The 63,615-nt window shown below is 33.3% G+C and overlaps 8 protein-coding genes and 2 long non-coding RNA genes across 16 annotated transcripts; 6 read left to right on the forward strand and 4 right to left on the reverse strand.

Annotated features, from left to right (window-relative positions):
* The first annotated feature begins 801 nt into the window (after nucleotides 1–801).
* LOC112741123 (uncharacterized) lies at nucleotides 802–6,019 on the forward strand. 2 transcript variants are annotated; one of them, XM_025789971.3, is made up of 11 exons: nucleotides 802–1,243; nucleotides 2,019–2,183; nucleotides 2,266–2,384; nucleotides 2,729–2,803; nucleotides 3,315–3,408; nucleotides 3,527–3,586; nucleotides 3,862–3,927; nucleotides 4,019–4,117; nucleotides 4,748–4,792; nucleotides 5,464–5,566; nucleotides 5,684–6,019. In XM_025789971.3, the coding sequence occupies exons 1-11, from the start codon at nucleotides 1,124–1,126 to the stop codon at nucleotides 5,752–5,754; spliced, it is 1,017 nt and encodes a 338-aa protein (XP_025645756.1). In that variant the 5' UTR covers nucleotides 802–1,123; the 3' UTR covers nucleotides 5,755–6,019. The 2 variants fall into 2 exon arrangements, with proteins under 2 accessions (XP_025645756.1, XP_025645757.1); XM_025789972.3 differs by lacking the exon at nucleotides 3,527–3,586 and having other exon boundaries at nucleotides 809–1,243.
* Nucleotides 6,020–6,378: 359 nt separating this feature from the next.
* LOC112741125 (uncharacterized) lies at nucleotides 6,379–8,233 on the forward strand. Its single transcript, XM_025789973.3, has one exon. It carries the CDS (start codon nucleotides 6,636–6,638, stop codon nucleotides 8,052–8,054), a length of 1,419 nt encoding a protein of 472 aa, XP_025645758.1. The 5' UTR covers nucleotides 6,379–6,635; the 3' UTR covers nucleotides 8,055–8,233.
* Nucleotides 8,234–10,150: 1,917 nt separating this feature from the next.
* Nucleotides 10,151–16,244, reverse strand: LOC112741126 (gibberellin 2-beta-dioxygenase 8). Of its 2 annotated transcripts, none has more exons than XM_025789974.3 (3): nucleotides 15,655–16,244; nucleotides 10,674–11,019; nucleotides 10,151–10,582 (listed from the first exon to the last, which is right to left on the reverse strand). In XM_025789974.3, the coding sequence occupies exons 1-3, from the start codon at nucleotides 16,092–16,094 to the stop codon at nucleotides 10,352–10,354; spliced, it is 1,017 nt and encodes a 338-aa protein (XP_025645759.1). In that variant the 5' UTR covers nucleotides 16,095–16,244; the 3' UTR covers nucleotides 10,151–10,351. The 2 variants fall into 2 exon arrangements, with proteins under 2 accessions (XP_025645759.1, XP_072069745.1); XM_072213644.1 differs by having other exon boundaries at nucleotides 15,136–16,212.
* A 13,586-nt stretch (nucleotides 16,245–29,830) lies between these two features.
* Nucleotides 29,831–34,078, forward strand: LOC112741127 (PHD finger-like domain-containing protein 5A). Of its 4 annotated transcripts, none has more exons than XM_025789976.3 (3): nucleotides 29,831–30,263; nucleotides 32,437–32,485; nucleotides 33,463–34,078. In XM_025789976.3, the coding sequence occupies exon 3, from the start codon at nucleotides 33,519–33,521 to the stop codon at nucleotides 33,849–33,851; it is 333 nt and encodes a 110-aa protein (XP_025645761.1). In that variant the 5' UTR covers nucleotides 29,831–30,263; nucleotides 32,437–32,485; nucleotides 33,463–33,518; the 3' UTR covers nucleotides 33,852–34,078. The 4 variants fall into 4 exon arrangements, with proteins under 4 accessions (XP_025645761.1, XP_025645762.1, XP_025645763.1 ...); XM_025789977.3 differs by having other exon boundaries at nucleotides 33,475–34,078; XM_025789978.3 differs by having other exon boundaries at nucleotides 33,497–34,078.
* Nucleotides 34,079–35,376: 1,298 nt separating this feature from the next.
* Nucleotides 35,377–37,343, forward strand: LOC112741128 (aspartyl protease family protein At5g10770). Its single transcript, XM_025789980.3, has 3 exons — nucleotides 35,377–35,680; nucleotides 35,838–36,251; nucleotides 36,363–37,343. The coding sequence occupies exons 1-3, from the start codon at nucleotides 35,497–35,499 to the stop codon at nucleotides 37,166–37,168; spliced, it is 1,404 nt and encodes a 467-aa protein (XP_025645765.1). The 5' UTR covers nucleotides 35,377–35,496; the 3' UTR covers nucleotides 37,169–37,343.
* A 264-nt stretch (nucleotides 37,344–37,607) lies between these two features.
* On the reverse strand, nucleotides 37,608–39,369 carry LOC112741129 (BI1-like protein). The gene is made up of 4 exons (XM_025789981.3): nucleotides 38,958–39,369; nucleotides 38,621–38,734; nucleotides 38,349–38,506; nucleotides 37,608–38,034 (listed from the first exon to the last, which is right to left on the reverse strand). Exons 1-4 carry the CDS (start codon nucleotides 39,241–39,243, stop codon nucleotides 37,828–37,830), a joined length of 765 nt encoding a protein of 254 aa, XP_025645766.1. The 5' UTR covers nucleotides 39,244–39,369; the 3' UTR covers nucleotides 37,608–37,827.
* An 862-nt stretch (nucleotides 39,370–40,231) lies between these two features.
* Nucleotides 40,232–41,974, reverse strand: LOC140178410 (uncharacterized). The gene is made up of 4 exons (XR_011871611.1): nucleotides 41,537–41,974; nucleotides 41,072–41,169; nucleotides 40,837–40,990; nucleotides 40,232–40,694 (listed from the first exon to the last, which is right to left on the reverse strand). It is a non-coding gene; the product is annotated as an uncharacterized lncRNA (long non-coding RNA).
* Nucleotides 41,975–43,982: 2,008 nt separating this feature from the next.
* LOC112741130 (protein FAR1-RELATED SEQUENCE 7) lies at nucleotides 43,983–47,193 on the forward strand. 2 transcript variants are annotated; one of them, XM_025789982.3, is made up of 2 exons: nucleotides 43,983–44,280; nucleotides 44,557–47,193. In XM_025789982.3, the coding sequence occupies exon 2, from the start codon at nucleotides 44,739–44,741 to the stop codon at nucleotides 47,019–47,021; it is 2,283 nt and encodes a 760-aa protein (XP_025645767.1). In that variant the 5' UTR covers nucleotides 43,983–44,280; nucleotides 44,557–44,738; the 3' UTR covers nucleotides 47,022–47,193. The 2 variants fall into 2 exon arrangements, with proteins under 2 accessions (XP_025645767.1, XP_025645768.1); XM_025789983.3 differs by having other exon boundaries at nucleotides 44,002–44,280; nucleotides 44,566–47,193.
* A 2,278-nt stretch (nucleotides 47,194–49,471) lies between these two features.
* Nucleotides 49,472–54,426, reverse strand: LOC112741131 (F-box/kelch-repeat protein At3g23880). Its single transcript, XM_025789984.3, has 2 exons — nucleotides 54,114–54,426; nucleotides 49,472–51,687 (listed from the first exon to the last, which is right to left on the reverse strand). The coding sequence occupies exon 2, from the start codon at nucleotides 51,631–51,633 to the stop codon at nucleotides 50,548–50,550; it is 1,086 nt and encodes a 361-aa protein (XP_025645769.1). The 5' UTR covers nucleotides 51,634–51,687; nucleotides 54,114–54,426; the 3' UTR covers nucleotides 49,472–50,547.
* A 772-nt stretch (nucleotides 54,427–55,198) lies between these two features.
* On the forward strand, nucleotides 55,199–57,380 carry LOC140178241 (uncharacterized). The gene is made up of 2 exons (XR_011870551.1): nucleotides 55,199–55,917; nucleotides 57,140–57,380. It is a non-coding gene; the product is annotated as an uncharacterized lncRNA (long non-coding RNA).
* Nucleotides 57,381–63,615: the final 6,235 nt, after the last annotated feature.

A 63,615-nucleotide genomic window follows, 5' to 3' on the forward strand; every position in this document is an offset into this window, starting at 1 on the left:
AATAATAACTACATCTACAAATTCCGTTTTCTTCTTTAAAAATTATTTTGTCTAAACTCTAAACTAAAATTCTGACCAAAATATATAAAATTATCTGAGAAAATATATTGTAATTGATGGTCACATACTCACATGGCCATTTTCTAAAACTATCATATATGTGTGGACATGTTTCCATCACTTCTAGAACATTCCATTTGATTTCATTTTTCTTTCTAATCCCTTCACCTTTAAAGTCTTTAACAATGTGTTGGAGCGCCAAAACAAAAATTGGAGCGAACATACAAAAATAAAAGTAAAAAGGTGAAAACTCACATGCTGGTGAAGTTGATAACTAATGATGAAAATTTAGTTAAATCAGTCAAATTATTTAATGATATTTAATTATCAATTTTATGTGAAATCGTCTGTTCCTGAGTTTTCACCAAATAAAAATAAAATTTTTATCAACAGATCCTAATTTCTACCTGAATAAATTAATATTATTGATTAGGTTTAATTACTCTGTTAGTCCTTATAGTTTCGTAAAATTTTTAATTAGGTCCCTATATTTTTTTTAGTTGAATCCTTACACTAATTTTTTTTTAATTAAATCCTTTTTAGTAGTAATTGACTTAATTTTATGGGGACTCAACTAAAAAAAAATTGGTACAGCCGTATAGGGACCTAAATAAAAAAAAAAATATAGAGATCCAATTAAAATAAAAATTTGGTACAAAGATTCAATTAAAAAAAAGAAAAATATAGGGACCTAATTGAAAATTTCGCAAAACTATATATACTAATAAAGTAATTAAACCTATTTATTATTTTGGTTGAAAATAAGAATACGAATAAATAAATCGGAAAAAAAAGTTTCCAACTTTCCACTGCGATGCTTCTTCCTCTATGAAGATCGGGGGGAAATGTGAAATGGCTTATCATCATGGATGATCCATAATCAAAAACGAATAATGAATAATGATGTTGAATAATTGAATCAGAAAAAAGAAAGAAAGAGAGAAAAAATTCAAAAGAAGAAGAAGAAGAAAGCAACGCTGCATCAGCAGCACCATTATTGTTTTTTTCCATTTCCCCAAGTTGAACAGAGAAAAAGGGAAAGATTGAGAAAGCGTTCGTCGTGATGTCTTTCTTCTTCAAAGCCTCTCGGCCGAAAACGCCGCAGGAGGTGGCGAAGGCCATCAAGGAGAGCCTCATGGCCCTTGATACCAAAACCGTTGCTGAAGTTAAAGCCCTTGAGAAGGTTAGCTTCTTCTTCTTCTTCTTCCTTTTGATCCCAAATTCCGAATGCTTTATCTGGGTCTTCATTTTCTTGGTTAAAGTTTCAGTCTTGAATCGTGGGCGTGTCTTGAATTTCTCAAAATGGGTCCTTTATTTTGTTGCATTAGATAGATTTTAGAGTTTAGGCATGCATTATTTACTGTACTGTGTTATATAAATATTGTTTTTACCCAGAATGTAATTATTTTATATGTAACTTGTCGAGATTAACGATTATCCATGACAGAATTATGCTTAATAGAAGATATTCATACTTCTAAGTAATCCGCTTTCTGAAGGGTACTTTGATTTTAATAACTTATAAAGATTGTGTTTGTTGGTTGTGGGTATGGAATTCTCTCTGCATCCAAATTGAGTATGGTGTCTGCTAAAATCTCTCACTGTGAAATGTCTGAAACCTGTTTAGAGTGTAAAAGAACCAATAAGAATTAAGCTTGCAACATCTATGTTCCATGAATGTTAAAGAAACCATAGTAGTAATCTGAAAATTATGAATAGCCAAAGCATTACTTTGTATGGTAGTATGGGATTTAAACATGCATTTCTCGTGTTAGATTATATGTCGGTGAAGTTGCTCTGTCACTGTTTTCTTAATCTCAGGAATGTTTCTAATTGCTGCCATTTTGTCTTGGCGAGAAGTAAAACAAAGAAAGAATATACTCCTGAGATATTAAACCTTTATTTTACTTGCAGTTACTTTGATAGTGGTTATTGATGCTTTATATGCTTCGTCGTAGGCTTTAGAGGAAGTTGAAAAGAATTTTGCAACGATGAGAACCATGCTTTCTGGAGATGGAGAGTCAGAACCAAATCTGGAACAGGTTTCACAGCTAGTGGAGGAACTCTGCAAGGAGGATGTTCTGACTCTTATAATTCACAAGCTTCCTACACTTGGATGGGAAGTAAGATTCTGATCGATACCAAGCACTACCATGTGCAGTTGGCTTAACTGGTTGCTCATTGTTGGTGTGATTTCTAATACAGGCAAGAAAGGATTTAGTTCATTGTTGGACAATATTATTGAAACATAAGGTTGATGACAAGCATTGCTGCGTAGAATACGTTGAACAACACCTTGAATTGCTAGACTTTCTTGTTGTATGGTAAGCTTTTCATCGCATCAACTTTCATCTCTCAAACTTTGAGTTGTTGTTTCCTCACTGCCTACCCTCCTCTTTCAATGGAGGATCTATATCTTTCCTAGTTGTGTTCAAGTTGGAAAACTGAAACTGATGCTCTATGAAAATGTAAAAACATGAGATTTGGGGTTCCCCTGCCCCTTCTCTTGAAAAAAGTTGGTGAGGGATTAAATTTTTAAATTGTAACTTATATCACACTCCTAATTTACACCTTCAATGCCTAGTACTTAATTATACATTTATCTAATATGTGTGATCAATGACCATAAATATGATAAGTTAACAACTGTATATCTGTTTCCACGCAGTTATGATAATAAAGAAATTGCCTTGACATGTGGCACAATGTTGAGGGAGTGCATCAAGTTTCAAACACTTGCAAAGTAAGATACCCCCCCCCCTCCCTCCCCCCAAAACACCAATCTCTCTGTGTGCCCCTCCTATGTTGTCATTATTTATGCTTTTAGTGGTTTTTTTCCCATATTCATAAAGAGAACTGCTTCACTATTTATCAAAAAATATGGATAAATTTTTTTATATGATAACAATATGGTGCATATGTGTTGACATATATTGCTTGCCATTGTTGCTTCTGGCGCCAACGTCATATGCCTTTCTGTTTTGTGATTTATTCAAATCTATCCATCATTTATAGTTGACTACTTAGATTGCGGTCTTAAGTAGATTATAACATTAGAAGAAACTTCTCCAGGTCAAACTTGAGGATGATAAAATTATATTTTTACGGGTTTTAATATTTCATATGTAAAATCAATAAAGATTTTCCCTATCAATTTACACTTTGAGACTGGTTCTTGTGATGCAGCGCATCCAAAAAGCCAAGAAACAAGGGAGTTACGCTGTTCTAACTCTTTTTTATGGTTTATTTTCCAGGTACATATTGGAATCTGCAACCTTTGTGTTGTTCTTTAAATTTGTAGAGTTGCCTACCTTCGATGTTGCATCTGATGCATTTTCTACCTTTAAGGTCATATCTTAATATTTTTCTCTCTCTCTACCTTTAATTCCCATCACTTGTCTTGCCGATTGTAGAGTTCTGGATGCCTCTTCTTTATATACAGCATCTCTATGAATACTCTTTGCAGGATCTTCTCACTAAGCATGCAAATGTAGTATATCAATTTTTGACAGCTCACTATGATGAGGTTTGCTTCCTGTTAGAGATATTTATTTGATTCAAACATATCAAATCAGCACAAGTTACCTTGAGAACATCTTATGCATGTTGGTTTAATATTTACACCTAGGAGATCAACTCTTTATCTCTTAAAATAGCTTAATCATTGGATTAGTTATTCATAAGGGGATTGTTAAATGCACATATCTTCATCTTCTCAAATATTTAAACTCGGTGATTGGGGTGGGTGGTTTTGTCTCCCATATTCACTTCTGTGTTTCTAATAAGACTTCTTCTTCCCAGTTCTTTGATCTATACGAGAAACTCTTAACATCACCTAATTATGTCACGAGGAGGCAGTCTTTAAAGGTTTGTTTATTCAACAATTATAGTTATCTTACCTTTGGTTTCTGATATTATTTTGATTTGGTTTTTGATTGTCATTTTATGCGGATTTTAGCTTCTTTCGGATTTTCTCTTGGAAGCTCCCAATTCTCAAATAATGAGGCGATACATATTAGAAGTTCGTTACCTGAAAGTCATGATGACTTTGTTGACGGTATAGCTCCTCTTAATCCTGTGGCATAGTGTGATATTCTCTTTTCCCTATGACTAGTGAACATGTTCATGTTATGCTATAACAAATTTGTTCACTTGGTATACTAATCTTGTTATATGCAATAAGCACGGCTAAACCTATTTTGCAACAGCGTGTATCCTTAATTGTTTTGGTGAATTGCAATATATCCTGGTTCGCTGGCTTGCCTGCTGGTTATAATCTTCATATATGGAGAACCGCCTTTTTCTACATTATTTATGACAAGAGCAGGCAATTAGTTTTAGCAAGTTTCAATTAGTTTTTGTATGCGTTATGTTTAATTCATTTGTCACGAAGATCAACTAAAAGGTATTGGTGGAAATTTTGGTTTCTCATAGAGACCAATAGTTTGATCCATGTCGCTGACCTCACTTCCTTGTTGTGCACTAGCTTTGACATGTCAAGCTTTGAATACTATCATCAATCAAATTCCTAATGCATTGATTAAAAAAGAAAAAATTTAAATGCGGTGATGAACATCTAAAGCTATATTATACATAAACTTGAATAAATACATATTCTTTTGATTTACCATTTCTTTCTATCTGTTGTTCAATCTATGTATTTGTTTATTTTATTTTGGTTGAGCAGGATTCAAGTAAAAACATTCAATTATCAGCTTTCCACATATTCAAGGTGACCTTTCCTCTTGTCCTTTTAAGTTTAGATAGTAAGCTCATCCTTATCGGAGCATATTAAAAGAATTCAAACCACATTATTCTTAGAGAACTTAAAAAATGAGATTGAAATTCAGTTATTGCCAATTTACACTAAATTGTTTAATGCATTAAATCTAGCTGGCAAAAGAGACTTTTATGAAAGCAGGTCTACTTTCTTTTAACAATTTGCAATGTATTTATTTCATATAACAACTTTTTGTACTACGCATCTTTAAACAAGACTCGAGCTTGTACATTGGGACCATTTGTTTTCTTCTTAGTAGACAACCTTTACATGTTTATTATAGTCATAGCGAGGCCAATAAGGTGTTTTTTAGGCACTCACGCCTCAGAAAGCGAAGAGCATATGATCATTATCAGACGTGTTGATAGGTGAACTGTGAAATGCTTGATAGGTTTTCCTGCTATAGAATTCAACTGTCAAATTAGGTTTTTCCGAGATCAATTAAGAGCGAAATCTTGGTGATCTGATAAATAATCTCATATGACATTTTGTATGGAATTAAAAGCCTTAATTTAATCTTGATTCAAAGGCTTTTTTAGTTTTCTTCTGCCAAATAAACCTCTCAATTTGCTGCATATATGATAAACATTACTTGTTTTACATGTTGTCACATTTTTATCCAGGTTTTCGTTGCTAATCCCAATAAGCCTCAAGACGTAAAACTTATCTTGGCGAAGAACCGGGAGAAGCTGGTAGATCTGCTTCAGAATCTGTCTCCGGGAAAAGGTTATCAATTATAAATATTTCTATGAATTGCATTCCATATTGCAGAATCATTTTGTAAAAAAATTCTTTCCTCTGGAGTCACTGATCTTAGTTCTTGACTTGTTATGTGATTTTCAGGTGCAGAAGATGAGCAATTTGAAGAGGAAAAGGAGTTTATCATCAAGGAAATTGAAAAAATATCAGTCTAATTTAATACACCTCAGCAGTGTTTGATTCTGTAACAAGATTCTTTTTTACTTGTACAAAGCTAATTTCATGCAGTGAGCCAGTGACTATTGCCATTTGTGTGTGTGTTTTTTTTTTCTTTTCTTCTTTCTTCTGTTTTTTCTGGGTCATGCTCATAACCTCTGAAGGTTTATTGAGGTTGTAAACGTTGGCAACAAAGACAAGCATTAAAAAAAGCTAAAAGTGCATTTTTGTAAATAAAGCTGAATATAAAGTTTTAACGAGAAACCTCTTTTGATATTGATACATACTCATACATTGAGTCAAATTGAGATTTTAGGTATTTTAATCCTTATAAATGTTTGTCACTTGAGAATTTTCTTGCTACAAGAATACCAAGAAGCTTTTCTAGAGTATTTGCATGAAAGAAGCTGCAAAGATGATGGCTTGTCATTTGAAGCAATCAATTTAATTAATTAATAAATAATTAATCCTATTACTTTAAAGAAAATGAGGGCTTTATAAATGGATGGTAGCATTCAAAACTGAATTAAATAATTGAATGCGACATGATGTGGATCTATGTTGGCATTCCGTTTCATGTAACCATAATAACCTTATAATAATAATAATAATAATATAGTATAATTTTGATCACTTTACACGAAATTGAATAGACATATAAAATTATTTTATATTAAAATAAATTTATAATAATAATATATTTCATTTTCATGCCCATAACCAGTTTCTCTGCCTCCAAATCCAGTGCCTATATTCCTATAACACAATTCACAATTCATAAAACCCTTTGCAGTTTTCTTTTCTTCTCAAACAACACATTTCCAAAAAAGGTGATAAACGACAGAAGGGATAGCGAACGACATCGTTGCGTGTTGCCGCCATGAACTTCTTCGCGTCCGTCTTCTCCGAGGAACCCGATTCGCCGACACACCAATCCGAACAACCGGATCCAGATCACGATGATAACGAGCCCCCTACTGCGGACGCAGAAAACTCCTCATCCGGCGATGCATGGAGCTTCGGAGGCCTGATCCAAACCCTAGCGTCCAAATCGGAGTCTGTTCTCGAGAACTACCGCCGCGATCTCGAGGATTTCAGCTCCGGACTGAGGATGGAGACTGCGGTGATCCGTGAGGCAGCATCACGTGCCGTCAAGGATCTCCCATCCTCCCTCGACGCCGGCGCCACCGTGGCGCAGGAGTCGCTCGAGACCGTCGGCCAGGCCATAGACGACATCGGCTTCACCGTGTGGAAATCGACGGCTAAGATCATCTCTCACGGTAGAGACTCTCTCCTCGCCCCTGATTTCGATTCCTCAGATTCCGATAACAACAATCTTGCTAGGAATCGGTTGAGTAGTAGCGGCGGTAGTTTTGATTTGAAACGTTATAGTAGGTTTGATGCGCTGGTACGTGCTCTTCAGAACGACGTGAATACCTATGTGGAGGATCCTGAGGATTTGGAAAATTATGAGGAGTGGAAATTAGGGTTTGTGTTGGGGGATAAGGGTGAGGAGATTGGGAATTTGATGGAGGAGAATGGTAGTGTTGAGGGGATTTATAGGAAGGTCGTGCCTAGTAGGACTGATCATGATAGCTTCTGGACTAGGTATTTTTATAGGCTGCATAAACTGAATCAGGCCGAGGAGGCGAGGGTGAAGCTCGTGAATCGCGCAATTTCTGGAGAGGAAGAGGAGGATTTGAGCTGGGACTTCGACGACGATGATGACAATGACGATGGATATGAGCCGAAAGGTAGCTCTGCCAGGAATGCGCAGCAGCAGCCAGAGGTGGAGGGGGGAAATTCTGCTGATGCTGCCACGGGTAACAATGCTGTTGAGAGAATTAGTCCTGGGGAGAAGGATTTGAAGATAGAAAGTGATGGAAAGGGTGTTACTTCTGATTCTAAAACTGATGGTGATGATAAGCCGGCGGAGGTGGAGTATGAAAGGAATGTGGCATCTCCATCTAGTGTTGCTGCAACTGTAAGTGATGGTGGCGATGGTGAGTTAGATATGAAATATGAAGAGAAAGAGGCATCTGAAGTGAAGACAGATAATGAAAATGGAGGATCTTGCAAAGATAGTGATTTTTCTGTGGTTTCAAGCCAGCCTTCCACACATGGGGAAGAAGACATTGGATGGGACGAAATTGAAGATATTGTTAGCAATGATGAAAATAAGGGGGATGCTGGTGGGTCCACAAGTAGGGGTGATTTGCGGAAGAGGTTGACTGCAGCAGACCAAGAGGAGGATCTCAGTTGGGATATTGAAGATGATGATGAGGATGTTAAATCATAAACAAAATGTGAGTTTCAGAATCATTATCATTTATAAACAGGAATTGCTTATTAATTGTATAATTCTTTCTTTGTAACTTAGCAATGTAAATAAACTCTATTTTTTATGTCTTACCCTTACACACAAGCTTAAGTGGCAAGGTGTACACCATTTGCAATGAAGTTTAATTTGTAAGTTCATGTGGAATCTTCATTCATCCAACCTGAGGAAGGGTTTTTGCATCATTTTAGATGACTTACGTAGAAAGTATGTCTTTAAGCAGCAACTTGTAATAGTTTGCATTTACGTTCATTGCAATTTTCTTTCCTTAAACTTTGTATTTGAAAATAGATAGACAAGGCTGTCCAATCAGCACCCCTACCTCCTTTAACTTTGATGAGTAAGCGTCAAGATGATTGATGTTGGTTTGTGAACTGGTCCACTTTGAGCATGGTGTAAGCACCCAAGCAAAAAAGTCGATCTTGTTCGTAATTTTTGTTCTATTCAAATGCGTATTCCTGATAATGTATTTGGGCTATCTTATCTCATTATAGTTTTGAGAAAGCATTTGAAAATAATTGTTCTGCCAACATGTCATTTAAGTTAAATACTCAGGTCTTTGCATTGATCTTCGGTGCCAAGGATGTGTGTGTGTGTGTGTGTGTGTGTGTGTTGGGGGAAAGCGGCCCCCGGGGGTGCAAATCCGAGCCAGTGCTTGTGCTTGGACATAATCCAGGTCTACAAGGACATGGTAAAATACAATACTTTTGTGTGCCAATTAATTGAAATTCACAAAGCTAGGAGCAGAATATGCAATTCACATCATTGGAATCAAAGTTAATAACACTATTCCCATTTCTGTGAAGAAATGTGCTGCAATCATTTCTAAGGGTGCCTCCTAAGGCCTATGCTATGTTGCGAAAATCATATCGAGAAACCGTATCGTCATGCTACTGCGTGGCGAAACACGTTACAATGTTAGTTGTCACAAGAAGCTTATAATTCTTCTTTTTTTTTTTTTTGGTCGGTGGATTGGGGTCCAATCCTAGGTACTCCAATGGATTGGATAACTCCCAATTCTAGGTACACAACACACTCCTCACATATTTTATCACATTTTTTTTCCTCAATTGCATTCTCTAGAGTTTGAACCCTAGACCTTGAAGTGGGGAGGAGGGAGAAATGCTATTAGAGTCAAGGCTCATTGGCAAGAAGCTTATAATTCCAAATTCGAAATGGAGTTAAGTTAGATATAGAACCCAGTGACATAGCCCTATCATACCAATTACCAACAAGGTAAAGTTCTGTTTTGGTCTCCAATATTTAAGGGGAATCTTATTTTGGTTCTTAACATTTTAATTGTCCTATTTTAATTCCAAAACGTTTAAAATGACATCAATGTTATTCCACTATCCAATTTCTCACTAACAAGTAATGAAATTGATGTACTATTAATAGTGTTTTTGTTAAAACTATGTTTGCTCAACTCCCTTTTCCCACTTTCACCCTCTCAACAAATCCAAATTTCCATTTTCTTACTCCCTTCTTCCTCTTCCTTTTACACTATTAATTCTCCAAGAGAGATTTGAGAATAAAAAAGAAAGGAGTAGGAGAATGAAATTTGGACTTGTTGAAAAAGTAAAGGTGGGAGAGGAGATTGAGGGAGAGGAGATTGAGAAAATATAGTTTTAACAAAAATATTAGCAACACATCAATTTTGTTAAGTGTTAGTGAAGAATTTGACGGTGAGATAACATTGATGTCATTTTACATGTTTTGGGATAAAAATAAGATGATTAAAACGTTAGGGATCAAAATAAGGTTCACCCCAAACGTTGGGGACCAAAACAATACCTTAACCTATCAACAAAACTTGGATTTGGTTTGGTTTCCATGGTATCTCCCACCTCAGTAGGATAAGGATTAATCCGTTACGGATCTGAATTCCATTTAAGGGTCTATTGCTGGTCAATGAGTTGCTGCATATACAAGATAGAATTCGAACTTCCAATACTTGTTTAAACATACGAGTAAGCTAATCATTCGACCAATCCAAGTTGGTTACAAAACTTGGATTTGGTTATCGTGGTTGTACGCAGTATATAGTTGATGCAGAGTAATAAAAATAATTTTGGATAAAAAAAAGAAAAAAACAAAATTCAAGCATACCCAAACATTCTCTCTAAGTTACACCATGACTCGTAGTAAATCAAAATCCCTTAAATACTGTGCCTTGTTGAAGAACTCGTCCATTATTCTATGCTTAATAAGGTAACAGATTAAACAAGATTGGAGAGAGGGGCCAAAGCCTAACAAGGTCAAAAGTGTTGACTGTGCTTAAACCTTGGAAGCCCAACCTTGTAGCCAAGGGCCTTGACGTCTTGTTGTACTTGTTCTCTAAACTCATTGTAAGTAAAGGGCTTGTAATTTGGGCTCTCAATCACAGCACCTTCACTAGGGAACACAAAATAGCATATTGAGATCCTCTCTCTCTCCTTGTTCACCCTCACTCTGTGTTGCACACTCTTGTATTTGTCATTGCTCATTGCCTAAAGCCACAAACATTATCATGAATTAAAATGTCAATGTATATATGAGAAACTTTTGAATTGAAATAGAAAGTAAAGAATAAATGTGGACCTGCATCATGTCTCCAAGGTTGACAATCAATGTATTGGAGATTGGTTTGACAGTAAGCCATTGATCATCTTTGAGGACCTGAAGGCCACTGACTTGGTCATCTTGGTTCAATATGGACAACACTGAGCTATCTGTGTGAACCTCCATTCCCCAACCAATGCTTGTGTCCGAACAAGCAGGATATCGATACATTCGCACCATTCCTGTCTCTCGAGATACATATGAACAACACTCTGTTTGCTTCATCATCATATTGTTATTGTTTAGGTCAAGGTTCTTCATCATCACTTTGAATATTGTTGTTGCAATTCTTGATAGATGGGTTTCATACTCCATTAGAAGCAATCTTGCAAACCAAACATATATGTAGACCCTTAATTGATCATAATTATGTTTGAAAACTAATTAAATTAAGTCAAATGCTACGAATGTGTATATGTTGTCATTATCCTTTGCAATACAGGTATCTTGTCCAACCTTGTCTTAAAATAAAATTTTTTTCAGATACGTTTAAACACACCTAAATACGAAATACCAGCACATATTAGCTTTGTCCAACCTTATTTTTAACTTGTATTCTTGAAATAAATTTAGAAATAGTATATATTATTTATTAGAGTAAAGTGTCGTTTTTGTCTCCAATGTTTGGGTAAGTCTCAAAGTTGCCCCTAACGTTTAAATCGTTCTATTTAAGTCCCTAACGTTTCAAAATTGACTCAATATTTCTCTGCTATTAGGAATTTGTTAACGGAATTGACAGCGGGGCAAAATTGAAACGATTTTAAAACGTTAGAGACTTAATTATGACGAAAACGTTGGGACAAAAACGATACATAAAAATAAAATTTAATTTTATCCTTCACTAATATCAATATTTTACAGTACATAGTTATTCAATTATTTTTTAATCACATCTAAGTTAATTGCACTTAATCACATTACTTTGATTCTAAATAAATTTATTTTTTTATAATTTTATTTTTAAAAATTTTTACTCATTATGAAATGTTTATGTATCATTTTTTCTCCACAAATTTATGTACTAGATATTCTACAAACATTTTATGATGAGTAAAAATTTTTAAGAGTAATTATAAAAAATAAATTTATTTAGTATAAAACTAATGTAATTAAGGATAATTTACTTAGATGTGATTAAAAAATAATTGAACAACTATGTACCGTAAAAAAAATTGATATTATTGAAAGATAAAATTAAAATTTATTTCTATGTATTGTTTTTGCCCTTAATGTTTTCGCCCTATTTAAGTCCCTACCGTTTTAAAATCGTCTCAATTTTGTCCCGCCATCAATTCGATTAACAGATTTCTAACGGCAGAACAACATTTAAGTCAATTTTGAAATGTTAAAGACTTAAATAAGACGATTTAAAGTTTAAACGTTGGGGATAACTTTAAAACTTATCACAAATGTTGGGGACAAAAACGATACTTTACTCTATTTATTAAAATAAAAAATATTTTAAATATTTTATATAATTAAAATAAAATATTAAAAATAATTAAAAAATTAATATATATTTTAATATTAATAAATATCAAAATATCATTACAATTTATTTAAAAATATTTTATAATTTATATATATACATGTTCTCCTGACTTATAAAATTTTAAAATTTATATATCGAAGACTTATAAAATTTTAAAATTTATGTATCGAAATGTTTTCGTGTTTGTCATGTCTCGTATTCATATAAGTATCGGTGCATCATACATATACATAGTATAGGAATAAAAGGGAAATAACTTATTTGAATTTAGAATATCGTATTTGATTTTCACCTCATTTTTCGAAATCCTAATTTTTCTTCCCTTTGATTGAAATAGAAAAAGGTTCTATAATCTTTCTTGATGGCAGGAAGTTCTATAAAATTCGTTGTATTTTTTTATAATATAAAGTTCTTTTTATGATCCACCTACACATATTCTTTTTGCATTGGTTAGTTATTATTCTTCGGTTTATTGCAATTGTGTTGCATCATTAGTAGAACAATGGATAAACTAAATTGATAGAAATAGAATTGAACTTTATTCTATTTCATGTATCCAGAAGGCACAAGGTATAAGAATACCGCGTGCCAAGATAAGCAAAACCTATCCTATCATAAAGTTTCTTTACCAAAAAAATAAGCACGTTGTTTGTGTGGAATATAAATTGATAGAGAAAAATCTAAAATAGTCCCGGACAATTATTTGACAACGAAGTTCTTGAAAAAAAAAAAATTCAACTCGACTTCTGACAATTATCTTGAAAAGGACAACGAGATTCCTATGCCAAAAAAAAAGTCAATATTATTTTTTTGTCACAAAAAAAATATCAGGAGCCAAATTGGGTATTTTTTTCTCTTGTGAACTTCGTTGTCCTTTTGAGATATTTGTCAGAGATCGAGTAGGATATTCACTCAAATTAATATTGATGAGATCAATAATTTCATTGCTTCCAAATGCCAATATATATATATATATATATATATATATATATATATATATATTTAAGAGTTTAGCTCATATATATTAAAGTTATTAATTAAAAAAATTATTATAAAAAATTATACAATTTGATTTTTAATATAATTATTGTGTTTTTATTAAAATAAAATATTTAAATTTTGTACTGATAATAATGATAACTTATGTTTTAGAAATATATGTTTGCTAAACTCTTAAAGAGATGAGACTAATGGTAGCTTTAATAATGTTTATCATTTTGTTCTTGCATTTAATGTGTGATTTTTTTTTTGGGTAATTCAAGTGAATAAAACGAATGAAAATTTAAAATTATACAAATATCCTAAATCAAAATTAATTATACATCTTATTTTAAATACATCTATATAAATTGAATAAAGATAATTCAATTTAGTCATTTATATATAAATTGAATTAGCCTATTTCAATTTATTAATAGTACATATTATATAAAATAAATCGAATCAACCTGATTTAATTAACTACTTGTACAAATTATTGACAATAAAAAAATACCAACCATATATATATATAATATATGATTTAAAAATAATTAAAATATTATATCAATTAAATTATTATTTAATTTGTGAAATTAAGTGTAGAACAAACACTTTAATAATGTTATACATTATTTCTAATTTTAAAAAATCTAAGTTTGAGTTTATATGCCACTTTGAATGGCTATATTTTATAATAAATTTTCAATATCAAAAATTTTGGTAATGATTCTTTAAATGCTAATAAGTTAACGATGATTTTTAATGAATTTTTAAAAATTATTTATTATTTAATTTTAAATTTATAAATTTGTAAAATATAGATTTTCTATAATTTGATCTAAAATATAAAAATTTAATTTATATTTTTATTTATTTTGATTTTTTAATAATTTTAAATTTATATTTATATTTTAAAATTAACAAAAATTAAAAAAATGTTAATAATATGTACTAATAATATATTGAATCAGTTTTGATTCAATTTATTATATGTATTTTATATAAGTAATAAATTAAATCAGACATATAAATAGTTAAATCGAATTATTCTAATTCAATTTATAAAAATATATTTAAGATATGATATATAATAAATTCTAATTTAAGACATCTTTATAATTTTAAACTCCATTTGTTTTATTAATGTGAATTAACGGTGTTCTCCCGAATTAATTAGGGAACTGGATTGTCATGTGTAGATTAGTCACTAATCCCCATGGGACTGCATGACTAATCGGTTGCTCTATTAATATTTAATCACCGTTCAATCATGCATTGCCATTGATTAATTATTTTTTCGAATACAAATTTATTTTTAAGGTTTAGCTAATATATGCCTTTTAAAGACATATGATAAATTTGTTATTAATAAAATATTTTAAATATTTTTTATTTAATAAACACAAAATAAATATATTAAAGAATAATTTATTAAAAATAAATTTTTATTCTTCCGTATATCATTAATAATAAACAAAAAATAAATTAACTTAATATTTAAAAAACTAATAATATTAAAAAATAATAATATAATTAAAATTATTTTATTTTATTTAATATTTATTATATCTAATATTATTTAGTTATTTTAATAATATTTAAAAATATAATAGATCTCATTTATTTATAAATACGGAATCCTAAGATAAAAATATAGAAATAAAAAGTTTTATTTAATAAATAAAATATAAATAAAAATATTATATTTAAAAATATTAAATTAATATATTTTTTATTTGTTTTAATAAAAATAATATAAAAATACTAGTAAAATATAATTTATTTTTTATTTTATTAATTTTTTATAATTATATATTTTATTATTATATTTTTTTAAATATTTTAAATAAAAAATAAATTAATTTTTATATCTTTATTTTTTATATTTTATTTTTAATGATCTGTCTTGTTCTCGTAACTAAAAGTAGTTTTCTAGACAAAAAGATCAGAAAGAACAGGATAACTCACCGATAATCAGCCATGACTCATTTGTCATTTCCAGACACACACGGTCCAAGAAAAAATAGACAACAAGATTGGCCAAAATAAATTAAAATAATAATAAACAAAGGGACACGCACATGCACTGATGCACATACATAGAGTAATATGCATTGATCTAGTGAGATTAATAGTAAAATATAAAAAAAATATTAAATTTTTTTTAATAAAATCATAATTTAATAATTAATATATTATTAAAAATATAAAAATAATTTAATTATTAACATTTTTTAAAAATATCTTAATAAAAAATATAATTTAATTACTAAAAAATAATGATTAAAAAATATTTTGATAAATAAAATTTAATCACAAAAAATAAAAATTTTACTAAAAAATATAAAAATAGATTAAAAAAATTTAAAAATTATAAAAATATATATTATAAATAAAAAAATAAAAATATCATTTTAACATTTTTCAGGAAAATAAATCTTTAAATTAAATCTAAGTTATCTCTGTATAATTAAACTATGTGCGTACCTGATGGAATCAAGTGTAGGAAGTTGAGGTTGGAACTTAGAGAGTTGACCCAAAGGCACATCAAGACCTTCAACCCAATTGAAATTTTTGGGGCCTCTACATAGGGCAGTACCCGTTGGTGTAAGGGCAGGGGTACCCCAAAAGTATGTGATAGGACTTTCAGTGCATGTCGCATGCTTTGTTTCATAGGACATAGAAAATAGCTCTTTGGCTTCCTCTTGGAGTTGCTTCAGCAAAGTCAACGGAATTCCATGGTTGACCAAACGGAACAACCCCCAATCCTTGCAAGCATCCTCAAACCTCTCCTTTTCTTGTTCTAAAAGTTCAAGATCTATGACTGCCAAGTCATCAATTAGGTCAATATTCGAGTCGTGGTGGTGGTGATGGTAATGGTGGCAGCAATTGCGAAGAATTGGTGGGTAAGACTCTAAGTTGTTCATAGTTTGTTATTTGGAGATGGTATTCATCATTTCTTCATTTTCATAAGGTTGAGAAATGAGAGTAGAAAGGGAAGGCACGTTTTGATTCCGATAGAGGAGGAGCAGGTTCGTGGTCCTTAGACCATTATATATATATATATATATATATATATATATATATATATATATATATATATAAAAGTGCAAAACAATATGAATTATAAAATTATTAATGATACTAAGGCATTGGTACTAGCAAGGTAGCGTGGTGGGGGACCAAACTATTTTTGTTTGATAAGTTCAATGTATGTTTCTATCCAAAGAAGTAAAGCAGAGTATGGGTAAATTTCCTTTCCCTCACCATTTGGTCGCAAATTCTTTTTCGTGTGAGAGAGAGGTATATCATAGGATAGGATGGTGTGAGAAGAGAAGTGTTTTATATTGTTATGGGTTACATAAATTAGTGCCTCTCATTTTTTTGTATTGTTTTGTTTTCTTAAATAAATAAAAGAGAAGTGTTTTACGTTGTTATGGGTTACATAAATTAGTGCCTCTTATTTTTTTTGTATTGTTTTGTTTTCTTAAATAAACAATCGAACAGTCCAATTTGTTGTTTGAAAAATAACAAAAGTAATTTAATGTTAAAATCAGATCTTCCAATTTTTATTTTCAAAAATTAAAAAAAAATTTAAAAATACAAATTGGACCCTCCGATTTAATCATCATCTTTTTTATACAAAGAATTCGTATGGTCCGAATTCTTCACACTGAAACTGAACAAAAATTGTAAAGTTAGATAATTCGATATTTAATATTTTATATGGTATATAATATTTTATTGAAGATATTAGTAAGAATGTTAAAAAGAAGAGTTACACAAACCTTTTTTTTTTTGTTTTATGGACATCTTTCTATTCATTATTCTACACTTTTTTTTTTTAACAAATTTAACTATTCTCTTTGCACCAATTATAGATAAGTTCAATAATTTTTTTTTAAAGATTTGACAACACTTGGCTCTTTATATTATCAATGCTAATAAATTTGTGGATTATCTTAATCCAAAAAATATTCCAATAAAATTTGATAATGAATCCGTTCGAATGGTAGGAATAGAATCAAAATCCTATAAAATAAAAAAAAAGACTAAAAGATTATTATCTTATATCCCGGCTTCTTTCATCAATTGATGACAGTTTTAAGAATAGAATGTTGGATTGCGATTTTGCATACTAAGTTTGGACAAAGATTCAAGATTATTTCTAAAATTTCAAAATTAATATTCAATAATTAAAATTTGAGCTAAAGTCTATTAAAAAAATTGGAATTTCTGCATCTTAAAATCTTGTCAAGATAAAAAAAAATGGAAAAACTACCATTTGTACCCATGAATTTTGTAAACACTGACAAAAGTACCCATCAAACAAGAAAACTAACGTATCCATGAAAAATGGGTTTCGTGTGACAATAGTATCCAAACAGTGATTTTTCGTTGACTTTTTAATAAAATTTTCAAATTACCCTTTCTATCTTCTTCCCCAAATTCCAAATTTCACCCTTCGTCTTCTACGCGCTCACCCACTCCCAAGCACCCAACTTCGCTTCCGTCCTCATAGTCGCCTTCTGCGAATTGGGTCATGTCCAAGAAGCTCTTTCGGTGTATAGAAATGTCTCTTCTTTGCCTTTCTTAAAGGCTTGCAACATGCTTTTTCACGCCCTCGTCAACACCCACATATTTGATTCACTGTGGGAGGTCTATGGGGACATGGTGTCGCGTGGATTCTCCCCTAACGTTGTGAGCTACGGCATTTTGATGCAGTGCTGCTGCAGCCAAGCTGATTCTGTTGGTGCACGCAAGCTATTTGATGAAATGCGCCACTGCAAAATTGAACCAACCGTTGTGGTTACGCTATTATGATCCGTGTTCTTTGCAACGAGGGTCGAATGGGAGATGCCAAGGGCGTCTTCCGTTTGATGAGGGAATTCGGAGTGGCGCCTAATTTGTACACTTATAAGACTCTCATGGATGGTAGGGCTGTCAAACGGGCTAGCCCGGCCCATTTAGGCCCGACCCGTTAAGCCTGTGGGTTAAACGGGCTAACCCGTTTAAACCCGCTTTATTCGCGGGCTAGAATTTTCTAGCCCGGACCGTTTATGGTCAGCCCGATAGGTTAAACAGGCTGGCCCGTTTATCATTTTATTTTATTTTTGAAAAATATTTTTGATAAAAAATACCACTTTTAGGTCAAAAACCATTAAAAAAAAATATTTTTTAGTTGATGGGTCGAATTTTCAGGTCGGATCGGGAGAAATATTAGCTAAAAGTGCTATTTTTTTAAAAAATGTAAAAAAAAAATTAAACGGGCCACCTGTTTAGCCCGTGGGCTAGCCCGTTTAACTCATCATTTTTTTGGGTTAATCGGGCTCAGCCCGTTTAGCCCGAAATTTAAACGGGCTTAATTTTAGAGGCAAAGCCCACCCATTTAAACAGATAAACGGGCTGGCCCGATGGGTTTAGCCCATTTTGACAGCCCTAATGGATGGTTATGGCAAGGTAGCTAATGTGATCCGGGTTTTCGAGTTGTATGCTGAAATGCTCTGGTATGGATTGCACCCTAATGTTGTCATATTTACTACTATGATAGATATTCTGTGCAAGATGGTGAAATTTGGAATTTTGGTGGCTGGCAGCAGTAGAAGAAAACGAAGGATGAGGGTTGTGAAATTTGGAATTTAGAGAAGAAGATAGAAGAGGTAATTTGGGAATTTTATTAAAAAGTCAACGAAAAATTACGGTTTGAATACTATTGTCACACGGAACTCATATTTCATGGGTACAACGTTAATTTTCTTATTTGATGGGTACTTTTGTCTTCGCAAAATTTATGGATACAAATGGTAGTTTTTTCTAAAAAAAATTGTAGATTTTTTAACAGCAGGTGATTATACTCTTTTAATGATTAGTATTTTATATAAAAATATATATTAAAATATATATTAAAATATAAGTTATATATTAAAAATAAATTAAATAATATATGTATTTATACATAAATATACAATAACTAATTCATATATTGAAAATAAGTTAAATAATATATGTATTTATAAATAAATATATAATTATTAATTTTAATGATTATTTTAAGTGTACAAGTAGTATTTTTATTATTTTAAAGGGAGGGCAAATATTGAGATGTCGACAAGTGTCAAAGAGGCCCCTCCAAACAAAATGAGAAAAGATGTGTTGGATGGTTGGGGGCCATTTTGAACGAACACCATTGCTGCTTGGGGATTGGTCCCCTCTTACAGTTGGGCCCTAATTGTTCTTCCAAAAAGCCTGTGCCTTTCATCAACAATTCAGCAAATCAGATGCTATCATATCCAATCTCTGTTCATGTCTTTCCATGAAAATACTACTAGTGTCTAGTAGTTACATTCGCCTCTCAAATAGTGAAATACAGATATATTGTGTGGCTACTTTTTTCTCTTTATAGGAAAATGATTTAGTTACAAGTATCTTAAGAATAATTACTTATAAGATGAATAATATTATACATTCAAGTATTTTTATTAATTAAGTTTAATTAAGTTAATTTAATATCAATAAAAATTAATTATAGATAATATTATTTTAAGTCTTATTATTTAATTTAATTGAATTTAGTTTATAAAAAGATTTAGATATATAACATTATTTTTATAAGATATTAGTAAAATTTTTTCAAGTTTTTAATGTAATTAATATATTGAAAATAGATTAAAGTGATAAATTTATATTTCGAACAGATTCGTTCTAAAAAGAAGATATCAATAAAATCTTTTAGGATAACAAACGTGAATATGTTAGTTTAAATTAAGATTTTTTACCTCAATAATGAGAATTAATTTGAAGTTAGTGCGTCCACTTATCCTAAAAAATTTTATTGACACTTTTTGTAAGGACTAATCTGTCCGAAATGTAAAACCTCATGAGTTTATTTGTCGCTTTACTTTTCAAAATATAAAAATAATCCTTTTTAGTAATTTTTAATAAGAGTTTTCTTTTCATAATGTTCTTAATTAGTATTTTTTTTGTGTTTCAATTTTCAATGTCTTTATTTTGGTAAAAAAAATAATTATAAAATATATACCGAAATTAATAATCAAAATTAATTATTAGTGAAGAATACATATTAAAATATAAACTATATATTAAAAATAATTAAATTACACATGTATTTTTATATAAATACAGAATGTCTATAGTTTATTTTAGTGTTAAATAACATTTCTAAAATAAAAAGGTACATTTTTCAATTATTTATTATATTTGACAAATTCTAAGTATTTTAAATGAACAAAATTGAAACTGATTAACAATAAAGTATGATTTAGATTCCATCCTAATTTTATTCGTAGGTTTAAATCTTCTCTAAAAATTTAATTATATCCTATTCGTGGTTGAAAATCTTTTAATCATAATCCTACTTGCACTCCAAAATTTTTCATTCGACTCTATCTGTGATAAATAATTTTTTTTCAATAAACACAATATTTACTTATTCTATATTTCATAAAATATATAATAAAACAAAAATACAAAATTAAAAATAATAAAATTATAATAAATTTTATGTTAAAATTAAAATAAAAGAGAAGAGGTAAGTTTGATCTTGATTAGTTTTATATTTTTGTTATATATGTCTAATAATTTTTAACTACATATTATAATATATTAGGAATATAAAGTGACTTGCAATAAATAAGGCTGCCAACCCCTATCAAAACAGATTAAAGGCCAATTTGGATAAATAACTTAACTAAAATTAAAAAAAAAAAGAGTTTAAAACATAAGAATTTAAATAAAAAGGTTCCTACAGGTTCCATTTTCATTTTTTGTGCCATGAGGAAAGATCAGGCATTGGAGAAGAGATAGAGAGAGTCCTACATGCATATCAAGAGAAGAGAGTCCCTCTTTAAAGGACTTTAGAGTGGCAAATAATAACTTGTAGCAAGTTATTTTTAAAATAAATAATTATATTATGAAAGTTGTAAAAGGCTTAGAAAAGGGGGGTTGAATCTATGACATTCTTTTACTTTAATAAATTTAACCCTTTAAAATAAACTTGCAATCTGAAATTGTCTGAACTCAGCAGCGAAAAAATTATGAGACAATTTCATTTTGTCTCATGAATATCAGAAAACAGAATAGAATAGGGAAGAGAAAAGTTGACACCATCAAGTATCCTGGTTCGGTTGCCTTGTACTATGCAACCTACATCCAGTCTCCACCACAACAGTGGTGAAATTTCCACTATAGTTAAAGTATTACATACACTAATTCCATAGGATTGACATAATCCTTTCACACTCAAGTTCTATCCTAACTTGGCTTTGGCTATGCTAATACTTAACTCTTCACTCTTAGTACTAACCCAACTAGGAAAGGGATACCTCACAGGTACAAGATACAAGACACTTAATTAACCTAAAGAAATCTGAAATAACTCTAAGCTTTTCTCTTAAGTGTTTCACTCAACCTCTTTCACTCATTAGCTTTTACTTGAGATCTCTCATTATGCCTTTTCACTCAAGAAATTACAAAAAAGATAAACATTGAAAAATAAATTACAATCTGTAAAACATGAAGGAGATTGACTCTTCAACAGCCTCTTTGTTATGTGATAAACCAGATTTAAATGTCTCTGATTCAGTTCTTCATTTTTGGCAGAATACTTCTTTGAAAGAAAGCACTGTCCAAGTAGATGAACTTCTTCAGGGAGCACCTTTCAGAATATACACCTCAAGAACACTGGTTATCTCTCCTTGGCTTTTGAATGGTGAGAAATCTTCTTTTGTATCTCCTTGCACGTTGCTCAGTTGCTCTCTCCAAGGTCAAACCTTGAGCATTGTGCTTCACTAACTCACTTTTTCACTGTCTTCCATTTTTTCTCAAATTAGGAATTTTGATTATGACCTCCTTAGTTGACCAAAAGCCACAAGTCATCATAAACAAATATTTTCAATGGTAAAATCCTATCTCAGCCATTGAAAACTAACTTGGTCCTCAAGATACATTTGTGACCGTAGATGCACAGCAGTGAAAAACAGAAATCATCTTTTTCATGTATCCCATTTCGAACTGGCAGAGAGTTGGGAAGAGGAGAAGAAAGCAATATGCATGCAATAGAAAATATGTTACCTTTAACCTTTGCCTTAGATTGATTAGGTTTGATTTTGCTGATTTGACCTCAACCTTTATTGCCTAACCTTCTCTTTCTTTCTTCTTCTGTGAATAGCTTAGGAACTAAGCACTCTCTCACTTTTCTGAGTTCTAACTGAGACAGGAAAAAGTGAATGTTGCTTTGGAAGCAAGATGGAGGAATTAGCTTGCTGAAGTCAAATCAGGCTTGGGTTGGTTCTATTCAAGTTTAGCCCATTTGCATTCTTTTTATCATCTTTGGGCTTCTCATTAATTTATGGCCCACTAAGATATATTCAGCTTGCTTTGTAATCAACAAGCTGTATTTTTAATCACACAAGCTGCGAATAACAAGAAGAAGCAGCTATATACTCAACCTTAGCAGTGAATAACGCTACTGTTGGCTGCTTCTTGCTTGACCAAACATTCAAGGACTTTTCAAGGAAGCAACATAAGTCTGAAGTGCTCCTACTATCAACTCTATCACCGGCAAAATCTGCATCACAATAACCAACTGCAGAAAAATCATCAATCTTAGGATACTACAGACCAAAATTGGATGTGCCATGAACATATCTAATGATCCTTTTAACTACAGATAGATGAGACTCTTTTGGTTTAGATTGGAACTTGAACACATTCCAACACTTTGCACAATATCGGATCTAGAGGAAGTTAAGTACATAAGAGAACCAATCATTCCTCTATACCTAGTCTCATCTACATCTTTCTCAGTTTCTCCCTTATCTAATTTTGAATTAGGGTGCATGGGAGTTCCCATGGATTTGGCATTTTTCATACCAAATTTCTTAACTAGTTCCTTGGCATACTTCTTTTGATGAATGAAATACCTTTTTCAGTTTCTTTAATTTGTAGCCCAAGAAAAAAATTAAGTTCACCCATCATACTCATGTCAAATTCACTTGTCATGAGTTTTTCAAATTCAGTGCAAAGGGATTCATTGGCTGATCCAAAAATAATGTCATCAACATAGATTTGGACTAGAATGAAAGAATCATTAGAATTCTTGATAAATAGAGTTGTGTCTGTGGTGCCTCTTTGAAAACCATTTTTCAATAGAAAAGAGTTAAGTGTCTCATACAAAGTTCTAGGAGCTTGCCTCAAACTATAGAGAGTTTTTGATCATTTGAAAACATGGTTAGGAAGCTCTTTATTTTCAAAACCGGGTGGCTGCTCCACATACACTTCTCTATCTATCACACCATTCAAAAATGCACATTTCACATCCATTTGATACAATTTAAAACCACAAAATGCAGCATAAGCTAAGAGAAGTCTTATGGCTTCCATTCGGACAACAGGGGCAAAGAATTCATCAAAGTCTATTCCTTCTTCTTGGTCATATCCTTGTGCCACTAGCCTTGCTTTGTTTCTTGCAATGTTACCATCTTCTCCTAGCTTGTTCTGAAATATCCACTTGGTGCCGGTCACTTTTTTTCCATTCGGCCTTGGAACTAATGTCCACACTTGGTTCTTCTCAAATTCAAGAAGCTCATCTTCCATTGCCTTAACCCAAGAAGGTCATCAAGAGCTTCCTTGACATTATGAGGCTCCATTTGAGAGAGAAGGGCTATGTTTGTCCCTTCACTTTCCTTTTTAGTTGAAGATCGAGTTCTAACCCCATGAGAGACGTCCCCAATAACAAATTTCTCAGGATAATTCTTCAAGAATCTCCATTCAAGAGGTTTGGTGGACTTGGAGGCAGATTCAGTTACCAAGGAATTCAGGGAGCTGCTGGCTTCAGAATTTCCTTCAGATTCATGAGACAAAATGAAATTGTCTCTTGAATTTTCAGCAACTGTAGTTTTTGGTTCAGTTTGTTCAAAATTTTCTTTTTCATGATTTTGATCAGTTTCATTGTCCTTTTGAGCTTGATTCCCTACATCACAGTCTTCCAAAACACTTTCCACCAAGTTAGTATCACAAAATGTAACATGTATGGACTCCTCAATAATTCTAGCATCCTGATGATAAACTCGATATGCTTTACTAGTTGTGGAATAACCTACAAACAAGCACTCATACGCCTTTGGATCAAATTTACCCAAATTATCCTTGTTATTAAGAACAAAACATTTGCATCCAAAGATGTGAAAGTAGTCCAAGTTTGGTGGGTAACCTTTCCAAAGTTCATAAGGGGTTTTCTTCAAAAAATTTCTTATGATAGTTCTATTCAAAATGTGGCAAGCTGTGTTAACCGCTTCGGCTCAAAGGAATTTTGGAATATTGCTCTCACAAAGCATAACTCTTGTCATTTCTTGTATGCTTCTATTTCTTCTTTCCACAACACCATTTTGTTGTGGTGTCCTTGGACAAGAGAAGTTGTGAGATATTCTAAATTCCTCACAAAAGGATTCAAACAAATTGTTTTCAAATTCGGTTCCATGATCACTTCTTATAGAAGATATCTTTAAATCCTTTTCATTTTGAATTTTCTTGCAAAATATTTCAAAGGCCGAAAAAGCTTCATTTTTGTGTGCAAGAAATAAAACCCAACCAAATATAGAATAGTCATCCACAATCACTAAACCATAATATTTACCACCTAGACTTTGAGTTCTTGTTGGACCAAATAAATCAATGTGTAGTAATTCAAGTGGCCTTTTAGTAGAGATGTCTTCCTTTGGTTTAAATGAACTTTTTGTTTGTTTTTCCATTTGGCAAGCATCACAAGTGATGTCTTTGTCAAACCTTATCAAAGGAAGACCTCTTACTAACCATTTCTTTACAAGTTTGTTTATTTGAAACATACTTGCATGGTCCAATCTCTTGTGCCATAGCCACTTTTCAGATTCTTTAGAATGAAAGTAAGCTACATTTTGATCCTTTAGTTCATCAAGGGTAAGTCCATACATATTATTACAACGCTTGGCAACAAAAATTACTTCATTAGTCTTTTCATTTACAACACAACACTCAAGTCTTTTGAAAGTCACTAAATATTCTAAATCACATAACTGACTTATACTCAAAAGATTGTGCTTCAATCGACATACCAAAAATACATGATCAATGAAGGCAGAGTATTCGTTACCTACCTTTTTAACAGCAATTATTTTACCTTTACCATCATCTCCAAAGGTCACAAAACCTCCATCATACTTGTTTAGTTTGACGAAGTAAGTTGACATTCCAGTCATGTGCCTTGAGTATCCACTATCCAAGTACCACATATTCTTTTTGTTCTTGGATGCTAGGCAAATCTGCATGAGAAACTTCAAGTAACCTTAGGTATCCAAATTAATTTGGATCCTTTGAAGTTAATCCATCTTGGTTGCCCAAGTGCATTGAAATCACACACAACATTGTAAATTTGGTTTCCTACAATTCTTTTTTCAATGAAGCATTGTGAATATGAATGACAAAATTTTTTGCAATTAAATCAATGATTTCCTGATTCATGTTGCTGAAATTGAGATGAGCTACCATGTTGGACATGATTAAAGGTATAAACTTTTCTGATTTTTGGAAGAGGTGCATTTCTTTTGACAAACTTATTTTTATTATAATTGTTCCTCTTTGCAAAAGCATTTTCATCAGAATTTTTGAGAACTTTTGGACTTTTTGAATATGAGGTTTTGTTGTAAAATGGTGGTTTCTTGAAAACAACCTCATTTTTCGAAATATACCCCAGACCTAACCTAATTGAAGTAGGTTTGATTCTTGGTGAATGCTCAGTTTCACTTGTGTAAACTTCATCAAATTTCTCCTCAAATGTGGGAACATATCCAATATTGTTGGATGTGGATTTAGTATTTGATGAAGAAGCCACAAATTTCATAAAAGAATCATTAAAAACTGCACTTTCCTTGGTTATATAACCTAAACCATATTTTTCAAACAATGATCTTTGGCTAGCAAGTAATTTGTCAAAGTTACTAAAACTTTGAACAAATTTTGCTAAGTCACCATTCAACCTTTTAATCATATCATTTAATCTTTTATTTTCAGCAATTAACTCTTGAGAATGATCCACAATGTGCTTTCCTTTTAATTTTTCAAGTTCAGATTTTAGAAATCTGTTTTCTTCAATAATGTCCAAAGCACATTCAGTTTCCTTCACTTTTTCTTTTAAAAAATCATTTTCAGCTTTTAACACATCTTTTTCATATCTGCATTTATTGTACTTATCTAGCAGTTTTGAGGTGTTTAGAGTAAGATCATCAATAATAGCATGTAAATCATCTATATACAAGTCATAGTAATTTACCTCATCAAGATTATTATTTCCAGCGATGAAGCAGTCTTTATCTTCACCTTCAGAATCTTCTTCCTTATTGGAGTCGTTCTCAAGATCCTCCCAAGCTGCCATGAGCACTCTCTTCTTTTCTTTCTTTCCTTTGTCCTCCTTCTTGAACTTTAGACAGTTTAGCTTGAAGTGTCCAGCCTCCTTGCAATGATGACACGTTACCTTGCTCAAGTCCATTTTGTGTTCCTTTGAGCTTGAACCCTTATACTTGCCCTTGTTCTTCATCATCCTTCTAAATCTCCTAACAAAAAATATAAACTCATTATCTGAAATACCATCACTAGACTCACTCTCTTTTGATTTTATTTTTGACTTGATGGCTATTCCCTTTTTCTTTGAGTCCGGGTTTGTGTGTGTGGTTTCATAGACAAGAAGTTTTCCTCTCAACTCATCATAGGTTATAAGGCTTAGGTTATTACTCTCGGCTAGGACAGTGGCAGTGGTTTTCCATTCTTTTGTGAGGCTTCTAAGGAGTTTTCTCAGTAGGGTTTGTTCTGAGTAGTTTATGCCCATAGCATCAAGGTTGTTGATTATGATTGAGAATCTCTCAAACACTTCATCAATGCTTTCTCCATCCTTCATATTAAACATCTTGTACTCTTTTCGCAGCATCTCAATCCTCGTTTCTTTGACCTGTTTAGTGCCTTCATGTGTAACCTGGAGTTTCTCCTAGATTTTTTTGGCTGTCATGCATCTCGACACCTTTCGGTACTCTTCAAAGCTGATAGCACAGTGAAGAAGGTTGATGGCTTTAGCATTCAACTCCATCTTCTTCTTGTCGTCCTCATTCCATTCAGCTTCTTCTTTTGGAGTCACCACTCTATCAGCACTTATTTTTGTTGGAATCTTGGGACCGCTCACAACAATCTTCCATATGTTGTAGTCAATGGATTGAATAAAGATCCTCATCCTCTCTTTCCAGTAGGCATAGTTCTTCTCGTTGAAGAAGGGAGGCCTATTGTTTGACTGGCCTTCAGTTAGAGTGTAGGCAACCGTGGTTGTGCCCAAGTTGTTCGCCATTAGACCTTTGCTCTAAGCGGTGAAGCTTGATTCTTGAGACCAAAGCTCCTGATACCAATTGAAGGTTGTAGAAGGCTTAGAGAAGGGGGTTGAATCTATGACCTTCTTTTACTTTAATAAACTTAACCCTTTAAAACAAACTTGCAATCTGAAACTGTCTGAACTCAGCAGTGAAAAAATTATGAGACAATTTCATTTTGTCTCATGAATATCAGAAAACAGAATAGAGCAGGGAAGAGAAAAGCTGACACCATCAAGTATCCTGGTTCGGTTGCCTTATACTATGCAACCTACATCCAGTCTCCACCCCAATAGTGGTGAAATTTCCACTATAGTTAAAGTATTACATACACCAATTCCACAAGATTGACACAATTCTTTCACATTCAAGTTCTAACCTAACTTGACTTTGGCTATGCTAATACTTAACTCTTCACTTTTAGTGCTAACCCAACTAAGAAAGGGATACCTCACAGGTACAAGATAAAAGATACTTAATCAACCTAAAGAAATCTGAAATAACTATAGGCTTTTTTCTCAAGTGTTTCACTCAGCCTCTTTTCACTCATTGGCTTTTACTTGAACTCTCTCATTATGCTTTTTCACTCAAGAAATTACAGAAAGATAAACATTGAAAAATAAATTACAATCTGTAAAATATGAAGGAGATTGACTCTTCAACAGCCTATTTGCTATGTGATAAACCAGATTTGCATGTCTCTGATTCAGTTCTTCATTTTTGGCGGAATGCTTCTTTGAAAGAAAGCACTGTCCAAGTAGATGAACTTTTTCAGGGAGCACCTTTCAGAACATACACCTCAAGAACACTGGTTATCTCTCCTTGGCATCTGAATGGTGAGAAATCTTTTTTTGTATCTCCTTACATGTTGCTCATTTGCTCTCTCCAAGGTCAAACCTTGAGCGCTGTGCTTCACCAACTCACTTTTTCACTGTCTTTCATTTTTCCTCAAATTAGGAACTTTGATTCTGACCTCCTTAGTTGATCGAAAGCCACAAGTCATCATAAACAAATGTTTCCAATGGTAAAACTCTATCTCAGCCATTGAAAATCAACTTGGTCCCCAAGATACATTTGTGACCGTAGATGCACAGTAGTAAAAAACAGAAATAATCTTTTCTATGTATCCCATTTCGGACTGGCAGAGAGATGGAAAGAGGAGAAGAAAACAATATGCATGCAATAGGAAATGTGTTACCTTTAACCTTTGCCTTAGATTGATTAGGTTTGATTTTGCTGATTTGACCTCAACCTTTCTTGCCTAACTTTCTCTTTCTTTCTTCTTCTGTGAATAGCTTAGGAACTAAGCACTCTCTCACTTCTCTGAGTTCTGACTGAGGCAGGAAAAAGTGAATGTTGCTTTGAAAGCAAGATGGTGGGATTAGCTTGCTGAAGTCAAATCGGACTTGGGCTTCTCATTAATTTTTAGTCCACTAAGATATATTCAGCTTGCTTTGTATTGGGCTGCTGTAGCAATGTATTTTAGCCTGCAGCAATTTAACATAAATAATCAACACTAATTATTTATTTTGCCCAATAAAATAATGTTTGTCATCATTAATTAATTTTGTTAATTTTTTAACTCACCATATTAAATTATAATTAATTAAATAAAGATATAGGATTAATTTTTTAATTTTTTTAATTTAAAAAACCAATTCAAACTAGCACATAATAAAAAAATAAGAAGAGATTTCTCAAGAGTACTTAGTTAAACACTTCGAACATTGTTTATATTGTTATGTTAAATCATAATTAATTAAATTTGCTTACATAAAAAAATAAATTTATTTTTTATACATTATAAAATAATTTTTGAGTGAGTGTTTATTTGCGTTTGTAAAATTTAAAATGTTAATGAAATTTAAGTTATCTATTTTGACGGTTATATTATAAATAATATATTAAATTATCTTACTGTTGTATATATATTATATATAATATATAAATGACTAAATCAACAAAATATAACTCAAATTAATAAATTACAGTTTAAATGACATAATCTTTTTATATTTATTAGAGATTATGAATTCGAATCTCCCTATCTTTTATAAAGAAAAAAAAAATTCAAACGCAATGTTTTGAAAATCGGATCGGACGGTCGGACCAATTTAACCGCAAACCGACAATATTAATAGTTCGATCAGACATGTAAAATCAAAAATCATAAAATCGATAAAAAATTGTTGAACCGAACAAAAACCGGCCGGTCGGACCGAACCGGAACCCGGCCGGCTTACAAAAAAGGGAAGCTCATTCGTTTCTTTCTCCCTTTCTCCCTTTCTTTCTTTCAGTCAGAAAATTCACCCAAACCCAACCACAAAACCCTAGCACTGTAAGCCTACACCACCGCCACAAGGAGTGGCATACTGCCGCCGTCCGTCGCACTCAAAGTTCGCCATCCGTCGCACTCAAAGTTCGCCATCCGTCATCTAGCTTCCCTCGTGCTCCAAATCTTCAACCCCTGTTCGCTGTCACCGATCGCGGTTGCTTCCTCGAGCTCGGCGTCCGTCGTCTTTGTCTGCTCAGCCGCGCTTCCGTTGCCGTTTGTTTGCCGTTCACGTTCGCGTCTTCGTTCGCGTTCTTCGCCATTCGCGTTCGCTCGGCGTTCACCGTTCGCGTTCACTCGCTGTTCACCGTTCGAGTTCGCGCGCGCTCCACTCAGCCGTCGAACTGCTCTCTTTTGTCCCCGCCGTGAGTTCCCTAAACCCGCCACCAGACAATACACTCACACAACACCAATACTCTTCTTCAAACTCTGCAACTTCTGATTTCTATTACAATAAGTAATTATTTGATTTGGTTGTGGTTTGGATTTTTTCATAGACTAAATTAAAGTTACAATAGTTATCTTCTCTTCTCTATCACATTGAAATTAAGCTTTGAATTCTCTTATTTCGTTTTAATTTTACCGCACTCAACATGTTTGATGACATGCTTTAACCATATTTCTGGTTGGTTTTATAATTTATAGCTTTTAGAAACTTAGTAAGTTGATTGCATGTGAAATTAGAATAATTGGATCATAGTAATTAAGAAATTTTAGCTGTACAAATAGCATCTTTGCAGAAAACATGTTAGCATGATGATTCCACTTGCATTAGTGTTCTTCTGGTAAATTTTTTAACTGTTATTGTGAACTTGTTAATTTGCTAATGGTTCTTGTGTTCTTCTGTTACTTTTATTTTTTTTTGTTTTGTTGTGATTTTCTGTTCTTGAATTTTTAAGTTGATTTGCTAAATTGTTGGCTGCTGTTGTTTTAATTTGTCAAATTGTTTGGTTGCTGCGACTTAATTTGTTGGATTTTCTATTTAGGTCTTGTTCTTGTTTATTTGCTAAATTGTTGTTGTGTATTTATTGTTTATTTGCTGGATATTGGTGATCATTGTCTTTGAGATTATTTACTATGCAGGTTTAGTGTCATCACTGTTTTGGAATGTTTTATAATGTACTAATGTTTGTTGCTGTTTTGTAATTGCTGGTTGCAGGTTTAGTGTAATTATTGGTTAATGTTTTGGTTTAGTGTTCTCTCTTTTCCAGATTTCCCTTCTCCCTGTATTTCTGCATGTTGCTGAATTGGTAATCAATAAATTTGCCTTTTTGCTGGAACTCGGGACTTTACTAGGATTTGTTAAATTTGTTGCTGTAACTTGCATTTGTTGCTGAATTTGTTGCTTCCCAGTCACAGAATCAGAACAGAATGCTCAGTCAGTGTTTGATTGATTGGCTTTGCTCACCGATTGTATTTGATGATAAATTTTAAATTGATAACTTTTAAATTTTAAATTTGCACTGCCCATGTTACTGATTCACTGTTCTTTCAGTGCTTTTTGTTGTTGTTAATCATTGTGATGAGCTTTGTTAAAATTTGCAATGCCTATATTACTGAGTGTTCTTTCAGTGCTTTTTGTTGTTGTTAATCATTGTGGTGAACTTTGTTAAAATTTGCACTGCCTATGTTACTGATTCACGGATTCATCCCTCTCGTCATTATCATTGGCATGAACTCCGAACCAAAGCCCCAACTCTCTGGATAAAATTGTAATGAAAGCTTATTGGGACTTTTTCTTCTACTTAAGGTATGAATCAGAATGATGAGGCCAAGTTGTGAATACACAAGTGTCAACGGACTATAATATATATTGAATTTGTGACATTAGAAGGGTGTAATAATAACAATAATGGAGTCATGTTACTTGAATATTGAGGTTTAACATTTAAACTCTCAGCTTCTCAGCCCTGTTTGATTCTTCATCCCAGGCAATTGAATCGAATCAACCAGGCCTTCCTTTTCTTTTTCTTTTTCTTTTAGTTGATTATTAATTTTTCTAATATATGTAACTTTCTGAATCAAGTGGATCAGATTATGTAGTTTTCTTGATTTGGGATATTTTCGAAGATCATTAGAAGAGATATTTTATTATCATGTTTGCTATAGTAATATTCACATGTTCTGTATGCTTGTGATTGTTTCGGTGTTTACATTTTCTTTCCAAGTCACTTGTTGTGGTTGTTCTCCGAGTTAAGGCTATGTGTGTGTGAGAATATGTGATAATGGTGAATGCTGTTGCATCTAATAGGAGTTCTTGGAGTACCCTCATCTTTGGTCCTTTATAATTTATTTATTATTTTATTCTAAAACGGTTTTTTTCGGTTGAACCACCGGTTGGACCGGTTAGACCAATAAACCAGTGAATCAGTGACTAAAGTGGTTTGATGACCGGTCCGGTTTTCAGAACCTTGCTGTCAAACGACATAGTATTTTTTATATTAACTTAAAAATTGCTGTTCGAATCTTGTTCCTAATTTAAAAAAAAAAAATGAGTGTTAGCCCTATTGATTTAGTTTTTCTCCTCCTTGGCTTCAGCAAGTCAGCAACATTCCTTGAAGACTAAAGGCTCCTCTTGGCAGCACAGGTTAGCTTAACATCACTTCTTCCTTTTGATTTCCCTTTTCTGCACTTGTACTTTTATGTGGTGAGATCATAAAATTTTCAAGTGTCCCATACGCTACTCTTTCTTCATCTAAGATTTATGCTAGATTAAGCAATTCAGCTTGTGGGTTGTCATCATTACCTATTTTTGTATATTAATTTTTTCTTTTTAAGGTTTAACAGATGGATAGTGTTGAATCCAAGTGAACCATGTTCTTTGTATGAGTGAAAATGTTGGGTTTTTGGTAGTGTACCTGTTAACGTTGTTTTACTGGTTTAGGGTTAGTTCTTCAGTACTATTAGCGGCCTAAGGGTAGTTTCAATTTCACTATATTGGGGCTTATTTTGAAACTGTTGCCACTGCTGAAATGTTATTTTTATTTTTATGTTGCATGAAACTAAGGTTGGGTTTGGAACCGTTTGTGTGTTATTATGAGTGGCTGTTGGCTTTCTTCTGCACTTTTTGTGTTAAAGGGGAAGAAGGAACCTTGTGCTTTGAATACTAACATGTGAATTAGTTATTCTAGTTTGGGTTCTATATTTGCTTTTACCATTTTCGTGATCTGCTTAACACTACCTGAGATTTTGATAATGATTAGATCACCATGATTTCAAATTCAAAAACCACTTTGTTTAGGGGAAAACAACTTAAAATTTGAATTAATGCATTGTTTTATTGTCATAATAATCCATTATCTGCTTGTATGTAGACCAAATTATAGCTAATGTGGGGAAGAATATTAAATATACAATATTTGAGCTGATGATTTGATTATGTTTCATTGATTTGTAAATTTTTTATTAATGTTAGTATTATTAGTTACAAATTCACTCATCTTAAACAATAAAAATTGAAGTGACTCAATATGTTGTTGTAAATTTTGTAATTTACCTTGTTTTGTTTGGTAAGAGTTGTAGTGTTTTACTGAGATACTTTACCATTTACATGTTCAACTTTAGATTTACTTGCAGGTTATATTATATATATACTCAGCATTTAGCAGGTTGTTGAAATTATGGCCAAGCATCATCCTGATTTGATTATGTGCCGGAAACAGCCTGGAATTGCCATTGGAAGACTTTGTGAGAAATGCGACGGCAAGTGTGTCATATGCGACTCTTATGTGCGTCCTTGTACACTTGTCCGGGTTTGTGATGAATGCAACTATGGATCATTTCAAGGTCGCTGCGTAATATGTGGAGGGGTAGGGATATCTGATGCCTACTACTGCAAGGAATGCACACAGCAAGAGAAAGATAGGGATGGCTGCCCCAAAATTGTTAATTTAGGGAGTGCCAAAACCGATCTATTCTATGAACGCAAAAAGTATGGCTTTAAGAAACGATGATGGGTGTGTAATTCTTTTTTTTCCTCCCAATATTTGTATCTTTTTCCTAAACTTATGTTCCAGGCTTAACGCTTAATCATATATCATAAATTCATAACCATGGGATTTGAGAGCTTGAGCACAGACTATTATGTTGCAAAATTGTTTGTAATGTAAGTGCATGACTAGTGTACCACTCACGGATCACACAATACAATTGTTGGGAATTTAAACTCTGTTAGGTGCAATCTTGTGACTTGTCAGCATCTCTGAAGATTACTCTGGAAAAGTATTCCATGATTAGTAATATGTTTTACATTTTTCAATATTGTAATATTATGTCTTTATCTGTAATCACATAAGTCCAACAAGAGCTGTAGTGTTTGATGACCATATAATGCTCATGTTTTTATTTCTTAATTCTAGAGGGTAGGGATAACCTTGTATGCAATATACCAAAATAGATGAATGAATGTTACTAATGTTGCTAATGAATGCTGGTTCTAGAAGGTGAAATCAGTTACTTAGAAAGCATTTGGTTTGTGTTTTTATTTTCTTCAGAATTTTATGAAAAAAGAGAAACCATGAAGTGAAAACAGATAACAAAATTTTATTGTTTTTATTGTTCTTTCTTTTTTCTTTGTAAAATTCTAAAAACAAAAAACACTGAAAATAAAAACAAAAAGTTAAAACACACCCTTACTTTCTTTACCTAAATGTTAGTTCAAGAACTTATCTCTTTGCAACAGATTTTGCCTCTAATCTATGACTTGCTAATTGCTATTGTATAAAGTGATAAAGGCTTGTTCTCATTGTATTATAATAAAAATCTAGAATATCAGTTTTACAGTCAAATTACTTAATGCACCCTTCAATCTCTTTTAACTTTTAACCCCTTCCATGAATCATTGTGTGGGGAACTTCACTTCTTGTCTTGTAATCTGCTATGGTGAAGGACTAAAGGAGATAGGCAACTGAAGCGGCACACATGAACTGCTAGAATTATCATTGGCCGGAAATCTACCCTCATATCAGATAAGTTCCTAAACAGACATGCAGATAGGGTTCTCAATTCAGAACACATGTGAACAGATTCTGTGTTTGTCCTTTGGAATCTTAGTGCTACTGGTTGGTGAAACTACCACCTTTTCAAATCTCAAGAAGATTAAAAAATACCTTAAATTTTACTAATGAGGGACAAATAACAAGAGTAAAACCTTTTCTGGTCCCTAACTATTTACTCGAAAGACATTGCGCCTCCTAACAATTATAAAAACACAAATCGGTCCCATCCATTTTTGTAATTGTTCAATCCAGTCCGTAAAACCGGTTGGCAGCAGGTTTAATGTTGAGGGGCTCAGGAGGTGATTTGTCCCCATAACAAAGGAGACAAAGCCACGTAGACACATTACCTGACACGTGAGCGTGTGACCTGTTGAATAACAATAATCACCTTAAGGAAACAACAATACAATCCTTTAACTAGTGGAGTGGTTTGAATAAATTGAATTCCTATATGTCCACATTTGAATAATGTGTAACAACTGAATAATTTTCTAGCTAATGCACATCGAAGTTGGTGATTACATAATTGGTTAATTACTATATATATATATATATATATATATATATAGCACTCAAGAACTGCATTACTAGCACCAGAAACATGGGCAACTTCCATTTCTTTCTGCTTTGCATTCTTGCCTTAAATTTTGTTCTTGATTCTGTACACAAGAGTGTTGCCTTTCAAAGTGATGATACAACAACTACACAAATCAGCAACCATTTCAATGTTGTTGAAGTCAGCTCTTTGCTGCCAACCTCTACATGCAACCCTTCTTCTAAACAAGGTTGGTTCATTCCTTCTTGTTTCTTACTTCATCAAACGAAATTGAAGTGAAGTGAATGTTCCTTCTCAGTTGATGATATTTTATCATGAATTTGTATTATTGTAATGTATTGTTTATTACTCTCTATCAGATTTCTTATTTGGTTTGAACTATGTAGTGTCATCGGAAGAAGAGGAGTCTCTGGAACTAGTCCACAACTATGGACCCTGCTCCCCAAAGAACCATGGAAAAGCAAATGCTCCATCCATGCTTGAAATCCTTGAAAGAGACCAAAAAAGAGCGAGCTTGATGGTGTCGAGGCAGAGCTATGGAAAGAACCAGGTTCAACTCAAATGGCAAGATGGTACATATGCTATAAATGTGGGGATAGGAACACCTAAAAGGATGTTCACATTCAACATTGACACCGGTAGTGATCTCTTATGGATTCAATGTCTACCCTGCAAGCTGGGAAAGCCAAATCATGATTGTTACCAGCCAAAACGTCCACTTTTTGATCCATCAAAATCTTCAACCTACACCAAAATTACTTGTCCCTCACACACATGCAGTTTGACCAATACTACTTTAGGTAATTGTGTGATCAAAATGAATTTATTACATTTCAAGATTCCAAAATATTGACGGCATCATGTTTAGGAATCTGCATCATTACTCTTTCTGAATTTCATGAATTCTGCAGGGTACACACAATGCATTTCCTCATCATGCACGTATCTGGGAGCTTACTTAGACGGATCTTTGATCTTCGGATACATGGCTAAAGAAACATTATTTGTTGGCTCCAAAACCTTCAAGGGGATCATGTTTGGGTGCAACGAAGTCACCTTTAATGCCACCCTTGACAAGACTGATGGCATAATTGGGCTTGGCCAAGGATTCTTATCCTTTGTAGAACAAACTTCCAATACATATAACAAAGTGTTTTCATATTGTCTCCCCTCAAAACCAAACCGTGTTGGTTTTCTCAGATTTGGTAAGACTAAACAAGTTTCGAAATCCTTAAAGTTCACAAAGCTAGGAAGAGATAATGCCATTGAACTCACTGGGATAAAAGTTGGTAGCACCACTATTCCCATAACTGTTAAGAAGGATACTGCATTCATTGATTCTGGTACTGTCATTACAAGGTTACCTTCCAAGGATTACATTAAGTTGCGAGAAGCATATCGAAAAGCCATGACCGGTTATAGATTTGTGGGAGCAATTTCTGTTGCCGATACATGTTACAACATTGACGGTCACAAGAAGCTTAAACTTCCAAAAATGAGCTTCTTGTTTGAAGATGGACTTGTTTTGAATATACCACCCAGTGGAGTAGTTATACCTTACAACTCCACTGTTGTTTGTTTCCCATTTGCAGCAACTCCAGAAACTCCCGGAGGCGAAGATTTTGTACTTCTTGGAAACTACCAGCAGAAAACACTAGAGGTAGTGTATGATGTTGCAGGAGGAAAACTTGGGTTTGGCCATGGTGGTTGCAAATAGTAATATTGCAAAAGGTAGCCACAAAGTTTGGCTTAAAAAATTGTCTAAGTCTGGGATCAGAGGTTTTCTAGCAGTCAGATCATAGAATGTACTGCATATAAAACATCTTTTACCTTCCTTGATATCAGAATAAGATTCAGATCGTAATAAGAGTCCTTATTAGATCAGAAAACAATGATACTGACAAATTTCATTGAGATTTCACAAGTAACACTATACTTGGATACCACCTAGCAAAATCAAAAGGTCGAACGTTTTAAACGTAAGATCCACTTTGTACTCGTCAACAAAATATTCAATGTTCTGAATCTCTTCTAGCTTTATAATGCTGATCTCCACATAAAGCAGGTTGCTTGTTTGATAATCTATGACACCATGTATCATATAAATTCAAAGGGCAACTCACCTCAGAATAAATAACTAAAAGGAATGAACAACATTTTGCACAATATTCTTTTATATAATATAATACATCATAAGATACAATTGTGAACCAACAAATTTTTCATGTCACCCAAGACACTCAACTGTAAGAGAATACTAGAGTAGAGGAGCATAGTGTTATAATCAGAATACTTCCTAGGGTATATTGTAAAGAGGTAAAAAAGTTATTTCAGAGATTTTAATTGACAAAAACTTAGTTCACGCAGGATGAGTGGCTAATTGTTTGCCTCCCTCAGCATATTTAAGATGGCAAGGAACAAGTTCAGAATGTCGAGATAGAGAGTGACTGAAGCCCCAATGTACTCATCATAAGTGAAGCGTTTGATCAGGTTGTCAGTGTCGTATATAATGTAACCAGAGAAAATCATAGCACCAATTCCACCATAAATAGCATGAGCTGCTGGTCCAAATGGGAAGAACATCTGCGCCAAAGGACAAGGAGTCTTAAGTAACATGCAAGTCAACAAGAACCCAATACTAGAATGCTAAACTAACTAATTGGAGATTTATAAAACCACATAAAAAAAGACTACTGAGTACTCCATCCATCCGGCCATTCCATAATGATGGTTGTTTTGACTTTTTTGGTAAATTGACAAAACAATCCATCTAGATACAATTGTGTACAAATGCATTGGTTTATGAATGTAACTAAAAAATCAAAATGATCATCAATGTGGAACAGAAGGATTAATTACTATAACTCAATGAAAAAGGGGATGGATTCTATTCTAACCTGCATCATGCCAACGAGAAACAGGGTAAAGAGACTAGTGAATAAAAATGGGCCAAGGAAGCTAAAATCCTTGCCCTTCTTGGAAGCCCAGAAGGTATAGCCAGTGAGTGAGGAAACCACAGCAGAGGTCAAAATCAAAGCCTCAAGCACAATTTTTCCTGCAATAATTTCCATTAAGACATGACAAAAATCAGATAAACCATAACAGCAACAACCTGCAGAATGGTTCTCCGAATTCTACATCTAAGAGCAGAGGAAGAATGGCACTGAACCTTCTGTGTTGGCACAGGAAATGCCAACGGTCAAGCTAATCGAGACGGTGAAAAGCCCCAATAAGATGTAGTTGTGGGGATGCTTCTGCTGATACCTGAGTAATGGGATCAAAACTGCAAACAACACATTCAAATTCGTTTGCATCAAGTTTGGCATGTATATACTAAGAGAACCATACACAAGACTATACTACTCAACAAGGTTACAATTCAATTCAGAATTACATACAAAACCCCCCAAAATGCCTGCATAATCAAAAAATTATGAATTGTTTTGAAAAATATACTTTTTAACCAAAGGTCCCCGAGATCCAAACATGAGAATTGATTGACGTACATATGAAGGGAAGAAAAACGACGATGAGGAGGAGAAGGGAATTCCCTCTGAGAAGATCGTTGAGCGGGGAATATAAGACGGTGAGGAGGGAGACGAGGGTTGTGAGAACGATCTGGAAGGAGAGGATCCCGTAGACTTTCCGTATGAATCCCCATCGGAGCTGGTTCTCGCCGGGGCTGAGTCCGGGGAACAGCGTCTCGCCCGATTCGACGTCGTATTGATGCGGCTTCTTGCTAATGGGCTCGCTCGTCGCCAAATTGGCGTACCCCTGCCCCGTTTGAAACATCTTCTTCCACCTCCTTTTCTATCTTTCTTTTCTCTACAAATAAATATTCAAGCTAAGGCTTTCATCTCAATATATATATATGCATTTTACCTTTGACTCCATCAATGGTCACAATCCCCTTAGAATAATTACTGCACAAATAATTTCATATAATAAATTTGTCATTATAGATTATTACATTGTTACCACCAAAATTAGGATTTTTTATATTTTTTAAATTATTTATTTTGGTAATTATTATAATTTATTTATTTATAAAAATAAAAAATCTCCAAAATTACTAACAAATTAAAATCAATAAAAAATTAATCAATAAAATTCATAACAGACAAATTCACTCACTCAATTTTTTTTTAAATTATTATTTTATTTTATTTTTTTTACATTATAATTTCACTCACTGTCTGAGAATTTTGATGGGCCGATAAGTAGAATTAATATTGAGTTTGGCCCTAAAAATTTTCAGGTGGAATTTAAATTGATCCTTAAAATTACAATTGATTTAATTTAGCAAACAAAATTTATAATAATAACTCATTTTAAACCTTAAATCGATTTTTGTAAATAATGTATTGATTTTACATGTTAACTTGCTAAAATTTGAACTTCTCACTCAGATTTAAAAGCTACAATAATAAATTTAGGAAGAATTTAAATTATAACAAGTTAATATATCAAATTAACACCTTAATAAAAATGAGTTCAAAGATTAATGTAAATTGTCATTGTGAATTTCGAGATCTATTTTTTTTTTTTTACCAAAGATAGGAATAAGACTCGAATCCGCAACCTCTAAATGAGTATGAAAAGAGATTTAAACTATAACTCGTTAGCATATATTAAAATTTAAAGTGTTATATGCAAGGTTCTGAGAACCGAACCGGTTATCGAACCGTTTTAGTCACTGATTCACTGGTTTATTGGTTCAATCGGTCCAACCGTAATTCAACCGAAAAAACCGTTTTAGAATAAAATAATAAATAAATTATAAATAAACATCTTAAAATATCTTTTAAATTTAAAATACTACATAAAAGATCATCAACCAAAGCCATATATATTTTTTTTTTTGGTGACAAAGCCATATGATCTTATGAAAATATACTAATAAAACTAAAATTAAACATAGAATTACAAGTCATCATCTAGATTTTCAATGATATAAAAAATTAAACAATTCTGATTCCAATGAATCGAAATAGAAATTGAAACTTTATATTGGCTAGCCTGTGTTTCATAACCCTTTGGAAGTTTGATAATGAGAGAATGAGCATTGGCTACTCTTGCAGCTTTTTCAATCTCAACTTGGTCAGCATCAGATCTTTCTAAGAGTATGTTTTCTCTAATTGTTGCCGCAAACAAAGCCGGTTTTTGGCTCACTATTCCTATTTTCTGCCTCAACCATTTTAGCTTCAAACTCTTAACATCATGCCTATCTAGAAAAATTTGTCCTACACACAATTTCTTCAATTAATTAGTGTCACATAATATACCATACCATATCATGTGGCCTTTAATTAATATGCATAACTTCAGTTCCAGATTTTTTTAACAAGCAAGTAAACTACATACTAAACAAGAATGCAACTTTACCTCATGTAGGGTCATAGAATCTCTCTATGAAGGACATAATCGTGCTCTTTCCGGAGCTGCTGCTGAGCAATCCTCAATGTAGATGAGTAACCTTAGCTTGCAGTGCTCTATTCTCCCCAACAAATGCCAACACCACTCTGAATTAAACAACAGTCTGCAAAACAAACAAAAGCCTCAACAACATCAACAACAATCACAACACCAACCCAGATTAATACTTTAGTGTATTATTAACCTGTTCAACAATGTTGCCTGCTTGAGAAAGAACTTCTTGGCCTTTAGTAGAGAGCTTGGTCAAAGTGATTTGTGAAACTGTGAATGGCTCAATGATAGCTACAAAGAAATAAATCCGTTTTTAGCAATAATTTCAACAACACAACATCAATTATTTGATTTCTATTCACAATTTCACATTCAAAAAATAAAAAAGGCAGCAACAGAATAACAAATCCATTTTTAGCAATAATTTCAACAACACAAAATCAATTATTTGATTTCCATTCACAATTTCATATTTAGAAATAAAAAAAAGCAGCAACAGAGTAACAAATTCATTTTTAGCAATAATTTCAACAACACAAAATCAATTATTTGATTTCCATTCATAATTTCACATTCAGAAATTAGAAAAAAAAAAAAGCAGCAACAGAGTAACAAAAAATAATTATTCAACAATTATTATTACAAAAAAAATTAATACCTAGGGCTAGAAGCTGGATCTTGGAAGGCTGGAACAGGGCAGAGCTGGCGGTGGTGTGGAAGTGGCTGGGGACAGTGGCTGGGAAGACAGTGGCCGACACGGTGATGTGGAACAGAGTTGGCGCCGGCGGGAAGTGGTTGCGCGACGGAGGCAGGAGGCGAGACCGGCAACGGAGGCAGGAGGCGAGACCGGCGACGGTGGCTTCGATTTTCGAAGCTCAAACGGCGGTGGCTGGAAGGACGTTGCGCCGGTGCCTTAGAAGCTCGAAGTTGGGATGGCGGCGGTGGCTGGACCGACTTGCACCGGGGGCTTCAATGAGGTGGAGACGAATTGGGGCTGGAGTCTGGACTCTAGACTGCTGCTTCGCGTTGCTGGAGAGTGGAGATTAGAGGGAAGATGGGTGAGGAAAATTTTAAAGTTCAGACGTAAGTCATTTTCAGAAATTTTAAAAATTAATCAAATTAGTCGTTATATAATTTTTTTATTTTTTTTATAATATTAAATTTAAATTATTTTTATACTACTAATTTTAATAAAAATGTAATTGACAATCAAAAAATTAGTAATTGTATCTTTTTTTTTAAAAATTTTTTTTAATAAAATTATCTCTCCTTTAATTCTTGTCAAAATCTCTCTTATTCTTTTCTATTCTAAAACATTTTTCTTACATTATTACATTTTGCTGGAATATATATTCTCAAAATCAAAATTTATGTATGTTAACCTAAATGAAAGTAATACCGTAATGAAAAAAAAATGATGTATAAATTTTTATTAACTTTGTTTAGGTTAACATACATAAATTTTGATTTTGAGCATATAACTTTGTTTTTTTTGACTCGAACCCGTGACCTCTTAATTGAGTATGGGGAGTCTATGCCATTTGAGTTATAACTCATTGGCCAAAAAATTTGGAAAGATATGTGACTCGAACCCGCGACGACCTCTTAATTGAGTATGTGGAGTCTATCTTAATTGAGTATGGGGACTCTATGCCATTTGATCTATAACTCATTGGCAAAAATTTGGAAAGATATGTGACTCGAACCCGCGACCTCTTAATTGAGTATGGGGAGTCTATGCCATTTGAGTTATAACTAATTTAGGTTAACAAATACATACATTTCAATTTTGAGTATATATATATTACAGCAAAATGTAATAATGTATGAAAAATATTTTATAATAAAAAAGAATAAGAGAGATTTTGACAATAATTAAAGGAGAGATATAATTTTATTGAAAAATTTTTTAAGAAGATATAATTACTAATTTTTTGATTGTCAATTACATTTCTATTAAAATTAGTAGTATAAAAAATATTTTAAATTTAATATTATCAAGAAAAAATAAAAAATTATATAAAAACTAATTTGATTAATTTTTAAAATTTTAGGGATGAAAATGACTTACATCTGAACTTTCAAGGGCTATTTTGATTATAAATAACTTTTTTACATGTCAAGTGCCACGTGGCATGCCAGGTGTCACTGAGCTGACACGTCAACCAATCATCTTGTGACACGTGGCATTAACCCCCACGTCATCATCCAACTGACGGAAGGACTAACGTAACGAATCGTATATCTTTCGGGGACGATTTCGATTAACTTTATCTTTCGAGGACCAAAATAGAGATCGGGGTATCTTTCAGGGACGATTTTGGCTATTTACTCTAATAACTAAATTATTTTTACATAGAAATACTTACAGAATTTAATACTTAATTTGATTCTGAAATTAAAAGTCCAATTTCATATGGAAAATTCTAGGTTCAGCAACTTTTGTGTTTTATGGCCAGCACTTAACCATCAAAACAAAAGTGAGTGATTTTTCAGTTTTCACCATTAAATATAATCTCACACCATTAAAAATACTATTGATGGCCAATTGATGGTTACAAAACACCAAAATTATTGGCCCCTATCATTCCTCATTTCATATAACAAATGTTCTGAAAACCGGTTTGAACCGGTCGAACCGCGAACTATTGATAAATACAGTTCGAACAGAAGACAAAACCGACAGATTTTAAAACCGACATTGGACCGTTAAACCGGCCGAAAATCTGTCGGTCGAACCGAATCATGACCATCCGGTTTTTAAATTTTAACAAAAACGTTGCGTTTCATCGTGCAGAGATGGGCAACCCTAAGGACTATTTTGATTATAAATCTTTTTTACATGTCAAGTGCCACGTGCCACTGATCTGATGCCACATGTCATTGACCTGACATGTGACATGTCAAGTGTCATTGAACTGACACGTCAACCAATCATCTTGTGACAAGTGGCATTAGCCCCCCACGTCATCATCCAACTGACGACGGAAGGACTAACATGATGAATCGTGTATCTTTTAGAGACGATTTCGATTAACTTTATCTTTCGAGGACCAAAATAGAGATCAAAGTATTTTTCAGGACGATTTTGACTATTTACTCTTGGTTATTAAAATGATGAGCAGGTGTTTTGCAGAAGTGGATACCCGAAAAGAATCGGAGCCTTTGGAGTTGGGACATGTATCATGTATGTTTATCCAGCGAAGGTCAAACACTTCGAAGAAGAACATCAAAACGGCATCATAATCTACGTTTTGTGATCGTTTCCCTTTCCGAGTCCCTGTTCTTCACCAACCCCGACCCTCTAGTTTAAGTTCTTTTCGCCACTCGCCACCCGCACGCACACTTTTGAATCTCCAGTTTCTCTTTCGTGCTATCAATCAATCCACCGAATCCTACGAGGTAATTTAGTTCCCCCAAAACCCTAGCTTTTTGCTTTCTTTCCTGCTGCGTTGACTTCCTTCTTATCATGCTTTCCCTCTCTCAACTTCTTAATTTCACGCGCTGTTCCTTTATCTTCGTTACTCTCATTAGATTTCATTATTCTGTTGCGATCCCTATCAATTAGATTATGGTATTTTCTGATCAAATTGTGTGCTTACATAGATCGTTGGAGAAACCTGCCTGTAGAATTAAGATAGGGAATCATTATATTTGTTGACAGCATGAATCTTTCAGCTGTTGCAGGAACGGTGCCTCGTCGTTAGAAACACTCGGCGTGCTTCTGCTTGCACCTGAGAGGAGAAACATAAAAGATCAGCTTTTTAAAGAGTTTAAACTTTAAACACCCCAAGTTTTGCCATGACCTTACTTTGTTGTCGATACCAATAATTAGACTAAATGGAGAATGACTTGTGAGCATGATTTTGAAGGAGAACCCTGTAGGTACTGAGCTTGCAATGAGTAATATCAATGTGGAGGAGGAAATAGATTTTTCATGTGAACCGTACATTGGTTTGGAATTTGACTCACCGGATGATGCACTCAAGTTCTACACGTCATATGCAAATCGAGTTGGATTTAAAGTTCGGATTGGTCAGCTGTATCGATCAAGATCAAATGGGTCAGTTTCTTCTCGAAGATATGTGTGCTCAAAGGAGGGATATCAGCTCAGTTCGAGAACAGGTTGTCCAGCATTCATAAGAGTGCAAATAAATGCTTCTGGAAAGTGGGTTGTTGATCATTTCCAAAAGGATCACAATCATGATCTTGAAATTGAAAATGGAAATTGCACACCAACAGTGCAGCAGAAAGGTGCTGCAGCTTTCAAGTCCTTTACTGAAGTATCCCGTAGGCCAAGGAAGAAATTGCTTGAATCCTGTAATGAATCTTCTGGTCCCATGGGCATTATTGATTTCAAGCGACTGAGAAAGGAAGAACTCGAAGGACAGTTCCGAACTGAACCATATGTAGGTCAAGAGTTTGGTTCACCCAATGAAGCCTACCAATTTTATCATGCATATGCAGCATATGTTGGTTTTGGAGTTCGAATTGGTCAATTATTTCGTTCTAAGAATGATGGATTGATCACATCCCGCCGATTTGTGTGCTCAAAAGAAGGGTTCCAGCACCCTTCACGGGTTGGGTGCGGGGCCTATTTGAGGATTAAGAGACAGCCATCGGGAAAGTGGGTGGTGGACCGTCTCCACAAAGATCATAATCATGATTTGGGCTCTGAAAGGGAGGGTAGGCCAAAAAGTATTCCTGATTCCAATATTTTGGCTGAAGAGGTAGATACTGGATTTGTAAATGGTGATTTATTTCGGATAGACAACTATCCTGTCCCCAGAGGAACTAGACAAAATCACATTAAAAGTGATTGGTACAGCATGCTTCTAGAGTATTTTCAATCAAGACAAGCAGAAGATACAGGATTCTTTTATGCTGTGGAAGTTGACAATGGTAACTGTATGAGCCTATTTTGGGCTGATGGCAGATCTAGATATTCATGTAGTCAGTTTGGTGATGTCCTTGTTATTGACACTTCCTACCGTAAGAGTGTCTATTTGGTGCCGTTTGCCACCTTTATTGGAGTTAACCATCACAGGCAACCTGTGCTTCTTGGAAGTGCTTTGATTGCTGATGAATCTGAAGAGTCTTTCGCGTGGTTATTTCAGACATGGCTGAGGGCAGCATCTGGCCGGCAGCCTCTATCGATAATTGCTGATCAGGACATTGCAATCCAGAGGGCAATAAGAAAAGTCTTTCCAAGAACCCATCATCGCTTTTCATTGTGGCAAATCAAGGCAAAGGAACAAGAGAATTTGGGTATAATGGGTGATGGATTTACAAAAGATTATGACAAATGCATTTACCAGAGTCAGACAGTTGATGAATTTGACGCCACATGGGCTGCCTTACTCAACAAATATGGACTGAAGGACAATCCTTGGCTAAAAGAAATGTATGAGAAGCGGGCATCCTGGGTTCCATTATATTTAAGGGGCACATTTTTTGCTGGCATACCCATGAATGAAAGTGTTGATTCATTCTTTGGTGCAATTTTAAATGGCCAAACGTCTCTCGTGGAATTTATTCCAAGGTATGAAAGAGGTCTTGAGCGACGCCGGGAGGAAGAAAGAAACGAGGATTTCAATACTTCTAATTTTCAACCATTTTTGCAAACAAAGGAGCCAGTTGAAGAACAATGTAGAAGGCTTTACACTCTTACCATATTCAAAGTACTTCAAAAAGAGCTTTTGCAGTGCTATAGTTATCTTGGGTTTAAAGCTTTTCAAGAAGGGAGCATCAGCCGATATATGGTGCGTAAGGGAGGAAATGATATGGAGAAACACCATATAGTTACATTTAATGCATCTAATCTTAGCATTAGTTGTAGCTGTCAGATGTTTGAATATGAAGGTGTTCTTTGTAGACATGCTTTGAGGGTTTTCCAGATACTGGAATTAAGAGAAGTTCCTTCTCGCTACATCTTGCACAGATGGACTAAAAATGCTGAGGATGGTGTTTTCCCTGATTTAGAGTCATGGAGTAGTTCTCAGGAACTCCGGAGTTTGATGCTATGGAGTCTAAGAGAAACTGCGGCTAAGTACATAGATGCAGGTGCAACATCTATTGAAAAGTATAAACTTGCTTATGAGATTTTGCGTGAGGGTGGGAGAAAGCTTTGTTGGCACAGGTGATGAATACTTCTGTGAGGTTGTACATAGTTGTAAGATTGTTTCTTTTTTACCCTGAAGCCTTGAATTGTTCATTTGTGATATCAGTTTAGCTCTTCTAATCAATTACAAACATTTTGCGTCCATCTTAGTGTTTCAACAATTCAAAGTAATCAATGGTTCAGTTTTCTGTTTCTATCAGTCGCTTGATCCCTTCCCTGGAGATTACTGACTTCTTAGATGGATTAACATTAGAGCCTTCTTATGATAAAGTGTGACATCGGTTTCACCTTGATTTGTATTAATTAAGCTGCACCACCCCTATTTTGTTGCTTATTTCCACCGCAATATATACTACAGGTGGGGGTTTCCAGTGAGCAGCATCTGCTGTATCTGGTGATAAAATGGTTTGAAGTAATCATCATTATATTTGAAGGAGGATCTCTTACAGTCTTACTAATCATATTCTTCTTGCTAAATGCATTCCCAACTTTATCGATTAAGTAAAAAAAAAGGGAATTTTTATTCAGTAGAGGGAAAATAAAAACTGTATTGAGTGGTTAAGATGACTGTTGATGAGATTTGATTGGTGATATAAATTGTAGTTTGGGTTAAAGCTTGTTTCTCATAATTTTTGTCTAAAATCAATATTTGGTAGGTTAAAAGTAAATATGTTGAAGCCGTGCCCATTTATCATCCAAAATTACTGGGTTTTCAACTTTTCATTTTTCTGATTTGATTTGGAAAATGAAAATGAAGTCAGCTTCTTGTTTTAGTACTGGAATCAAATAGAAAATAGGTTTATACCAATTGAGAGCATAATTTCCTTCTTTATGCAGTGGGATATTAGAAATTGTAACTGTTATATTATATAGACATCATACCAACTGACTCATGCAAGAGGAGAAGGCAAGTCCCTATCAGTCTTTGAGAACTAGATTGATGCAGCCATATAGAGGCAAATGGATAAGCCAAACCACAGAAAATTCCAAGCACCCCTGGGTTCTGTACTTCTGTTACTCTCTACTTTGTCTTTTTCTCGCCCTCTGTTTTTTTCGGTAGGTAGGACATGGAATGGGCAATAGCTTGTCAACAAATCACACCTGCTATTAAACGCTGCTTATATGAGAAGCTTGTTGGTCAATTTTGCCAACTTTGGTTAAGTGGAGTGAATTATAAATCAGAATTATTCACAGTAAAAACTCCATTATAGAATGACCCAAGCTCCACATAGTTACCTCAATGATATGTTTTATCTTTTGATTTTTTAACTGTTTTGGAGTTTTACTCTTTTAATGAGACAAAGGTCTCCATTTATTTTGGGAATAAAAATTTTATCAAGGAGTAGAAGCCTGGGGCTACAATACTTAGCAGGTAAGAAACCTTACCTCTGTCTTCCAATGGCCCAATGGTAAAGTTTGTATCTTTTTGTGTTTTTACTTTTATGGGCAACGAACGAATGAGGGGTCTTGCAAATGGAATAGGTGATAGGATCTTAGAAATTATGAAATTATCTTTTATTTAATTTATACATTACTTTTATTAATTTATTGTGTGACTTTAGTATTCATTTTGCTTTGGGATGGCAAAGGAATAGAGGATAAGCCACTAGTTTCTACTCTCTCAATGATGTCCTTATCCTGAACATTCACTTCTTATCTTCTAAAAGATAAAGGTCCCCAACCCAATGGAAGTTCAGGGTAAGGACATGATTGAATGCAGTTATCAAGTTGAAGATTTTCAAGCTAATTAGGATGAGAGTAGATGAAAAATTGAAAAAGATGGTTACTATAGAGTAAAGATAAACTTCGATTAAGAGTTCAAATGCAGTGTTTTGGACTTATTCATTTGTATATTCAGTCTGTGAGCTTGAGCTGACACTAGCATCATCTTATTGGACCATTTATGATAAATTATTTCATATTTATGGTGTATCATGTGGGACTCTATTTCCTCACATTATGATTTTCAGATTACTTAATAGTGAACCTTATCACTAGCTTACATACATGATTTTTTTAAACTATAAAACATAATTGAAAGACTAAATAATTAGGTCTAAGGCTAACATGTCACCTATGAGTAGAGTAAATATAATCATATATAGTGCTCCAACATCAAGTAATAATTTCATTTAACAGTTGTATACCATGCACTCATAGTTTGGGAAAAATTTCAAGTGAACTAAGGAATATCGGTGTTCTAGTTGTTTTAACCGTTAATTTCAATTAATATATATTATATATATTTTTTATAATTTAGATCAATAGTTAAAACAACTGAAATACCGGTATTTCCGATATACTTAAAACTCTTCCCATAGTTTATAGTTTGATTCAGACAGGATTCACCATTGATCCTTCATTCTTTAGGTATCATTTGACATCTATTTTATAACAAAAAAGACAAGCAAAATAGTAGGCGTGTTTCTTGTACCTCTAAAGATTGTTAAAACCGTTTTCAAAACATGTCTCTTTAATTTTTTTTTTTTTTTAAATTGTTTTCTGTATCCTGATTAATATAGCCGATTTCACCTAGTGCCATAAGATTTTGTCGTTCTTGTCATCATTGTCTCCAAGTAAAGACATTTTTAATGTTTTTTTCTTTTTTAATTTTTTCCCCTTCAAGCATATTGTTGATCCCAATATATATATCTCTCTACCTTGGATACAGTAACTAAATGCTACCCTTGTAGTGTATACCATACTTAGGTAGCAGAGAACTTGGTTCCTTAGCATTTTGCTTTATTCCATTCTTGTTTTTTCTTTTTTTCTTTTTTTTTTATGGCCAAAGATAGCATTTTACTTTGCTATATCAACAAAAGAACACGGTTTAGCATAAAACCACACAGAGATCATAAAGTAGTTTTCCAAGTTTTATCCTTCCCTAGCAGAATGTTCCTTTTTTTTTTTTAATTTCTCCAAAAGTAGTTCTTTACTTATCTTTTCAACTTGATGGAAGTCCTTATTCTTCTTTTAGAAATGCAATGTGAACTGAAGATGAGTCATTAAATTTGTGCTTCTTACCCCAATGCAAGAAAGCATATACTTTTTTTTTTCAAGGATGATCTTCACATATATGTAAAAGATTTAAATTTTCTTAATCTTTCACCAAAAGAATGTCATTTTTCACAAAAGTAGTTCGTTACTTATCTTTTCAGCTTGATGGATGTTCTGATTCTTTCATAAGTGCAATAGAATTCACCTAAGATGCATCATTAAATTTATGCTTCTTAGACAATAATGCAAGAAAGCATATACTTCTTTTCATTAGCATAATCTTTCACAAGAACTTAACCATTAGTAAATGTAATTTTTTTCCATAATTAAAACAAAATTCTTATATAAACAAATAAATAAATATAGTTATATATACATTTCCAACAAAAAACAACTCATAACATCATTCTATACACATCTTTGACATATTACACATCATTAAGAACTTAGAACAAAAACGAGCAAAAATAAAGGTTGCAAAGATTTAAAATAATTTACAACATTTTTATTCTTACTCACATAGGATATAAAACAGAACCAAATTAAAAAGCTTAATGCTTCATTGGTGAAACTAGTGTTTCAACATAAACCTCTGCATCAAACCAACCTTTGCCATTCTGAATCCTAGGATACTTGAAGGAACGATCACTTGGGTCAAACAGAACCAAGTCAAACTCAAACATGAGAAGCACTTCACCCTTTTCTGAAACATAATATGGCCCTGAATATGAAAAATCTTCAGGGTTAGGAAGATAAGGAACTGTCACCAATTTGATCCATGACTCTGTCACACCATAATCCTTCATCAGCCACACAACAAAATGAGTTCTTTTATGATCATAACTCATGCACAGACATTCATTAAGAACACCCAAAGTAGGTGTTGATGAAGTCTCCTCTTTTTCATAATCAGGTGGCAGAATTTCCCTGTAACTCTCCTTCTGAAGATCCAAAGAAACTATAATCCAAGAAGAGGTCGATCCAAGAGTGAAATTGGAGGCCCAATTAAGAGTTCCAGTGACGAATTTCCCTGAATTTTGATATGGGGTGACACCATGAGGAAAATCCTGAATCTTCCTCCAAGAATTTGTTGCCATGCTATAAACCTTAACCTTGGATTCACTGAAGAAGTGGTTGGGATCACAGAACACAGCAACAACCTTGTAATCTTGCTTGACATGATCATAGCCAAGACCAAAGGAAGTGAAGCAACCGGGTCTCCAATTATTGCCCAAAGGTGGAGACTTTTTTGAGACCCTAATGGAGGGGTTCCAGAGAAGAACACAGTCACCTTTAATGGCGAAACAAACAAGGCCGTCACAAGAACCAACGATGCCGTCATGGCGGTACTTGTTCTTGACAGGGTAGTTAAGGTGTTCAGAAATGGTGGTTGAAGAAGTTGAAGAGATGAGAGAGTTTAAGTAACAAGAGTTGAGATGAAACTCAGCGGTTGTGGCACTGAGAATGATTCTGTTATGGTGTGTGAAGTGGTGAAGGTGCTTTTTGATGAAGTAAGAGTCAGAGATGAGAGAGTTCCATGACTTGCATACACACCTGAATTTCAGAAGACACTTCACTGGAATCCTTGACAGAATCTCCACTACAAGCTCTTCTGGAATGAAGGCCTCCATCTCCATGATGCTACTAGTTCTTATCACTCCTCTTTGGTGGTAATCGATTCTTCTTCTTCCCTGCGATGATGATGACATGTTAGTCATGCCCAAGTGTTTGTGTTTTTGTGTGAGGTTTCATTTCATGGGTGGTTGATGATGGTTTATGATCATGATGATGGTGATGGCGATGCTAATCATCATTCATTCATTCATTCATGCTTATTTATACTTATGTGTCTTAGATTACTTTTTCATCTCTTTTTAAATAAAAATTTAATAAAAAGATTAATTTAATTTAGTATATTATCAGTATAAAATAATTTTATAAGCAATTTTATAGGGGTGCACGCGGATCGGATCGGATCGAATATGACCAAAATTTCAATCCGACATCGGATCAGATCTAATATCCGCAGTTTTTAAGGTTGGATCCAATCCGATCTGATCTGCACATTTGCGGATCAGATCGAATCGGATATCGGATATATCTGCAATTTTCGAATCAGATTTGAATAAACACCGCAGATATGTGGATCGGATCTGATCCATAAACACCCTACAATTTTATACGTATATTTAATTAATATAATTAAATAGTTTTTAAATATTATTTTTTATTTAATTTAAAAAAATAAATATTTTTTTAATTTTTTAAACAATTAATATGTAAAAATAGATATTTAAATTAATTAAATAATAATAAATTTTTTAAAAACTAAACAAAAATTAAATTTTAAAATAACTAATATTTTTAATATTTAATTAAATAAAATTATATAAATAAAATAATTATTTTTATATTAATTATATAAATAATTATTAAAAAATAAATATAATTATACGATTATATAAAATATTTTATATTGTTAATATATTAAAATTAACTTTGTAAAAGTTATGTACGGTTAATTTATAGAGTTATATTACGTATATATTAAAATTTATTATTAAAGTTAATTATTAATATAAAATATATATTAAAATATAAATATAAACCACATATATATTTATACATAAATATATTTATAACTGATTTTAGTAATTAATTTTAATATATAAATAACATTTTTACAATTTATAATTATGTGTGCCTGTGCCACGACACCATGCTTCTTGAGTTAACATTCGGGTGCCACGTTGCAGTTAGTTTCAAGGACACTGCCTTGTCTTCAAGCAAGTAAGTTACTTTGTCAGATGTAGTAAAAAAAATTCTCTAGAACGAATCTAAAGAACTTTTTCTTTTTAATATTGTATCACTAGAGGTGAAATCCTTCGTCATGAACCAAATTGTGTGTTAAACACAACTATGGCCATTTACAAAACGTTAATGACGTTTTGTGTTTCTTCAATTAAAATAATATTTTTCTAACAAAACGTCAGTGACGTTTTCTGTTTTAATAATTAAAATAATATTTTTTATTACAAAACGTCAGTGAAGTTTTGTTCTTTGATGATTAAAAAAAAAATTTATTGCAAAACGTCAGTGACGTTTTGTGCTACTACCACAACCCTGTAGAACACCAAAATCATCAAATATTTTTGTATTTCACATTAAAATTATTCATATATAAAAATTTTAGCCCGAATCTAAAATGTTCCAGACACCAATTATAACTATTTTTTTATTCTATGACGTCATTATTTGGTTCATTGTTGAATAGTTTGCTTTGATTCCTTTACGCGCTAGAGTCATTGCTTAATACTTATATAATAAAATAAAATTTCATTCCTAATATACCCCATATATCATACAAATTATTAGTAGAGTATGGTTTTCTCTTTTCTGTATTTTTGCTATAATGGATATTTTTAAATTGTATGATGTTTGATGGAGTTAACATTCAGTGAAGGGAAACTGTGTCATTATTATTTAATGCATTATATATTCAATCCTATCATCATTTCTTTAAATATGAAATGATTGCAATGCATTATTTAGGAATCTATATAATATAGAAAAATTTTTAAGTGTATCAAAGAACACTGGTGTTCCAATTATTTTAACCGTTAATTTTAATTAATATATTTATATATATTTTTTATAATTCAAATCAACGGTTAAAACAACTGAAATACCGATGTTTCTGATACACTTAAAACTCTTCCTATAATATAATCACCCACCAAAAGAGAAAAAAGAAATAAGTCCAACCACAATCTTAATCTTATCAAACAGGCACGAATAGATTTCTGTAGTATCTATATCACACACACAAACACATAATATACGATACTGTAAAATATTCATTTTCAACCTATTAGCGCTTTAATAACTTGATATGCTAACATGGTTAGTTCTTGTTAGTGAAGTAATTAGGAATAAACAAATAATAAATACACAAAAATTAAACTCATAAACTAATAATTTAATTTGAATTAATTTTGTACGACTATTCATGTAAAATTATTTTATACTGTTGAATCAAAATTAAATTCATAATCTTTTATCTAATCACATACACCTTATACAATCGACACATAATATAATTGCAAATTAAACGCACCTTAATTATATCAAAGAAAGTATCTCTCTCACAAATTCATTTGCTTCTTTCTTCCTCTGCCACTTCCTTTAGATAAACGAAGATTGGATTGCATTGGTCTTAAAATTCTTATCATTATAATAGAAAGCCCACCCCATCACACTCATGCCAACTCGCCACACTCTCTTTTGTTTTTTTTTAGTTCAATTTTCTTTTCTTTAGATAAGATGACACAGCAACTTGGAAATTCTACGAGTCCCCAAAAAGTTTACCAAGGAAACGACAAATTAATGCCATGAATTGAATTAGAGAAATTTTCATTCTAGTATCTTCTAATATCCCCTTACATGCAAACTTAATAATTGTTTACTTAGGACAATTTTGATACACCTGTCCTGAAAACATTGGTTGATTAATGTAATGTTTATCATCCTATAATCCTTTTTAGTTTTTATCTGCCTTATGAAAAGTCATGGGACACATACTAGCTATCTAAATTGATGATGACTTATTAGAAAAGTGGGATAATGGCTTACAAAACCATCACTTATTAGATGTCAACAGTTGTAAGTGGGAATATACCACTATAAATAAAATCAGCCAAAAATGCATTAAAAAAAAAAAACAAAATATCATTATAACCCAAAAAAGTGCTGCTTATTAGAGTATATATGTGTGCTTTATCTTTAGCTGAATTCTAAAGTGTAGTTAGTACTTAACTTATTTTTTATAACAAATTTTAAATATTTAATAATTATTTATATTATATTTTAAAATTAAATATTAATTTTTAGTTTTTTTTATATGTTAGATAAATATTTTTAGATACTACAATAATCACCTTATTTTTAACTATAAAATTTATACTAAAAAAATTCCTTTCTAAATTGACATATAATTATCAATAAGCTTTACTCATACATCAAGATTTTATACTGTAGCTACATGTATATCACTAATTTTAGTCCGAATAACAATATTTTCAAATTATATAATATAGTTAATATAATCTAAAATTAATAATATACTAAAAAAAACACTAGTATAATTAAAAAACTTGTTTGACAAGTACAAATTAAATGGAACTATATATAACTCATAAAACCAAATACTTAAGTCACCTCATTCCATTCTTTGTATAAATTTATAGTCTTGGTAGAACAAATAACTATTTATTAGGAAGAAAGCACTTCAAAGATTCTATTAATAGTAAAACAATTTTATAGGGTTCAACCAATTTCTGCCAAATCCTATTGAGCTGAACTTTGAAGCTTATTTCACCCCAAAAACAAGAAGCAATATCCAAAATTAACCCCAAATAAACAAAATTAACCCTAGTTAAACCTCTCTCCTTTCACCGTTTCACTTCAACAGCATTCAAAACCATCCAACGACAGTGCCTTTCAACCAGGTTTGTCGGACGCCTTTCTCAACCGCCGTCAACCACTGCAGCGCCTCCGCCCGTCCACGTGCAAGCAACAGCCGGCGTCGGAAGCTTGCCCCAGACTACCGCAACGCCTCCATCCCGTCCACATGCTACTAGCCGCGTTTGTCAGAGGTTTGGTCCAGTCTGCCGCAGCGCCGTTGTGCCGCCCACGTGCGAGCAACCAAGGGTCTAATTCTCACCACAGTGTGTCGCTGCTGCTGCATGTCGTTGTCGCAGCGCCATTGAAGCGTCCCCTTCTCTGCCGGACAACTCGACGCTGGCTTTCCTGCTCTGCTCTAACGAACGTCGCGTCAGACTCCTCTTGCTAGCACCGTGAAGCCTCGCCTAACAGTACTAATCGATTAGTATCTATTCATGGGTGTTTCTTGATTGAAAAGGGTATGAGTAAATTAGTTGTAAGTGGATTTTTAATCAGATCATATGCATATAATGACACAATATAATCATATACAATGAATTTTGATTTGTTGGATGTTGCTGCTGTCTAAAATTAGAGAGTTGATTGAAGGAATTCAAATAGATTTTCTGTGAAACTAACTGTTCTTTTTTTTTTTTTAACTGAGATGGAATAAAATTGGGTTTCATTGTGGTGAATATAGGTCAATGTATTTGTTCGACACTGAATGTTGCTGTCGTTAGGGACCCTCTATTGCTGAGATGCCTATGCATAAAGATTGGATGTTACTGCTTTGTTAGATTGTATTGTATTATTTGTGATAAGATTCTTTGACTTTGCCACAAAAAAAGGGGATGGTGTTTGTGGGTGGTTTGAAATTTAACTACACATTCGCAATATGTTACATTAACTAAACACTGTGAAACAAGGCCCTTTTTTTCCTAAATTTTTTGTGTATACGTTTTTTACCATGATAAACGTATGTTGTTTTTAGTGTATGTGGATGATTTTTGATCGATTTTGTGTATTATTCTTCAATGGAAGGTGTTGATTATTTTTCAATTGTGAAACACTATAAAATCATAATAGACAAATAAATAGAAGTGTGAAAGGTTTCAATTTTGTTAGCATTCCTGACCAACTAGGACATGCCCCCAAGTTTCATTTTCTTGTTAATTACTCCATGTGTTACTTTTTCTAAGTCTGATGCTCCAAGGAGATCGACAAGCTTTAGCATTGTACAATATGAGTAGTAAATGTCAAGTTTAGAACTTAGCTTCAAGTTTCAGCTTCATCCTTGGTTCGGCTACAACTTTGCCAAATAGTAGAATTGTATTTTTGTGTAAGCAACAATTGGGAATAAACTAAATTTGCCAATTTGTTAGTACAGCAAATTAGATGTATTTTATTTTGGTCCTATTTAGTATCTTTCTTCTTATAGACAACTTAAATGTTTATGCAAAAATTTATGTCACATGTTTTTTTATTAAACAAATAGATATTTTTTTTATACTAAATGGATGATTCTTTTAAAAAGAATCATCATTTAAGAAGGGAATTAACTTTGAACTAATTGAACCCATATTATATTTATTGATTCAATTGTTGTGACTTATGAACATTTTTATAGTTAATATATAATAGACATAGATGGCTATTCATATACGTTGACCATAAATGCTTTGTTTTGCTTTCATTTTGTAGGAGCATCCTGAAGAGCCAAGCGCAATATAGAAAAATTTACATTAAATGTTTCTTTTGTTAAACAAATAGATGTTTCTTTTTATATTAAATAGATGATTCTTTGAAATGAATCATCATTTAAGGTGAAAATTAACTTTGAAGTAATTGAACGCATATTGTACTTATTGACTCAATTGTTGTGACTTATGAGCATTTTTATAGTTAATATATAATAGACATAGATGGTTATTCATTTGTTGCATACACTCTGACCACTAGATAATAAATTTAATGATGGGAGTAACACTTGCCTCATAAGTTCATCATTAAGTAGTACTAAGTAATATGTTGTGTATCTGGACTCAGTTTTAATTTGATAAAAATTGTAACTCCAAAATTCAAGTATAATAACCGCATAAAGCAAATAGTGGGTAAAAGAAAAACTATCAAAACACTTTGATTGTTCTTGAAAAAGCAAATAACTAGATATTGTTGTTGTTTTTTTCTTTATCTTTTTTTTCTTCTTTAAATTTTGTTAAACAAGCATAAGGATAAATACAAAAAAAAATTCTCTCTTTTGTGATACTTGTATTCACTATCAATTAAATTATTTTTGCACTAAAAAATAAAGACAAGTAACTTCTGTTAGGTATCTAATTATTTTTGCAAAAATCTAAGTGGATGTCACTTCTGTCAAGTATCAGGATGTTTTTTTCTATCCTAAATAGATGTTACTTTAACAGAAGCCATGTGAATGAAAAATAAAAAAAACTTATCCTACATAAGTAACTATAAATTTGTCATCATACTAAAATGTAATGAAAGGAATCATGATATTCATTCAACTTAGATATACAATTTGCAACACTGTCGATACAGGAACTCATCATGACAAAAAATAATACAAAAAAATCATTCATTTAGTATAAAAAATATCTATTTATTTAACAAAAAAAATTTCTGACGTAGATTTTTACATATTGCTTTTGCCTCTTCAGGATGTCCCTGGAAAGTGAAGCTACACCGTTTAGTAAATTTTATATTTCGTTAGAGGGGGTGAAGCTACATCATTTAAAAAATTGGTATATCATTACTATATAACTAGTTAAACAAAGAATAACTTTCTAGAAAAGGGGTTTGATGGTTGAAACGCATAAAATAGTAAATAAGCAAGTAAAGAAAGCAATAGATGGATTTGGTGTGAAAACAGTATGAGAAAATAGTTAAGGCTTCGGAGATGTTTATCTTTAGGGCTTAAAAGTTCTTACCAACTATTTTAACAATGTATGATTCATTCCAGGGCAAACTGTAATTGTCTAAACCCTAATCTCTTAGTGATTTAGCCTCCTCTAACCTTCATTAACCACCACTCTCATGGTCACTTAATTTCGATTAGAGGATTAAGTTCAAAAACTAGTTTATGGCCACAAAAACTCTAATTATCCAAAGCTAATAGGATTATATATAACATATCCCAATTAGTTTATGTAATTAGCATTTTAGGAGAAATTTATTTTTAAGCTGTAGTTCAAGCGAGATAACTCTCTCAACAATCACAAAAACTCAAGTAGAATAAGGGTCTTACTCTCATTCCACCCAAATTCATAAGATTAAGAATGAAAACAATCCTTGGAATTGAATCAATACATTAATTGAAATAGAAGAATAATAATTCTAATCCATAGAAATAAACAGAGCTTCTAACCTTAACCAAGAGGTTTAGTTACTCATAACTTACAGAGAAAATTAGAGTTCTGAGAAGTATGCCATGCGACGGTCTGATCTGAGATGTCCCTAAAAGGTGGATATTATTCCTTAAGTACTAACCTAATTTTATTTGATACTAAAATAAAATAATAAAGTCTGGGCCTAAAAGATTTTGTTACTAAATAAAAATAATTAAAATATGATAAAAGATAGTTATTAAAAGCTAAATTCCACTAAAGATGCTCCCTTGGGTGATTTTGATCCGTATTTGGCATTTTTCTGGCGTTTTTTGGCGTTTCACGCCGGCAGGGGAAAGTTTTGGCACTGGTTTTGTCCCTCTTGGGCGCTAAACGCCAAGTTTGGCGTTTAGTGCCAGATTTGGCAGTGATTTCAGAAGAAAAGTATAAACTATTATATATTGTTGGAAAGTTATGGAAGTTAGCTTTCCAACGCCATTAAAACTGCATCAATTGGACCTCTGTAGCTCAAGTTATGCTCGTTAGAATGCAAGGAGGTTAGGGTTGACAACATCTACTTTCTTCTTTTGTTTTTGCAATAAACTCTGCCAAATTCATCCCGATTTCACCTGAAATGATAAAAATACCAAAACAACTCAAAGTAGCATCCAAAGATGATTTTTACACTAAAATATAATAAAACTTAATAAAATTTAATAAAAAATAACTAGAAAATGAAGGGAATAAGAGTACAAGATGCTCACGCATCACAACACCAAACTTAAACTATTGCTTGTCCTCAAGCAACCAAAACAATATATGACCAAGAAGAGAAAATGCCTAAGACTAGAGTTGTCAATTAAGCTCAGGTCTAGTTACTGAATGAGGCTAATGACACTCTAATTCTGAATAGGTTTGGCATCTCACTATCCTTTGAAGCTCAGAAGCATTGGTATCCTTCAGGACTAGAACTTAGATGATGTTATAGATTCTCTTCTTTAGGCTCTAATTGATTCTTGAACATAGCTTTTTTCTTTCTTTTCTTTGGTGCTTTGAACCTTGAGCCTAGCCGTGACTCTAAGTGTTTTGTCTTCAATCTTAACTTGAAACAAGAACACCACAAGCACTTAAACTAGGGAACTTCTTTGGGTTCGAATTTTTCTTTCTATTTCTCCCAGACAGTGGTGCTCAGAGCCTTAAGCATACTCTGTAATAGCAATTGGTCACAACTTTAACTGTGCAGTCTCAAGGGTTACTTGACACTTTCACACCACAAGCATATGGTTAGGGAAAACTACTCTTTTGAGCTTTAGATAAGTTTTGACCCTCCTAACCATTGATGCCCAAAACCTTGGACCTTTTTCTTTTGATTTTTTTCTTTTTATTTCTTGTTGCTATTTGTCTTGCTTTAAGAATCAATTTTCTTCTTATTTCAGAGAATATATAATACTTCTTTAAGTTTCTGTTCTTCAAGAACCAAATATTCTCGACTCCAATATCAAATATGCAGAATTAATTCATACATTCAGAAATAGAGATAGTGTCACCACATCAAAGTAATCAGAACAACTCATAATATATACTCAAGTCTCATGTATTTTACTACTTCTTTTTCTTTTTAATTTTTTTAAGTTCAGTGAGCAATACATGAGACATCTTTTAAAATAATCAGAAAACAAAATAAGGGACTAAACTAGAAAGCGAGAAAATCTTACTAGTGATCATGCAAAAGCTAGAATAGAAAACAGGAAATAAACTAAAAATACTAGGAAAATAGAAGATAAGATAAGGCAAGGGATAATGAAACTCAACCACCTCAGTCATGGTGGCTGCTGCTCCCTCCGCAGGTTGTGCTCTTCCATGAAGATGATTCACCTCCCTTTGGTGCCATTGATGATAATATAAACCGAGGGCTTACTTTGCAATACAAAACTTAAAAGTTTGCTTGTCCCCAAGCAAAGAAAACTGAAAACGAAAAGGAACATAAAGAGCACACAGATGAGTAAGAATAATACATAGAAGATAAGAGTGATAGAAGGGGAAAAAATTTTAAAATTTAAAACTCTTTTTTATGACCCCTTGGCGCTAAACGCAAGGCTGGCGTTTAGCGCCCCAAGGGATTGGTGCAAAACTTGGATGGGAACGCCCCTTTTGGGCATTAAACGCCCATGCTTCATGATCCTCTTCTGGCATTAAACGCCCTCATGTCGTTTAACGCCAGCTCCTCTGCTTCTCTTCTGGCACTAAACGTCCTCCCTGGCGTTTAGCGCCCAAACGTTTTCTACTTCAGGGTGTTCTGCTCTTTTGTCTGAATCTTCCTGTCCCTATTCTAAGCGATGTACATGATAACAAAAATTAGAAAACTTAGGAAAACTTTGAAAATCAATGAAAAATAAAATGAAATCAAATTAAAATAAAACTAAAATAAAACTGAAATAAACTAAAGGATACTCCTGGTTGGGTTGCCTTCCAACAAGCGCTTCTTTACCGTCACTAGCTTGACGGTTAGCTCCTTTAAGGAGGAAGATAGTCATAGATGGTTAGATTCTCACCCCTCACCGTGAGCTTCTTCCCTATGCCTTCATGGATCAGCTCAACATGCTCAAGGGACAGGATCATGTTTACAATATGAGATAGGACTGGACTTCTAATAAACACCACTTCAATCCCAGGTGAGAAGTCTTCAGTGGAAATCTTCTTGTTTCTCGAGCCCTTAGGTACTTTTTCCTCAAAACCTCCTTCCTCCTTAGTGGTTGGTGAATGTCCAATACCAAACTTAGGTTTGATGTCAGGGGAAACTATATGGCTTTCCACCAAGGGAGAAGGTTTAAAGCATTGAGCTCTGCATGCAAGTACCTCCTTTGTTAGAGATTGGTGGAGGTTTAGAAACCTTGAAAACCATATAGTCCTCATGTAACCTTAACACCATTTCACCTCTCTCAACATCAATTAGGACTCTTTCAGTGGCTAGGAATGACCTTCCTAGGATGATGGAGTCATCTGTATCCTCTCCCATGTCAAGTATCACATAATCTGCAGGGAGGATTAGCTCTCCAACATTGACCAGTACATTCTCCACTAGCCCATATGCCTGCCTCAAGGACTTGTCAGCCATTTGCAGGGTTATCTTTATTTTTTGTGCTTCTTAGATTCCTACCTTCTTCATTACAGACAAAGGCATCAGATTTATGCTTGAGCCAAGGTCACACAATGCTTTCTCAAAAGTAATAGTCCCAATGGTATAGGGGATCAGAAAGCTTTCAGGATCAGGCATCTTCTTGGGTAGCTTCCTCTGAATCAGTGCACTGCATTCCTTGGTCAAGACTACAGTTTCATCTTCCTTCAAGAACTTCTTCTCAGAGAGCAAGCCTTTCATAACTGCCATGTAAGGAGGCATCTTTTCCAACACTTCAGCAAAAGGAATATTAATGTGTAACTTTTTAAAGATTTTCAATAACTGAGTGAACTACTCATCCTTGGTCTCCTTTTGAAGCTTCTGAGGGTGTGGTACTTCAAGCTCTTGTGCCACCAGTAGGGCATGTAACAGTGTGCTCCCAGCCTTTTCTTGAGCCTTTTCTTCCTCTAGTGCCTTAGCAACTTGTACTTCCTCCTTTGGCACGGATTTAGTATCCATTGTGATGGCCTTGCACTCTTCTCTTGGGGTAGGCACTGTGTCACTGGAAAGAGTGAGGGATCTCTAAAGTCTTGGAGGGTATGGTAATTTTGCTTTGTACTCTGGAGCCTTAGGTAATGTAGGATGAGTGTCAATAGTGACCGGAAATAGATTATCAGGGTGCCGAAGGGGAGAGTTCTTTGAATCTTCATTGGCATTTAGTGCCCCCCTTCCTGGGCGTTCAGTGCCCATGGTGCTCTCTGCTGGGCGTTCAGCGCCCTTAGTAGCACTCCTTGTTTCTGTACTTTCGCTCCTTGATGTCTCTTTTTCACCTGGTTTCTCACTATTCTTATGTTGAGTGACTAATATTTTGCCACTTCTCAATTGGACTGCCTGACATTCCTCTCCGCTATTGGGGACCATATTAATTAGTGCAAGTTGCTCAGATATTTGCTGGTCCATGTGGTACATTCGTATCTCCTAGTTTCTAAATGAGGTTCGGGCTTCCTGTATAAAACTTTGTTGACTTTTTGCGAGTTCTGCAATAATAGATGCCAAGTCTGGGTACTCTGAGGTTGTGGGGGCTGAGAAGGAGGGTTGTTGATTGGATTTTACTTAGAACCTCCTTGAGAGTAGCTGGCGTAATTTAGTTGCTGTCTCTGAGGTTGCTCTCTCCACCCAAAACTCGAGTGATTCCTCCACCCTTGATTAAAATTCTAAGAATAAGGAGTATCATAGGGATTTTTGGAGGAATTCTCCATGTAATTGACCCGCTTAGGTGGGCACTTGCCATAGTTGTAAGGCTCACCTTGAGGAAAGCCACCGCTCATATCATGAGGAACATCTGGAGAGACGCTCTGAATTTTAGCAACTGAGCTCTGCACACTACCCAATTGTTGAGTGAGAAGACTCATCTATTGAAATATAAGCTTGCTTTGAGCAAGAAGTGCATCTGCAGCATACATCTCTATGACTCCATCCTGTTTTTGCTTACACACAAACAGAAAACAAAGAAAAGTAGAAATCTCTACGTCAGAGTGTAGAGAATACCCAGTGAGGTATCCTATGTAAAAAAAAGAAATAAGAGAAAATAAAGCAAGCAATTAAACAAACAAAATTGAAAATAACAAAAAAAATAGACTAAAATTTCGAAAATAAAAAGATCAAGACCCTAAAAATTTCAAAAAGAAAAAGAAAAACACTAAAGAGACACCGAACTT

The sequence above is a fragment of the Arachis hypogaea genome, chromosome 14, assembly GCF_003086295.3.
Source record: "Arachis hypogaea cultivar Tifrunner chromosome 14, arahy.Tifrunner.gnm2.J5K5, whole genome shotgun sequence".
Taxonomy (NCBI): domain Eukaryota; kingdom Viridiplantae; phylum Streptophyta; class Magnoliopsida; order Fabales; family Fabaceae; genus Arachis; species Arachis hypogaea.

What these genes read in the sequence shown, in the direction of transcription:
- LOC112741123 (XM_025789971.3), top strand. Translation starts at nt 1,124, where the DNA reads ATGTCTTTCTTCTTCAAAGCCTCTCGGCCGAAAACGCCGCAGGAGGTG. An exon ending in TTCCTACACTTGGATGGGAA is followed by an intron (nt 2,184 to 2,265) that starts GTAAGATTCTGA and finishes TTTCTAATACAG; the next exon opens with GCAAGAAAGGATTTAGTTCA. An exon ending in CAGCTTTCCACATATTCAAG is followed by an intron (nt 4,793 to 5,463) that starts GTGACCTTTCCT and finishes ATTTTTATCCAG; the next exon opens with GTTTTCGTTGCTAATCCCAA.
- LOC112741125 (XM_025789973.3), top strand. Translation starts at nt 6,636, where the DNA reads ATGAACTTCTTCGCGTCCGTCTTCTCCGAGGAACCCGATTCGCCGACA.
- LOC112741126 (XM_025789974.3), bottom strand. Translation starts at nt 16,094, where the DNA reads ATGAACAACTTAGAGTCTTACCCACCAATTCTTCGCAATTGCTGCCAC. An exon ending in CCTACACTTGATTCCATCAG is followed by an intron (nt 11,020 to 15,654) that starts GTACGCACATAG and finishes TTGGTTTGCAAG; the next exon opens with ATTGCTTCTAATGGAGTATG. An exon ending in ACCTTGGAGACATGATGCAG is followed by an intron (nt 10,583 to 10,673) that starts GTCCACATTTAT and finishes TTGTGGCTTTAG; the next exon opens with GCAATGAGCAATGACAAATA.
- LOC112741127 (XM_025789976.3), top strand. Translation starts at nt 33,519, where the DNA reads ATGGCCAAGCATCATCCTGATTTGATTATGTGCCGGAAACAGCCTGGA.
- LOC112741128 (XM_025789980.3), top strand. Translation starts at nt 35,497, where the DNA reads ATGGGCAACTTCCATTTCTTTCTGCTTTGCATTCTTGCCTTAAATTTT. An exon ending in CAACCCTTCTTCTAAACAAG is followed by an intron (nt 35,681 to 35,837) that starts GTTGGTTCATTC and finishes TGAACTATGTAG; the next exon opens with TGTCATCGGAAGAAGAGGAG. An exon ending in TTTGACCAATACTACTTTAG is followed by an intron (nt 36,252 to 36,362) that starts GTAATTGTGTGA and finishes TGAATTCTGCAG; the next exon opens with GGTACACACAATGCATTTCC.
- LOC112741129 (XM_025789981.3), bottom strand. Translation starts at nt 39,243, where the DNA reads ATGTTTCAAACGGGGCAGGGGTACGCCAATTTGGCGACGAGCGAGCCC. An exon ending in CGTTTTTCTTCCCTTCATAT is followed by an intron (nt 38,735 to 38,957) that starts GTACGTCAATCA and finishes TGTTGTTTGCAG; the next exon opens with TTTTGATCCCATTACTCAGG. An exon ending in TTCCTGTGCCAACACAGAAG is followed by an intron (nt 38,507 to 38,620) that starts GTTCAGTGCCAT and finishes AAATTATTGCAG; the next exon opens with GAAAAATTGTGCTTGAGGCT.
- LOC112741130 (XM_025789982.3), top strand. Translation starts at nt 44,739, where the DNA reads ATGATTTTGAAGGAGAACCCTGTAGGTACTGAGCTTGCAATGAGTAAT.
- LOC112741131 (XM_025789984.3), bottom strand. Translation starts at nt 51,633, where the DNA reads ATGGAGATGGAGGCCTTCATTCCAGAAGAGCTTGTAGTGGAGATTCTG.